We start from the raw sequence: 71,682 nt of genomic DNA on the forward strand, positions 1-71,682 counted from the left end.
AGGGGCAATTCCTTCCTGGCAAGCATCTATTGGTCAAAATGCTACATTTTGAATTGATTGGCTATAGGAAGGTCCCCAAACAATTAATGACCTGGTGACCCTCCCTAGGGGGATGGGCCAGTTTCCTAGCAACTGTATCTCTAGTGGGTGGGGAAAGAATGCAGTGAGGCGGCCCTTCCCCTCAGGGCATTACTGTACTTCTTTACCTACCTAGTTCAGGCCTTAATAATAGCTGCTGATTTTTTTTAAATTTTTTTTCTTTATTAATTACACTTTATTCACTTTGTATCCCCCCTGTGGTTCTCTCCCTTCTCCAGTCCCAATCCCTCCCTTCCTCCACCCTCTGCATGCATGCCCCTCCCCAAGTCCACTGATAGGGGAGGACTTCTTTAGGGGAAGACTTCTTTTCCTTCCTTCTGATCCTAGGCAACTAGGTCTCATCAGGAGTGGCTGTGCTGTCTTCTTCTGTGGCCTGGTAAAATGCTGCTTCCTCCTCAGGGGGAGGTAATTAAAGAGCAGGCCAATCAGTTCATGTCAGAGACAGTCCCTGTTCCTATTACAATGGAACCCACTTGGATACTGAACTGCCATGGGCTACATCTGTGCAGGGGTCTTAGGTTATCTCCATGCATAGTCCTTGGTTGGAATATCAGTCTTAGGAAAGACCCCTGTGTTCAGATTTTTCGGTACTGTTGTTCTCCTTGTGGAGTTCCTGTCCTCTCCAGATCTTACTGTTTCCCACTTCTTTCCTAAAATTCCCTGCACTCTGCCCAAAGGTTGCCCATAAGCCTCAGCATCTACATTGATAGTCTGCAGGGCAGAGCTTTTCAGAGGTCCTTTGTGTCTGGTTCCTGACTTGTTTCCTTTTTTCTCCTTCTTCTGATGTCCAGCCTCTTTGCCTTTCTGGATAGGAATTGAGCATTTTAGCATTTTAGTTTCTTTAGTTGTACAGATTTTAGTAGGTTTATCTTATATTATATGTCTATATGAGTAAGTATATACCGTGTGCATCTTTCTGCTTCTGGGATAGCTCACTCAGGATGATCTTTTCCAGATCCCACCATTTACCTGCAAATTTCATGATTTCCTTGTTTTTTTATTGCTGAGTAATATTCCATTGTGTAGATATACCACAATTTGTGTATCCATTCCTCCACTGAGGGGCATCTGAGCTGTTTCCAGCTTCTGGCTATTACAAATAAGGCTGCTACAAACATGGTTGAGCAAATATCCTTATTGTGTACTTGAGCATGTTTTGGATATATGCCTAGGAGTGGTATGGCTGGGTCTTGAGGAAGCACTATTCCTAGTTGTCTGAGAAAGTGCCAGATTGCTTTATAGAGTGGTTGTACAAGTTTACATTCCCACCAGCAGTGGAGGAGGGTTCCCCTTTCTCCACAACTTCTCCAGCATGTGTTGTCTCTTGAGTTTTTCATCTTTGCCATTATGATGGGTGTAAGGTGAAATCTTAGGGTTGTTTTGATTTGCATTTCCCTGATGGCTAATGAGGTTGAGCATTTCTTTAAGTGTTTCTCTGCCATTCGATATTCCTCTGCAGAAAATTCTGTTTTAGCTGCTGATTTTTAATCTTTTGGTCTCTTGCCACAACATGAGGAGTCTTAGGGGCTCAGGGTTTATTTTATACCTTCTAGAAAATCCTTAAGGATGTACTCTTAGGGGTTGGGGTTGTAGTTGAGTGGCATAGCCGTGCCATGCCCTAGGTTCAATCCCAGAGCCACAAACACAAAGAAAAGTCAATTGAGTTCACAAATCAAGAGCAGAAATTCACTTGAAAAATACCTGCCGAGTATATTTTGAGCTGCAAATTTATTGACATCTAAGAGCAAACTGCGTGGCTTCTAAAAATAGAAGTGTATTTTAAAGCACAAAAAGATGAGCCTTGAATCTTGGCCACTCTAGGAACGGTAGGAATGACCGCTATGAATGACCGCTATGAACATTGTCCTTGATGACTGCTTGGAAGCCTGAATCGCCCTGCAGAATGCAGTTAGTAAATCTGCTTCAAAATCCATCCAGGCTCCCTATTTGTAATTTAAAATGACTGAGTTTAATCTTCAGGAAAAGCTCACGAGCTCAGGGGAGTGTTTTTGCTTCTTAGTCCTTCACAAGATCAACTTAAGTTAGCTGTGTGAGTAGACTGACTTTCAGGTAATATCCAAAAGCTAAATTCTTTTGGCAGTTTGAAAGATTAAAAAAATAACTGTGAAGTTATAATGCTGACTTCATTTTTTGAAAAACTGAAACTCTTTTTACTGAAGGATAACATAACATTAAGAGTGTACTCTCGTTATCCATAATACTGCTCTTCTACTACTGCATGTCACCCTTCACATAGTGACATTTATATTTACATATAATGACATTTAGATATGTGTGGAGCTCATCTCACAAGGGAAACTTTATCGACAGCTTTGAAAATATCTACATGTCAACACTTTTCACTTGTTTTCCGTACTGCAGCATCCTTGTTTCTTTCCTCCCACCTACCTGGATCTCCTTTACTTCTGCTCCGCTCTGCACCTTTTCTAGGGGTCATGTAACACACACACACACACACACACACACGCACGCACACACACCACACACGGCAATTTGTTTTTTTTAAACTCGAAATACCTCATGAACCCTCTTGTGAGTCAAGCCTTTCTGTAAAGACAAGCTCTTGCCAGGAACTCACTTTGTGGACCACACTGCCTCCATCTTAGCAGTAACCCTCTTCTGCCCCTAGAATGCTGGGATCATAGGCACATGTCACTGTGCAAACCATCCTTTAAACATAACTCCCCCCCCAACACCCCCAAAACAGAGTGTGTCTGTACCTGTATCTATCTCCAGGTTGGTCTTGAACTTAATGATCCTCCTATCTCAGCCTCTGGAATGCTGGGTGACCGGCGTGTTCCAGCTCCAAACTCACTGGTAAAGACTGCATACTGATGCTATGCATCAATCATAATTTGTTCAATTATTCTTCTCACTGATAGGGAGACAGTACTTTTTCTCCTACATGGTGGCAATATTTAATAATCTTGCTATATACCCTTTTCTTTGTAGGTACAGATATTAGGGTCACCTGGTCAAATAAGCGTAGTCTGAATTATTTTGAATCCCCCTTCCCCCCAACCAGACAGGGTTTCTCTGTGTAGCCCTGGCTATCCTGGAACTTGCTCTGTAGACCAGGCAGGCCTCGAACTTAGAGATCCTCCTGCCTCTGCCTCCTCAGTGCTGGGATTAGAGCTGTGTGCCAGCACTGCCCAGTCACAGAGTTTGAATTTTAATAAGTATTTGCAGATAGCTTCAGAGTTTGAATTACCTAAGGCTTCTCTGATTCACACTTCCATCAGCAATGACTTCCTGTGTTCTAACCTTGGGGAGCAGAGTTTTTCCTTTGCAGTTTTCATCCACGTTAAGCTCTTGAGTGTTTATGTTGATTTCCATTTCTGTGGCTACCAGCTAAAACATCTGTCTTGGGCCAGTTGAATTTGTTTTGTATTTCTATTTTTTTTTATTTATTTATGTGTATGAGTGCTTTGCCTCCATGTACATATGTGTGCCATGTATGTGCCTAGTACCCGACAGAGGTCAGAAAGTACTGAGGGCCTTCCATCTGAGTTACTGACAGTAACTGTAAGAGCTGTATTGTAGGCACAGGGACTCAAATTTGGGTCCTCTGGAAGAAAAGTCTTTTAGCTGCTGAGCCAACTCTTTAGCCCAGTTTGTGTTTTTAGACAGGGTTTGTTCATATAAGCTGACTGGTTTGGAACTCACTATGCAGCCCAGACTGCCTTAGCCTCCACAGTGCTGAGATCTCATACAGGTTGCACACCCTCACAACTGACCTAGATTACTTTCACAGTCTAGTCATCTTTTACGTATTTCTTTTGGATTGTTTGTCAGCTCTGAAGAGAAACCTAAGATCTCTTAATGTTTTACAGATATTAATCTACTCATCTTCCAGTATCTTTCTTTAGAACTGACTTTGCAATCTGTTTTGCTTAAGATTTATATATTTTATTTATTTAGATAAAAGTTTATTTAGATAAAATAGTTTATCTAAATAAATATCTAAGAATTAGTTATGATTCCCTTTACTTTTAGGCTTTACTCTCAACCTCATAGACTTCCAAGGTTTTTATTGCTTAAGTAAATTTGTAAAGTTATTTTTTATAATACAGATTTTTATTTTGCATGTGTTTTGTGTTTGTTGTACATTTGCCACAGTCATGTGTGGTCATCAGAGGACAATCTGGTTCTCTTGACCTGGACTTTGCTTGCTGAGCCATCTTGCCATTCTTGAACTTTTAGGTGAGTCTTTGTGTTCCGTGACAGCATCTTACAAAGTGACATTCTTTTCTGTATCTGTCACATGTAGTCACCAATTTACTTCTAAGCTCAGTCTTTAGCTTAACTTCTAAAGGTATACAATTTACTTCTAAACTCAGTCTTCTCTGCTGATTAATGAGTTTTTTCCTTTCACTTATTTAAAAATCAGAAAATTAGAGTATTATGTTAATATGGAGCATAGTGTTATGGTCTCCCCCTTGAGTGTCCAGAAGCTGACTTACGCCCTCCATAGTCACAGTTTCATAGTCCTTAGCTTTACGACTTCCCCATTACAGCTTTCACTACAAGAGCAGAACATTCTACTAAATACAAAGTCCCAGGAAAAGGCGGTACTGTGTGTCTGCAGGCTTCCCCTTCTTGCTGGGGTTTGCTCCACTGGGGCAGACACCATTCCCATCCTTTCTGACGTCAGACCCTGGCTTCTTAGCTGGGTGGTGGTGGTGCATGGCTTTGAACCCCAGCACTCAGGAGACAGAAGCGGGCAGATCTGAGTTCAAAGCCCGCACGCACTGCCTACACAGCAGCCACGGCCACACAAACAAGAATCCAGCTCCTTCAGCCTTCCACACATACTGACGACCAGTGGTTTCCCAGGCTGTCAGCACATCAGGGCTGCTGAAGACATCCAGCGTCACCATCGGAGCGGCCACTGGGTGCCTGTCCAGCAGAAAGCTAGTCGTTTTTAGATGTACTACCCTGGCTCTATTGAGAGTGTAATAAACCCTCCTTTAAAACGTGTTACTGTCAGTTTTGTTCCTTTAACACAGACCCATCCAAAAAAAAAAAAAATATCTTCTGGTTCCTAAATTGTATTACCTTTCCTTTTAGGAGTACAATAAAGCAGTTGTGCCATCGAGGACTAATTCCACTGTTCCTGAGTGAGTTTTAGAAGTAACAACAACAAAACAACCTTCCGTACAGCCAGCTGGGCAGTATGCAACCAACAATCCTGGCAGGTGAAGGGGACACTGAGATGTCAGCTTTCCAGGGCTAACATGCTTGGTTAAATTATAGCCACCCTGTTTGAATGGCATCTTGAGACCAGTGCTTTATATTTCCTCAAGGGCTGAAGGCAACCAAGTCTACACCTGCTCTCAGTCACTTCCTGTCTAGATGCCTGGCCAGAATATCCTGTGCTGGTTCAGAGTGGGGAAAGCACAGTGGGTGGTGCCACTTCCTCCTCTGAGGAAGTCCTCTAACTCTTGTGTAATATGACTAGCGACATCTTAGTGGCTAACAGTATTAAAGTCTCTAGTTGATCTTCTTCTGTAAAGACATGGTCTCACTCTGTAGTCCAGGCTTGCCTCTAACTCGGAAGACATCAGCTTGCTTCTGCAGTGCTGGCATTAAAGGTGTGCACCAACACATCTGACTCCATTTCAAACCTCATTAGACCCAAGTCATGCTTTACTAGAGTCTAAATAGTCAGAAAAGAAGGATTTTTTTTTTCTATAATAGCTGATATTTAAATCGAAACTTGGGGGGAGGATACATTACTTGGGGGAGCAAAGTTCATTTTCAAGACGTGATTACAAAAGCAGAAATCCCAGTCTTAATAGGTACAAACCCCACCCCCAACCAGTGGGTTGAATTAATCTGAACTTGTTCAAATATTAATGGTGTTATACACCCTAGGAAAGTACTTTATTAATGAACAACACATAACCCACCAGTGAGGTCATTTAATTACTTTTTTTCCCCCCAGCTCAAGGACAATTTGATTAGTTTAAGAGAAAAATATGGTACAAAGAGATGGAGGAAAGTATTGAGAAAGAATAGACTACTCTTAAGAGTGGAAGTGTGCCCAAAGCTGAGGTCATTTCCCTCCTCCACACCCACCTCCTTTTCGTGGAGTATGGACCAAGGATTGTCTTGGGCAGAAGCTTTACCATGAAGCCACACCCATACTTCCCTTTCTCTATTGAGACATGGTTCTTAGTCAAGGCTAGTATTCTTTTGTCTCCTGAACATGAAGATTTTAGGTGTGTGTCACCATACCCAGGTCACCTATCATTTCTTAAAATAAAATCCCCTACCCAGGCAGCAGGACAAGGGAGGATTAAAATCTTGCAAACCAACACTCAAGTGACTTTCCTTTTTTGTGGACCAAATATCTGATGGGCATCACTCAGGGATGGGTCACACCTAATCCCAGGATTGCTCAGAATCCCTGCAGAGCAGTTTAAATTCAGGACTGCATGAGGTGCTTCTGACCTTTAGAGAGGTCTGCTGTTTTAGACTCTAGCTGACAATGGCCCCCAAGGGCTACACTGATAGCCCAAATCTCAAACCTCCGATGTTACCTTCAATAAAAGGGTACCTGCAGACACACTTAAAAGTTTGGCAAATTACCTTGGGTTATCCAGATGGGCTTTGAATGGTGTCACAAAATACCTTTAAATGGGAAAAGAAAAAAAAAAGGCTCTCCTAGAGCCTCTAGCAAGTGTGCAGTCATGCTGACGTTTGATTTGGGAATGTGAGAGTGCCTTTCTCTGGCTTTAAATCCCCACATCCGTTAGAACATCCTTCTGCTGAGGACACTAATGTAATCTTCCTCAGAGAATTAGATAAACAGAGCTATAGCTCATTATAAAAACCCAGGTAATAATTCAACTTTAAAACATTTCTGGCAAAGTACCAAATTATCATAAAAAGGAAAGAAAGAAAGAAAAAGGGCTGAGTGTGGGGGTATACACCTTTAATCCCAGCACTTGGGAAGCACAGACAGGCAGAGTTAAAGGCTAGCCTGGTCTACAAAGTGGGTTCCAGAACAGCCAGGGCTACACAGAAAAACAAACAAAAAGGGTGTGTGTGGACATTATTGGGAATGCGTGTGGAAGAAACCTGCAGCATCACACTGGTGGTGCTGGCTTTTCCTAGTAGCTGTGGCATAGCTCAACTTGGATGCTTGTTAGCACCAGCCCTGGGACCAAAAGATCACATTTCCCTGGGTTAAAAGTCAACTCCTTATCAGGAAGTGAAGAAGAGCGGAAATGACGTGTATGGTGAGAGACAACATTCATGACTGCCACCCCCTTTGCCCATCAATCTACTCTTGTAACCCAGTCCTTTCTATCCCAAGGCTGCTTACACCAGGTTTTCATGCATTGTTCTTATGAGGAAACAGTGAGGTGGAAGGTGTTCAAATGTGGCTATCCAGTTTTTGTTTTTTAAATGTATCTCTAACTACAATTTCTTGCCAGCTCCTCTATTTCATTTTTATTGGTGATCAATCCCTTGGTTTCACACCATCCTCACACTTTTTTTTTTTTTTTTGCCAAGCCTTGGCACCTAAGCTGTTCTAGTGGTTCTCAACCTGTGGATCCTCACCCCACTTGACAAGTCTCTCTCTAAAAATATTTACATTATAAATCATAACAGTAACAAAGTTACAGTTATAAAGTAGCAATGAAAATAGTTTTATGGTTGGGGGTCACTGTAACTGGGGGATTATAGTTTTAAAGGGTCAAAGCATTAGGAAGATTGGGAACCAACTGGTTGGCGATTAACCAGTTCTCCAGTCACACCTAAGGTTTTGGGCTTCTTCTCTTAAGAAAGCAATATGCCCAAATCACTTCAGGGCTGAGTCTAGCTCCACCACGGCTCGCTGTCCCTGAGTCATCGCCTTTACGGTATGTGCAGGTGGCCCTGGGTCTTCCACTTGGCAGTGTGTTTGTAACTCACTGAACCTGTCTGTAGACACCACTTTTACCTTGTCACACCTCCCGCACACAAGTTTGACAGTAATAGTTTCTTGTTCTGGAATTACAGCTCACAGGGGACACAGACTACTCCACCTTAAATAGATCTGAATGGGTAACAGGCAGATTTCAAAACCACGAAAGGCTTTTTGTTCTCAGACTATTTACAAACTGCCATAACCTTTTACTTAAGTAGACACACTACTCACACAGAAATCTGCTATGATCAGTGTGTAGTGTCCGGAAGAGTGAAATGCTGAAGAGACAAAGGCTACAACAGACAATTACCTCACTTTACCAACAACAGTGAGGAAGACGAGGCTACCCCAGGTCCATCATAGATGAGGCTAACATATCTCCGCCTGTCATCAGTTTGCCTTGGGGTTCACTCAATGACAACACACAGCGAAGTAGATAAAAGAACACTTGTAGCAATGACTTATGTTTGTCATCCATACCTAAGATGAGATGACTAAAAGAGGAAAGCAAAACTCAAACTTCACAATGGAATTTTTAAAGTCAATTTATGGTAAACAGTCTGTTTCAATTTAATTGGAAAAAAAATCTGAACTAAAAACAAAACAAACAAACAGCTGCTTAGAGACTGAAGAGAGCGCTCAGTAGGAGGTACAGTGCTTGCCAGGCAGCTGTGGTGGCCGAGTGCAATCTCAGTGTGCGGAGGCAGAGACAGGACCCAGACAAGTAGCTAGACCAGGAGGCAGAGACAGGACCCAGACAAGTAGCTAGACCAGCAGAACCTGTAAGCTTTGGTTTCAATTGAGAGATCTTGGCTTGATATAAATAGTGGGTAGTGATTTTGGAAGACATCTGACATAAATCTCTGACCTCCACAAATATTGGAACACAGTAATATGCATCCATACATGGAAACATGCATTACACCCAACTCTCATACATGCAAAAAGCAAACCTCACAAGTTTTTAATATTCTTAAAAAGCAAGTAAAAAAAAATTCCCCTGTAGAGTCCAGTTTCTCCACTTTTTTGGGGGGGTTATTTTGTTTTTTGAGACAGAGTTTCTCTGTGGAACAGCCCTGGCTATCCTGGACTTGCTTTGTAGACCAGGCTGGCCTTGAACTCAAGAGATCTGCCTGCCTCTTCCTCCATGAGTGCTGGGTTTAAAGGCAAGCACCACCACAACAGGTTTCTCCAACTATTCTTGAGAACATGAATAAGGACTATGTCCCTTGTCCTTCTTCTCTCTTCCTATCATTCCATTCAATTTCCAGGGAAGTCCACCTGCACGTTATTTTCATACCTGAGATGCAGCTTCTACTTCGGTACAAGAGAAATGGTGTTTTTACGCAACCATAGCCTTTTAGGGTTAAGCAACTGGACAAAATGACCCAGGACTACACTAGCATTGGTTCCTATGAGTGATGTTAGTGCCCTCATTTGGCAGAGAATGAACGCTGGGAATGTAGCTTAGATGGGAGAGTGCTTGCCTAGAATGCAGGTCTTCGCTTTGCTCAACAATACTGCATGAAACTGGGTGTGAGAAAGGTTGAGAAAGGGCACCTAGCCATGGTCACAAAGAAGGGAATGAGAGTGGTAGGATCAGAAATCCAGAAAACCTAGTTCTAGTTCTTGATCCCATATTCTTACTTTACTAAATTGATTGTGCTATATTCCTAGTATTTGTTTGCAACTCAGGTGTTTTCTCCATCAGATCTGTTCTTAACCGTGTACGTTCTAGGCCAGGACAATTGAAGTGCACCCATGTCTGGAGTCCTTTTTATTCAGCATTAACTTGGGAGTGGGAGGTGCTATCACATCTGGCTGGCAGATACCCAGGGGTGTTAGTTTAAAATTCTACGATGCATAGGGCAAGCCCCACCATACATTATCTAGCACAAAATGTCAACAGTACCAAGTAAAAACTCTTACAGGTACAGATTATAGGAGGGAATTATCTTAGTTGATCTTGTGTGTTGTACTTACTACTGATAAGTGAGTGGGCAGCGGTACCTTCAATGGATGAACAGAACACAGTAAACTGAAAAGATTTTAGTGTCCCAGTTTTGAGGGTGTCCCCACATAAAGAAAACAAGCTTTACCAAAAAACATGTCTCTTAAGGACAAAAAAATAAAGTATAGAGTGTCTAGAAGAACATTTACTTTAGGCCTTTCAGGGTATGGCTCTTTGCACAATTTAAATACATAACGAGTAACACTGTCTTAAATGAAAGCCTTTAATAATGTCCCATTTCAAACATCATGTGTTGAGGATTGGCACATATCCTGCAAATTAGAAGGTACCACTAAGTAATTGCTCCAGCAGCTGGTAAATACTATGAAAAAGTTTAAGAGCTTCTTTACAAATCTCACAGAATTCAATTATAGCACACATAAGACAAAGATAAATCTGTTATCTAAAAAGAAAAGTAGCATGAGTCCACATCAAAAAAATTATAACCATATTAATATTTTAAGCATAAATAGTGAAAATTTCTGTCTTAATTCCCCCAAATATTTGCTCTCTGTAGAAAAAAAAAAATCCATAGGGCAGTACCAAAAGTATTTGAATCCCTCCTTTCCCCAACCTAAAGAGCTACTGAACACTAGCCAAAGGCATTTGTTTGTAAGTAATACTGCTTGATTCAAGGAAAAGTTCAAAGGTGGTTTTATGTGGATAGTAAAACAATTCTAGAAAGGAAAAGGAAAACAAAACAGAAACAAAACCCAAACCGAACTCAACATCTTTCACTCATCATTCTTGGAATTAACTAAGAGTCTGGTTTACCTATATGTTATAAATTATGAAATCACACTGTGTAAAATAACACCTATTACATTTAAAAAGGTAAACCCATATTTATTTACTAGCACTGTTAAAACATTACACAAAACACATTCAAGTGGCAAGTAATTATAATGCAAGCCCTTGCACGGCAATCCAAATTTATTGAACTACGGATGCTAAGTTATACAAAATTGCACCACTTTAATTAAGGCTTTTAGTTTACATTTGGCCACCTCAAAGTTGTTGTAACATCAGGTTGGTCAATTTAAATACTGTGGCTCCCTGTTGGATGGACACACAATCTTTACACCCAAACGTTAATGCATACAAAGCAACAAGGCATTGTTAAATAAAACAGCATAGTTACTGCAAATCAGGCCTTGTGACCAATTACACATGATTAAAATTACTTTCCACATTCACATCCACAGTACTCGTCCACCATTTAACATCTCAACCAAAACGTTACACATGTGAAACAATCACTAACAGGCAAAGATACTAAACCTGTATATTTGGTATTGCAGACACACGTATGCATGAGCAAGCAAGGGAGTCACAGTGAGAATCTACAGCTGCAGAAGCCTGAAAATGATTTACAAAAATTGTTAAATCATTAAAAAATTGTTTGAAAATATACACTTCTTGTTGTAGACCCCCACTGTACACACAACTATAAACATTGTTCCCTATGTAAACAAAAAAAGGAAACATATAATAAGGAGATTTGAAAAGTCTGGACATTTCCTTCCCAACAGATATTAAAGGCAACGTCTTTAATCTAAGACATTATACTGAAAGGACTATTATATTTTAAAGACAAGATCACTGTCTCCACAGGTTTTTGAAAAATTAAAAAAACTATATAGCTGTGTTAATCAAAGCGCTTATTTTGTATAATACAATGATAATGACCTTGAATTTAAAAAAAATTACAATAAGCTACAAGTATCAAAGAAGCGAAGTTATCTGGAGTAGTCTATATAGGAGCTCTTTGGACTTTCTTTTATTTTGCTAAAATAGTGGTGCTTTTAGGATTTACATTATTGTACTCTCCGATACAAAGTATGGGGTGTGTTAAAGTATACAGTACACCATTTTCATACACGTACAACATTGGTGGATGAAGAACGTCTCTTAGCAGTAATACTGGATGTAGCCTCTGGTTTTACCAGCTGCATACTCTAGAACTATTATATAAGTAAAAATCTCTTGTGATACTGGAAAGTGATTAGAATGTGCAAACTGATATAGTAGCTTTCATCCGCCTCTTAAAGGGTACCACCACAGGAAAGTCCATTTAAGATGTTGGTAGGTTTAACAAAGTTGGAATGCTGGCACTGTTGAATTGGGCAACAGTTCTTCAGACCTGTGCAAGGGAAAAAAATAAATACATTAACTGAAACAGTAAACAAAGACTTTTTCCTAGTTGTTTTATTAATGATAGCTAAGACATTTTTATGTCTTTATTTCAAAAAAGATGGTGCTCTCCTGGAAGCCAGACCAATGAAAACTCTAGGCCAAAAAAGGGGGAAAAAAAACCCAACCCTGAACAAGCCAGGCTTGGTGGCGCATACCTTTAATTCCAGCACTGGGGACACAGAGGCAGAGCAAGGTGGATCTCTGAGAGTTCCAGGCCAGCCTGGTCTATAAAGTGAGTCCAGGACAGGCAGGGCTACACAGAGAAGCACTCTCTTGATTTTCTCCCCCCACTTCTTTTTTTTGTTTTGTTTTCCTTTTTTTGTTTTCTTGACAGGGTTTTTCTATGTAGCCTTGACTGACTGTCCTGGACTCAATTTGTAGATCACGCTGGCATTTAACTCAAAGAGATCCACCTGTGTCTGTTCGCCAAGTGCTGAGATTACAGGTGTATGCCACAGTACCCAGCTAGAAATCCTGTTTTGAAGAACAAAAACTAAAACAACCCCCAAAACAACAACAGCAACAACAAAAAGCAAAAGCAATCGGAGGTTAGAGAGACAGCTTAGACTCCATTCCTAGCACCCGCATGGCTGCTTAAAATTGCCTGTAAGTCCAATTCCAGTGGATCCAACACCCTTTTCTTGTCTCCCTGGACACCAGGCACACATGTAGTACTCATACATACATGTAAGCAAAATACGTATGTACAAAAATCCAGAAATAAATCAATCTTAAAAAAGAGTAATTTAAGGTCAGGCCAATCTTCCTAGAACTAGGGTTAACAAATAGCACTATTAACAAAATAAAAAAAAAATTTTTTTTTCCCTTTGAGACAGGGTTTCTCTGTGTAGTCCTGACTGTCTTGGAACTCACTGTGTAGACCAAGGTGGCCTCAAACTCAAAAGAGATCCGCCTTTCTCTGCCTCCCATGCACTGAGATTGAAGGCATGTTCCACCCCTCAACCCCATGACTGTTTTTATAATCTATAAAACTGAATGCTTTATCTATCCTTCTGTGCTGTTGGTCCTTCTTTCTGCTGAGCACCATTCCCCACGCATTGCTGACTTGTACTTGCTCCTCCTTGTATCTGACACCTGAATGCTTCAGATTCTGACAGACTTTAAGTTCTTAGTTAACAGAGCAGTCTGGTGCCCTGTTCGGAACCTGTTAACAACTACAGCGGTAAGCATGGCTAGACAACCTGTTGCGATTCTGGCTCTGCCGGTCACTAAGTGCAGGGCTTGGAACTGTTCACAGTCCTAGCTTTAAGTACAGACAGAGTGCCTGAGGATATGAGGACACTAATAGTTCTTGCCTCAAAGGCTTGCTTTAAGTGTCCTCCCTCCCTCCTCCTGACTGGGTACAGGAATTATGAGTCTAAATTGCTAGACCACGCACATTTTAAAACTGTTTTTGTCTTCTATTCTGTCTCAATTATCTAAGTATGACTGAGAGGAGAAAGCTGGCTCTGTTCGGCAGCTTCAGGGTCCCACCAGGATAAAAGCACAGGATGAACAAACATGTAAAGTATTCGTGTATGTAAAGTTCCTTACTTCTGATAACAAGTAAATGAAATATAGGATTACCACACTAAATCTTCATATATATTTTGAAGGATTAACATCATTTACTTGCCTTTATGGCAGTATTTGGAATGGAGTTAGCAGTCAGATAAATGTAACATACCTGGCTCAGAGCTACAATGCATTCAGTACATTAAAGCAGCTGACATGATGACTTTTTGCGGGCCTTCCCAGGCACTGGAGTTTTTCTGTTAATTTGCCGCACTAGGTCATAGAAGATCTGCAAATACATTTACTATCATTATTATTATTTTTTTTTAAGAGAAAAACCAAAACCCAAAAATCAAAGAGTGAAGCAAAACCAAAAAAATATTCTTGGAAATTCCTGCAGAATCCCCAAATACAAATATTCTTTTGAAGAATGAATATGAAGCCAGTGTTCTTACAAGTACCAATTTTTCTTTCTTTTTTTTTTTTTTTTTTAAAGAAAATTAAACCCGTTCTCCTTAAAGTAAGTACTGAGTTTAAAGAGCAGCAGAATTTTACTTAATTGAGTTGGATATCCGACAGAAGAAAAGGCCCTTTATTGTCTCAGATCTTTCTGTGTGCCTTCATTCTACATGGCTTTACCTCCTTCAAGAACTATGTGTATCTTTCTGAGTTTTAACTTTTTACATAAACCCCCTCAAATACTCGATAAAATTAATGGATCCCTGCACCAGCCTTCTGATGCCTTTTAACAGTAACAGCCTTTCCCTTTAACAGTAATTTTACTGTATAAGCATTACAAAGAAACTGAAATACTGTTACTTATTTACATGCATATATTGGCAAGATTTTTTTTTTTTGGACTACAAGAGCACATTTAACTTAAAGTTCTATTGCAATACTTTCCCATTAATTAACTATTCTTTAAAAACTTAGTATTTTTATATGTGTATATCACAAGTTTATGTGCAGGATGTGCACACAGGGACCTGCAAATGTCAGAAGGGGGCACTAGATTTCCTGGAACAAGAGTTATGAGTCGCAATGTGGTTCTCCTGATAGTAAATAGTAAATAAGCTCTTCAACGCTGGACTATTGCTCCAGCCCTCTTCTCTAACTTAAAATGCTATACTTAGTATACAAAGCTATTCTAAGTACATGTGAACATACCTCATTAACATTTATTTTTGATTTTGCAGAGGATTCTAAGAATGCACAGTTGTTCCACTGTCGTGCTAGGTTTTGACCTTGTTCCTTTCCTACCACTCTTTCATCTTCCAAGTCACACTTGTTACCAACCAGAATCATTGGAACCTGCAAAGACATTCATGAGGGTAGAAACAGACAATGAATAGCAGGCTATAAGCTGTTTATAAGAAGAGGGAAAAACTATGCCATAATGGACCTAATCACAGCAATCAAAACAACCTTTTTAAAAGGAAGTACAAAAGGCGTCACCATGAAAAGACAGTGTATTTCAACACTTCAAAATGGTCAAGGGTGTGAATCAACTTCACGTTTTTTTGGTTTCTGACACACATTTAATAAATTGCACAACACAAAAAGGAGAAATTAAGAAGGCCCCTAAAGCCAAAACTTCAGCTTCTCACGGTCTTAGCTGTGACCTCTCACTTTCCATATGCTACAATGAAATAAATCAACTGAGTAAAAGTCAACATATTTATTAATGGCATCTCATGTCTGTATATATCTGATGTTTGTAATTTTAAAAGAGCAGTATAGGGAAAAGTAATGCTTATTATACCAAACCACTCATGGCCACTTAAAAAAAAAATCAGTTTTCTAAAGCACTTTTTGAAGAAGAAGAAGGAAAAAAAAAAAACAAAAAACAAGAATTTAGGCTTTTAAAAGATCTTTAAAAAAAATTATAAATACTTCATAATGCAAGTGATAGAAAAACAGAACCTCCCAGATTCTCAGTTACAGAACTATAGAAAATGAAGGCATCTACCATAGAGGCTCTTAGCTTTCATAGTATTACCTTCAGTTAAACTTTATAACTGGTTCCTTTCTATTTTTTTTTTTTTTTTTAAATAAGAGTCTCACTCTATAGCCCTAGCTGGCTTGGAACTTGCTACTTGGATGGAACTGGCTTTGAACTAAAGAGATCTCTTGCCTCTGCTTCTCAAGTGCTAGCATTAAGGGCACATCCATACACCCAGCACCACAATGCTTATGAAACTGTGGTGTCCACATCTGCAGTGACATCACCTAGACACTTGGCAGAAATGTAAATTCTTAGGTCAGACTCCAGCTCTAGCGAGTCAGAAGTTCTGTGGGTTAGGCCCAGCAATTCCTGTGATTCTGATACAAGATCAAACTTAAGAACCAGTGCCACAGGTAATGAGGAATTACAGCCACTTTCTGAAATCTCCTATAGACTTAAACTCCATTAGGCTTCACTCTGCAGGGACATGTAAGGCTAATGTTTAAAATCTAACATACTGGTTGTTTTCTTTTAAAATTACATTCCTTCTCCAAATAGACATAATGTCATAGATAAATGTGGCTAGTTCTTATTTTAAAAGGTTTGAGCCTATAAACCCAGCACTTGGGAGAGGAATGTAAGAGGCTTGCTCCAAGTTCAGGGCCAGCATGGGTTATAGGAAGAGCCTGTTAAATCTACCATAAACGAGGCCACACACAGCTTGTTCTACTAACATTTTTTTCCCACATCCTGCTGCCTCCCCACGAAAAAATGTATGGTCTAAAAACAGAAAAGGCAAAGCTAAGAGGTGGTAATTCTAGTATTGGGAGATAAGGCAGGACATCTTTGGCTTGAGCAAGAAACATTAGACTTTCTTAAAAACCAACCAACCAACCAACCAACCGACAAAACTAGGAAGTTGTAAATTTTTATTTTCACTAGATAAAAATCTCTCTTTTTATGATTAAAAAAAAAAAAAAAAAAAAAAAAGCAAGGCAGGTTGGTGGCAAACACTTTTAATCCCAGCACTTGGGAGGCAGAGGCAGGCGCGTCTCTGAGTTTGAGGCCAGCCTGGTCTACAGAGCAAGTTCCAGGGTAGCCAGTGCTACACAGAGAACCCCTGTCTGGAAAAAACAAAAACAAAACAAACAAAAAAATTAAGTTGAGTGAATATTTAAATTTTAAAACTGAGTATTAAGTAGGATACTGGAGTAAACATAGGTCTTTATTATAAAGTTTGCTTACATCATCAGTGTCTTTAACCCGAAGAATTTGTTCTCGCAGATCTTGTAAATCGTTAAATGTGGACTGTGCTGTGATGGAGTAAACCAAAGCAAAGCCTTGTCCATTCTTCATGTACAAATCTCTCATTGCTGTAAATTGTTCCTGTAATAATAGAAAGAGTAAAAAACAAGGAAGTTTTCTGATAGCAAATTAGACAATTTTCAAAACCTACACTTAACAGCTTAATGAAGAATATTGCAGTATTATGTAAAACTTAAAATTACAGCAACATACTGTTTGAAAAACTGCATTAAAAGAAAGTTAAAATTTAAAATTACACTACAGATATATATACAACAAATGTTCAACTGGAACACAAACATAGTGTCTCTAAAAGCAACTTTTAACCTATCATGGAGTGCTGAGCATTGTAGTTTTATCCCAGAGGTACAGCAGGTCATAAAGTCATCCTTCTGTGAGGCTGTCTGTACACAAAACCTAACACTTTTCTTCACTTCTCCATAGGGTGTAAGTGTCTGTGGGGAGGAACAGTGTCTGGCATCTTTGTTCAAACATTGCTGACATCTACTGCATTCCCAGAATCTTTCCCTTACTTTTGGATACCTATAAACCTAATTGGTTGTTAAAGTCTCGATGACTGACTAGTCCCAAAGGCTTCATGTGCCAAAACCTAACCCTCATTCTGAGATATCCAGAGGGCAGAAACTTAATTCCATGAACATCAGAGGCTCTGAGGCCTTTGGGAAGCAATTAGGTTTAAGTTGTTAGGTGAAACCAGCTTTGTTTAAGTTGTTAGGTGAAACCAGCTTCTTGCAGGACGGGGCGAGACCCAGACATGTGTGTCTCTGTTTCTTGCCACTTGCTCAGTAGTGCTTTGTGGTTCTGTCTGGAACAAAGCCATCACAAGATTCAGTTCCTAGACCTTGCACCTCCAGAATAAACCTTCATTTATAATAAAGTTAGTTGGCCATAGGTACTTCATTACAGTAACAGAATTGATAGTTACTTAAAAGTACTTTTAAGGAAAGCTACTCAGTAGCAGGGAATCATATGAAAGAAGGAGGAGTTTGTATGAAGTGGAAAAGATAGGAACTCCACAAGGACCAAATATATCTGGGCACAGGGGTCTTTTCTGAGACTGACACTCCACCAAGGACCATGTATGGATATAACCTAGAACCTCTGCTCGGATGAAGCCCGTGGTAGCTCAGTAACCAATTGGTTTCCCATAGTAAGGGGAACAGGGACTATTTCTGACAGGAACTCAATGACTGGCTCTTTGACCTCCCCACCCCCCAAGGGAGGAGCAGTCCTGCTAGGCCACAGAGGAGGGCTTTGCAGCCAGCCCTGAAGATACCTGATAAACCAGGATCAGATGAAAGGGGAGGAGGTCCTCCCCAATCCGTGGACTTGGAAAGGGGCAGGGAGGAGAGGAGGGAGGGAGGGTTTGGGAGGAAATGAGGGGGCAGGATACAGCTGGGATACAGAGTTAATAAAATGCAACTAATAATAATAATAATAATGATAATAAAAAAAACTGCAGACAAAAAAAAGCATAATCCAAGCATTGTCAAAATTTTCTGAAAACTATACTTTCTAGATGGACTAGTACAACTACAGACCATGAACTTTTCCATTCTAGCATTTAAAAACATTTCTTTATAACTGATAGACTGCATTGAGAAAGTGCAACATTTAAAAACTAAAACTAAATACTATACACTGCATATCCTTTCATAATTTTATTTTACATACCGTTCCTGCAGTATCCAAGATTTCAAGCATACACTGCTGTGCATCTACTTCAACTTGCTGAAGAAAAAAATTAAAATATTCTTTTATTTTTTTTTTTTTTGTATGTAAAACTACCTTAAAATATCCATAACAGTTAAGAGCAGAACAGATAGAAATTATGGCAACTTTACAGAGCAACATCAAACAATACTTAAAAACTAGTTAAATCATTTAGGTGGTTTTAATAAGAATGGCCCCATAGGTTAATGGTTTATGAACTCTTGGTTCCCACTTCGTGTTGCTGTTTGGGCAGGTCTAGGAATGGTGGAAGTACAACACTGAGGACCAGCTTTGAAGTTTCAAAGCGACGTGCCTCCCAGCTTGCTCTCTCTGCTTCTACTGTTTATGCTGCTACGACTGCCACCTGCTGTCAAGATGGGCTCTAGCTCTCTGGAACTGTGAGCCCAAAAAAACTCTTCCTTCTCTAAGTTGCCTTTTACAGCAACAAAAAGTAACTAATGCAGTCACCAAGCTTCAAAGCCCCCCAAATTCCAGTCAGGTGCAAACTCCATGTCCTGATAAGTCACTAAGATTCAGTCACAATGTGACTCACTCAATTCTAATTTTGGAATAGAAATGCCTTCAAAATAGAAAGGTTGAAAAGCAACGCTTCCAACAATGTCAGCATGATTTGCCTGTCAGTTTTCCTGTAATTCTTTGGGTATACCTTTGTTTCCCTAGACCCTGTATTTTCTCATCACATTGGAACATAGTTTCTGATGGCAAGGAAGCACTGTCATAATTATGAGACAATTATGAGCATATCCCCGTTACTCCTTTGAACACTTCCTAGGAATGAAATTTACTTAGAATTAGACCCAGAAGGAAAGAGTACTACCCAGGTGGGGTGCAGCAAGAAGTTCTCAGTTTTGTGGTAGGCAAATGGAAAAATGGAAATGCAGTATCTTCATGATTGGAGGGCCAGATGCTTCAGAAAGGCAGAGGGACAACCCTCACACTATTAAGTTGAAGATGTGTGCATACTGTTTATCACGTGCTGTGCTAGTAAACAGCAGGACTCACTTTTCTGCTGTGGCACTCTCAAGCAGGTATTAATGCGGATGGGAAGCCTGCTGCAGACTGTCTCTAGAAGAGCAGGAGAGCTGGATGGCATCACCTTTCAGGGAGTGACACCTGGGAATATGGGGCTGCCACCCAAAGTGACAGAATTACAATCCTGGGGTCAGAGTGTGTACAAATGCTTATGAATCTCTGAAAGTAGTGGACCGCAATGCCAAAAAATAGCATCTGAATTTCCCAACTAACAAACATCTCTTCATCTTACTTTTATAAAACATTTGATAACTGCAAACTAAAAATAAGCCTCTACATTTGTATTAAAAACAAAAGGCTTTAAAAAAGTAACATACCTTTCTATAAGAATCTTCTATCGTAGGATCATATTTTTCAACAAAAATTCCTTGAACAAACTGTACAGTCTGGAAAAAAATTAACACAATATTACATTCCTAAAGAGAAAGAACAAATCTGAATCTGTAAATTTTATTTATTTTTTTGAGACAAGGTCTCACGATGTATCTCTGGACAGTTGGGAACTCAGTGTGTAGATCAGACTGGCCTTGAGCTTGCAGTGACTCTCTGCCTCTCCCACCCAGGTGCTGGATTACAGGCTTGCACCACTATGCCCCGTTTACATCCATAGTTTTAAACTCCAGTTAATTATTTGTTATGTGTGGGTTCCATAACTCAGCTTGAACTACTTATGGATCAAAAGCGTTTGGGGATGAGAACAAGCCAGACTGTGTGTACACTGAGCACACAGAGATTCTGTCACTGACTGTACAGCATAGCAACTATTCACCATGGTATGCAACAGCCACTAAAACAACATTTATGTAGCGCTGGCCATTTCCCCGTTACTGTACAAACGAACGAAAAGTAAATGTATTATTACACTTCTCAGTTTGATCTAAGTGTGGTCAGATGCTACGTGGTCATCGTTTTCTGCTTTGCTTTTTGAGACAGGGTTTCTCTGTGTAGCCCTGTCTGTCCTAGAACTTGCTCTATAGACCAGGCTGGCCCTGAACGAACACAGTGCTGCCTGCCTCTGCCTCCCTAACTAACTGCTGGAACTAAAGGCATGTGTCACCGCACACATTATTAGGTGGCCATTTTAAATGATCAAGTAAGACGGTTCATCTTATTAGAGAGAAAGAGGAAGTCAATCTATGTTTGTTTTGAAACACCAGTAATATGTAGCCCAGGCTGGCCTTTAATTCTGGCTCTTGCTTCAGCCTCAAGTGCTGGGATTACAGACATGCTCCAAAATTCTCATCTTGATCTATGTTCTTTTGGTTCTTTGCTAAATTCTGAACCACTTAAAGTGATTCTCTCTATGTCTTCTCCACCCCCTAACCCTCGTCTTATCAAATTGTTTTTGATTTCTAAAACTAATCCTTGTTAGTGAAAATGTGCCCATTAAATAATACAAAAAAGTAAAAAAATTGAAAAAAGTCTAATTGTACACACCTATTTACAGAGTAAAAACTTCTGCATGGCACTAAAACGCAGAAAAACACGTATGCATGGACGGTTACTCCCTGAAAAGCCTAAACTATGTTCTTACATAACCCATCCAGATTTAATTCTAAACTATATTCTCATGCAACTCAAACACTACCCATCCAGATACAACTAGTAACTGTCTAAAGTTACAAGAAAAATCTTACATCGTTTGTAAAGTTATAGAATTTCACCTTAATCAGATCAAGACAAATAACCAAAAGCATGTTTTAAGAGGGCTAGGCATGATGAACACACACCTACTATCCCAGCACAAGTAAGGACGGTCACAGGTTCAAGGCCAGCCTAGTCTACCTGGTAAAAATTGTGTCAGGAAACAAAAAATATAAACAACAAAAGCTGAGCTGTAGTTCATCTAGTGGAGCGCTCTGCCACCTGCATGAATGGGGTGTGGTCTTATAAAGCTACAACCTCAGTACTCCTGGGGTTATGTAAAAGGAGGAGAATTAGGAATTCAAAGTCAAGATTTTCCTTGGCTAGTAAATATGCAAACAAACCAAAAACTATCTCAATAGGAAGAGAACATCTTTGAGTGAAAAGCTTATATTGATCAAGAATGACTTACCAGAGCTGACTTCCCAACACCTCCTGAGCCAAGAACGACTAACTTATATTCACGCATGATGCAAACTTGTTACAGTTAGTACCTGTTAAAGAAGAAAAAAATGATCTTAAGTCTTGGTATTTACATGCTTTTTATAAGACAGCCAGATCAACAGATTTACCTAAAATTATTACCAGCCTAGATTACCACGAGAGCACTGTGCAAGTTTACCACAGAACTGAAGTTAAAGGTAAGTGTGATGGCTCAGTTTGGTACTTGCTGTACACACCTGGCAACCCTGAGTTTGATTCTCAGAATCCACGTTAACAGGAAGGTAACAACTCCACAAAGTTGCCCTCTGATGTTCATACATGTCACTCATGGCACACACACACAAAATGCAAAGAATTACAGACAATATTTTCAGCTCTGTCTTAATGAGGCAGAAGGCATGGGGAATAGTGTATCAACTTGTTTGAGCAACGCACACACTCTTCTCGACCCTCACCAGCACACAGCAGACATACAAACCCCTCTCCTAACAACCCTGGGCATCCTAGACCCGACTCACATCCAACTACATGCACACTCCACTACAAACAATGGAGTAAGTTTCTAAATCTCCCCAGCAACTCAAGAAGCTGTTTCATGAACAGTTTTTTCTTTCAATTATATTTCTAGATATATCAGGAATGGGAATGAGGGCAGACCTGGCCTGAACTAGTTTTGGTGAACTTTTAAAACCAATTCCTATAATACCACCTTATGTGTACCCATAACTGGGTATTGCATATGATTAAAAAAAAAAAACCCAAAAAACCAGATGTATCACGGGAAAGAACATGGGCAGTGAGAAAAGGCTGTCAAGCAAAACAGAGAAATCACTCACAGTATTCCCCTTTGAATCAAACTCCTCCTCCAAACCCCATAAAGCAAGCCTCTGAGTGCTCCTAACTCAGAGTCCACTCATATCTTTGGTAGCACATCTGACCTGGTTCTACTACTTTGCTACTTTATAGTCTGTGTTTACTTCCTCAGTTCACTGTTGAAGACCCAAGCATCTGGACACACCAATCAACACTAATTTCTGTTAGAATATCCAAAGAAGGGGGGAGGGGGAGCGACAGGTTTGCGAAAAAACATTACTAAGGGCATTCTACCATTTTACAAGATAACATGACATATCTATTCCTCCTTTCTCAAAACATCTTAAGACAAAAATAGGAAGCAAACATCCCAAGCCACCTACAACTATAAACCATAAACTTGTTGAGAACAGGGATATACTCAGTGAACAAAATAGAAAAATCCCTGTTCTCACTGGGACAATGTTCTAAAGAATAGGGAAGGATAAGGACTGAAAACATACCAGCCAGGTATGACAGTGCACCCCTACAATCTCACAACTCAGAAAACCCAAGCTTGAAGGCTCATCTGAGCTACAACACAAGATTCCATCTCAAAGCAAAAAGGCTACGATCCAAAGTCATCACAGCCTCATTTGTGTACTGTCTTGGTTTCCTTCATGCCACAGCAGCAGAGCTAAGTAAACAGAGGTAAGCATTTACTATTTTGTCAATCACAGAGACAGGTGAATGTTAACTGTAAATAAGCCTGCAGAAGGGGCACTTCATAGCAAATATCTGAAAGCCAATCAATCAACAACTGTTTCCCTGAGTCGCAGTGCTTTTTTAGCCCACACTAACTCACTCCTGCCTTTAAAGCTTGCCAAGCTTGAAGTTAAATCACAAAATCAGCGTTTGCTCTGCCCTGGGGAGGCAGTTTTTTAATATGGTCAGTTTTTGTCTAAGTAACCAATAATTGAGTGTTTATATTTCCTGCCCTCTCTCTCATGCAGAAGACCATTGCACAAGCTCCTCAGGTCCATCTTCTTTTAGTTTGCAGCAGCACTGCTGGTGGTTTCCACCTGACCCCCTGAACTCTCCCTGCTTAATTGCTACCTTAGGATTGTAAACAAGGAGGACTTGAGGAAGTGACTGGCTTCTTGATTCTCACTGTGAGTTGTATCATTTGGTAAACATTGTCATTGGCTTGATTCTTTAGCTACTGACTTTAACTTCTGTTCATTCATCTACTTGTGAAATATTTTGAATCACACATTTGCTTTGGCCTGGACTGTCTTGCTACTAGAGAACGGAGGGAGACAGAGGCTCCATAAACTTCAGTACTGTTCAAGCTGGACCACTGAGGAGTGAAGAATAGTAAAATTCAGGCCAACATGAGGAGGTTAAGCTCAAATTTCACCTGGGTCACAATCTATTAACTCCCCGCCCTGTTTGGTTTTTAGTGGTAGGGTCTCATTCCAGCCCAGGATGGTCTTAAACACGTGGTGCTTCTCAGCTTCCTCAGTGATGGCAGGGATTAGAGGTGTACGCTACCATGCCTGGCTAAAGGACAATATTTATTATTTTAAAGTTTAAGCATTCAAAACATTTTAATTTATAGGAATATATCTAGTGAAACATGTAGTTCTTAAGAATTAGGTAAGTTTTGCTATATGACAAGATCCATGTAAAAAGCATTGATTTATTATGAGGTTCTTTTTCTTGACTGTAGTAATATTTTCATTTGTCATGAATTTACTATCAAAGCTACATTTCCTCCTGCTCAGAAATGTGCTGCACACTTTAGGGACTCTGTTGGGATATGTTTTAGAACTCTATAGCTATACTTAATTACCCTTCATATAAGAAAGCAGTTAAGAGCACCAAGATAGGGTGCTGAGAACTGCAATCTAGCAAGAAATCTTCCTTAGGTATACATTGGTCACAATTCAAAACTGTAAACACAAAAGACCTTGCAATGTATGCTGAACTCATGATCCTACTGCCTCAGCTGAATGTGAAGCATGAGTAACCACACTTCAGTTATTTATTCAACAGTGCTTGTTGGGATAAGTTACGTTTATCCATATTACTGTGTCTATCAATAATCTGTTCATTCTCTTTTTACTTAAAAGTAAGTCTATGGGCAGGGTGTGGAGGTACACATCTTTTATCACAGCACTCGGGAGGGAAGCAGGAGAATCTCTTTGAGTTTGAGGCCAGACAGAGAGTTGCAGGACAACTATGACTACACCATCCTACCCTATTACAAAAAAGTAGTATGCCCATAGGGCTGGAGGGATGGTCTTTGTGGGTATCTGCACTCATAAGTACACATCCACACACCAACATCCACACAATTAAAATAAAATGTCTTTAATAAAAGAGAGGTTAGAAAGATGGCTCAGTGGTTGAGAACATTTGCTGCTCTTTCAGAAGACCTTAGCAGGTAGCTTACAACTACCTATAATTCCATTTCCAGGGGATGTGACCCCTCTTTTGGCCTATTAAGCACATGCATACATTTAGGTGAGTAGGCACGTGCATACATGCACATGTGTGCGTGCGCACACATGCACACACACACACAATTTTTATAAAAAAGAATGCTGTAGTTTGATTCAGGATAGAAAATAGACAAAATGAATCTAAAACTATATTGCAAAGTAAATAGTTTCATCTAAAAAAAAAAAAAAGACTGACCCATGTTTAATGAACATAAAGCAATCTTGTATTTTAAGATGAAACCAAACAACCCCAGTGATATTTTTTTGGTACTTCCTTAATCAAGTGAGGCCAGTGAATAAAGTCATTTGGCTGGCTGAAAGCCCAAATTTAGCATGCACATACACTCTTCCTTTGTAGCTCAGGATGGTAAAAAAAAAAAAAAATACAATGGCTATATGTGTAATTTACTGAGGGAAGTCACTTATTTCTATTCTAGTGCCTTAATTTGTGAAACATGGACTATAGACCAATTTCACAGGCATGAAAGATTTTAAGAACATCATTCCTGATAAAGGCCTTTACCAACAGTCATTACCAACATTAACCAGAGGAAATGTGGTTAACATTTAGGTGTTTAGTGCTTGGTCTAAAATTGTTTAATGAATAAAAGGTTAGCTAAAGGCTGGGGGTAGAGTTCAGACATACCATGCTTTCCTGGCATTCACCACCCAGCACTGCAAAATCCCAAAACACTCTGTGTTGCAGTATACCACTAAATCTACTCTAAAGGCTGGGACAGAAACACAGTAAGCATGAAGCCTGTCTGGCTTACAGAGCTAGATCCTGTTTCAAAACGCCTATCTCAGCTGGGCCACTTGGGCTACACAGCAGAGTTTCAGGCCAGCCACACAGCAAGCATGTCTCAAAACAGAAACAAACAAACAAACAAAAAAACCCAATCCCCACCTAAGCAAAACAAAACAAAAATTCCTAAGAATGCATTTCCAACAAAGAGATAAAGTACTTAAGCTCTGAAACACCCACCAATTATATTATTAACCTATACAGTAGATAAACTCCCATTTAAGTTCACATCAAGTATTAACACATATCATGAATCCCAACTGAAGATAAATCATACAAATATTGGTGCTAAATACAAAGGTTTCCTTCCCATTAGGAATTAGTCTAGTTGGAAATGAAATACCCTAGAACAGACACAGTGTTAAAACCAACACTATGTGTTCTACATGATATAGGCACCCTTAGATTCAAACTTACTCTTTAAATCTTAATAAATGCACCACGTGGGTCAGGGTAAGAACTAAGTCTAAAAAAACAAAAACAAAAACCCACAAAGCAGCAATTAAAAATATCATTTATTTATTTATTTATTTATGTAAACACGTGCATGTCTATATGTAAGGAGGTCAGAGTATGTGAGATCCCCTGGGATCAGCCAAGCTGTAAGGTTCCTGGTGTGGAGGCTGGGAACTCGGCCTCTGCAAGGACAATATGTTTCTCTCTCCAGCCCTGAAAAACATTTTAAAGGCCTGACATTTTTCCAGTAAAATACTATCTCAAAGAGTCTACACTAGCTATAGACAAACTTTTCCACCCTCAGAATGTTAGTAACAAGCAGTTTTCTTATCCTCAGTTTTCTTTCTCCCTCAACTGGAATTCTGCAGTCTTAAATTACAAAGGGCTATGTAAAACCCCTTAACTACTAGTTCCTGAAGTCAAGTGACACAACTTCTCCCACTAAACTTCTGGGAAGTGAGATGCCTGCTTCTTCTTTCCGCCTCCAACTCCAAAAGTAGCATCCTAATAGTTACAGATGATTACCAAGTTCTCTCCTCACGTCCAGAAAACGTTGACTAATTCAACCAATGTCAGGACATAGTCCTAATCCTAACCTGCTGGGCACAGTAACAGAATTCAGAACTGGGCAGATTTTAAAATTATCTTTCAAGAAAAGAGAGAGGCCCAAATTCCTGTCAAAAATAAAACTCTTAGCGGTTTACACATGAAATCTCAGCTCTGGCAAGGCTGAGGCAGGAGGACTTCTGAGTTTGAGGCTGGGCTGCAGTGTGAGACAGGCTCACAAAACATATCAAATAGAAGAAACCAATATGAAGCTATTTACAGCACTCGTTCTATCCTGACCATATTTAATACCTCAAATAGGAAAAAAGTCTCTCCTGCTATTTTTAGGGGTTAGTATTAACAGTTCCAGTAAATAAAGCTTATTCTTATCAATCCTGGCAAATCTTTCACTGAAATACTTAAATAACAAAACCTGACCTGCAACTTCATCATGCTTTCAAATTTTATTACAATTGTCACCTTTCAGTTCCGTACTTGATCGTAAGAGAATAAAATATATTAGAGTATAGCAATCATCAGCAATCTGATAAATACAAAAGGACCAGTTTCTTAATAGATTTATCAGCTGACTGACTAGACAAATTAGTGAACAAACAAACAAACAAAAAAACAAAACAACCCCCCACTAGACTCAGCTGTAAATTCTCTAGGAAAATAAACTCACTCAAAGACATGCTATTTGTGGAGTGAAATGTAGAAACCAAAATACAGACATTAATTTACTATCTGTCATATATATTTGAGAATGACATGAAAGGTTTTAGTTAACTGTATGATAAACTGAAAAAATGCTGCAGTTAAGATTCAATTGTCTGGACTAGGCATGACCTTTGTAGAGTTATTTCTTATCTGAAAATAGGAATAACACAATCTCCTCTGAGTTTTAAGATTCAAATGAAATACCTTGCACTGCATAAAATATTAAGTGAATGAGCAATGCAGTAAGTAAGTAGTTGGTAAATATTAATCTGCTGGTTTTAGAGATCTTGTCTGTCTAGCTGTTCAGTGTTTGGAACGTCAAACACCTAAGGGACTCTAAGCGCTGGGGAGGCAGCTTACAGGTAAAGCACTCAGCAGTTAGGTGTGGCTCCCGAGTTTGAGTCCCAGAACCCATGTTAAGGCTGGGACTGCAGCTACCATCTGTAACCTCAGGGTCAGATGGAAGGCAGACAGGGTCTCCAAAGGCTTGAAGGTCTGCTAGCCTTGCACAGGCAGTGACAAACAAAAAAAGGGACCTCATCTCAAACAAGATAGAAGGTGAGGACTGACATGTAACATTGCTCTCTGACCTCCATGTTAATGTGTGCTACATTCATGCCTGCACATGCACACATAAGTACCCACAACACACATGGATTTTAAAAATATACTATTTTAGCTATGACAGATGTAGTGGCATGCTTGTAATTCCATTACTCAGGAGGTTGAGAAAGGAGGATCTTGGGTTTAAGGCCAGTATGAACTGGACTATATATCTCAATAAAAACACAAAGCATACAATTATAAATAAAACAGTCTATCAGGAGGTAATCATCACTGATTTTTTTGTTTTCCCATTATTAAGTCTAATCCATTCTATCTCAATATCTTCCATTTCTTCACTGCATTATCTTGCAAAGACTTCTCATTTTCCACAAAGTGAAATTGTGAAAGAGGAAGATGAAATAAATAAGTCTGTTATACACTTGAATGTCCATGATCACTGGAAGGTATTAATGGTTTGTGTAAGACAAAGACTCACATATCCCAAGCTGCCCTGGAGCACTCTGTCCTCCTGCCTCAGTCTCTCAAGTTCTGGGATGACAAGCATGCATATTTTTATTTTTTGTTCCTTTCTTTTTTCTCTTTCTTTTTATATTGATTTTGTTCTCTTCCTTTCTTATACGGCCTCATGCCTAGCCCAGCATTGAATCCTGATCCTCTTTATCGTCTCAACCACTCTGGAGTTTTGAGACTACAGGTGTAATTAGTATATGTAACTATCAATTCTACTTCTGGCAATGCCATTAGGTATAAGAACAGTTATGTTATACTTGGTCTTTTTTTGTTTGTTAAGATTTATTATTTTATGTATATAAGTGTTTGCTTGCATGAGTGTATGTATATCACATGGGTTCCTGGTGCCCTTGGAACAGGAGGTACAGATAATTGTGAAATTTCATGTGGGTGCTGGGAACTGAACCCAGTCTTTTCCAAGAGCTACAAATGCTCTTCCACTGACCTCTTTCCCAACTTTGCCTTATCTGCTAATGCAATCTGTAAAGATTTTAGTAGCTAATTTAGTCTAAGTTATATATCTGCCATTATGGAGAGAAATTAACTTTGGCATTATATGATTTATAAAACGGAAAACACATACAAAAGCCAAATCTAAGGAACAAGTAGGGACAGATTCTCCTATGCACTCATTTATAGTCTCTACATGACTGTGGTTAAGCTGCTGTGATAAGAAAAAAAGGGGAACTTTTAGGCTGCCTCACATTTTATTAAAGTACCACCTGACAGGCTATATAGTTACTAATTAAAAATTATGAGTAGCAACACCTTCTACTAAAACCACCAGAACATGCCATGTGTAAACCAATCACTAAGTAGGACAGTAAACTCATTAAGTGTACTTCATCTAAACATTAAAGAACCCAAAATACTATATTAGAAATTCACAAGCCAGAGTACCTTAGTGGCCCCACAATCAACAACCACTTACTGGGTATTATAATTCCTTGGAAAGGGCAGTAACAATGACATATTCCTAATTATAAAGGGAAACAGAGCATACTTGCTCTCAAGAAGCTTTGCAGGAAAAAACAAGAAACATAGAAAACAGGCTAGGGATATGGCTCAGTGCTTGATTATCACCTAGCATTAGAGTATGGGTTCAAATTGTAGTGCCACCAAAGGGGTGAGGGACATATACTATGAGAAACACAATGATGAAAGTTCAGATGGATTTATAGAGACAGTAGCATCAAGAAAACTACAGTGTTTCAATCAGAAATGAATAGACCAGGACCAAGAAGACAGCAAAGGTGTCAAAGAAAGCATAGCATGGAATTACAACTCCTCAAAGTACAGCCACCACGGGACACACAGGAAAAGGAAACAAACAGCATCAAGTACTGACTCAGTAAGCAACATACTAGACAACCTGAAGGGTAAGCCATAGTAGCAGTAGCAAGTAGCAGGCAACATAATGACATTATCTAGATTACTATGCATTTTTATTAAGAGTAATATGCAGCCTACTTTTAAAACACATGAGCCTTGGTTTGCAACAAAAACTCATTTTATAATGATGAAATTCAAAATAAAGGGGCCAGAAATAATATACCACAAACAGCATAAATACCACATAGGAGAAAATGACCTGAGGAAGAAAACTGGTATTTCAACTTTATTCAATAGCATTACTTGGATATTAAGTGCCTATTGTGTGCAATGAGCATACATACCAGAAACACGCATTTGGGCTATTTTCCTAACAAGACACTAATGGCTAACTGATGCCACAGCATCCAATGGCCAAAGCACACTGAGATTGCCATTAGTTATACAGCTACAGAACACAGCACCTAACATGTCTGCCCAAGATCTCACATGCAGTTGTAGACACTTCCCTACCTCACCTTAAGAACTACTTTTAGGCTAGTTGTGGCAGTGCACGATTTTTAATCTCAGCACTCAGGAGGCAGAGGCAGGAGGATCTTTTTATCCAGGCAGTCAGGGCTACACAGTGAGACCCAGTCCCTAAAACAAAACAAACAAAAGAATGAGTATTGGATAAAATTTCTTTCAGGCTGTATGTGAGGTGCATAAACTGGCTTGAAAATGCACTCAAACAAAGTTAAGACTTAATTAAACATCTTGTGGCCCAGGATCTATGAGTTACATTCACTGCTAAGTTCAACTCCCAGCACCAACATGGTGGCTCACAACCATCTATAATGAGATCTGGTACCCTCTTCAGACAGAACTTTGTATACATAATAAATAAATCTCAAACCAAAACCAAACAACAACAAAAACCTTAATACAAAGCCTGGAACAGAGAAGGTACTTAGGGATTGAACCTAGGCCCTGGTGGGTATATGTTAGGCAAGTACTTTGCCACTAAACTGAATCTCCAGTAGCTGCTGGCTGTGTTTGGAAAACAGCCAAGCCCATTCAGTATGTATCATCTATGGTTTTCACCAGGCTAAAATGGCAGAGCTGAATGACCCTGATAAGGATGGTATGTCAACAAAGCCGAAATTATTACCCTCCCTTTCTAGAGGCTGGCCAAACATATGCCCTATAGGAAAGGGATGAGGGGAGATTCTGCATATTACTTTAGTGGTGACAAATTGGCCCTGAGCTCAAATATCAATGCAAGACATTAGCTACCTGTCTACATGTACTAAGTGCAGTAACGAGAGCAAGTGTGAGAGCGATTCTGACTCAAGGGACTCAAAAGGGAAAGACTATATATAGTTCTTACTTAGCAATGGCTACTGTGGTTTAGGCAGAGGAACAACAGGTTTGAAACTTCTGCAAAGAAAAACAGACAATATGAACTATCTTTCTGCTTTGCAAAGATTTTCTCAACAGAAAAAGATGATACTACTTCCTCAGATCTCCATCCATCGATTCTTCAGTAATTTAAATAACCACTCATATTTAAACTTACATAAGTCATGGGTTGTAACGTTAAATCCCCAAAGGAATAGTTTGCTTTGGGTGGGGGGAGAAGACAACCCATTATAGTCCTTGGTGCCCATAATTTAATGCTATCACTAAAAGTGCACATTTGCTAAACAGACTGCAGAAGTAACTACTCATCAACTACAAAGACATCCCTGGGATACTGGTGAAAAAAATGTGCACTTACATATTTTGAACAAGTACTGATTCAGTTTGGAGACACTAAGGTAAAGGTATAAGATATCAGAAATCAGGCTATCAATACTAATAGACTTATAAGAGTAGGAATTTTTTTTTAACAAATCACACCCATTTCTGTGAATGGATAAACACCAGATATTCTTTAATATTAACACCTAGTTTTTACAATATAACTGCCTCACACAAAAATGGGTGAACTTTAAAAAATATCATCTACAGTCTGTTTCAATATATATATTTCAGAAATACATATACAACCAGTGTCTTCCATAAGAAAAGGAACAAATGGCTACAAAAATATTTCATTTCCCATTACCATATAACTAGGACCACATGACATGCCTAATGACTGTCCCAAAATGCACTAAGAAGCCATGAGAGTTCCTTGATTTTAGGTTGTGGACTTATATATGTATCACACATTCTAAAAGAAATTTCAAGACCAAGATATTCTTAATGGAAATTCCCTAGTAAATATGCCAGAAGTGCAAAAGAGAAAACTAACCATGAAACAAAAAGCAATGGAAGGAAGCAAAGTACTTCCTATAATTTTCTATTAATGTAATATTTCAATCTAATCAGTAGCTTAACACTAGCCACTTACTGTCCACATTTAACAGTTCTTTTACATTTCTCAGTTTATACAAAGATGCATTTAATATTTAGTAAAGGCCACTTAGAAAAATAAAGGGGTGCCACAAAAGTTTCCCTTCCACTGTCAGACACAATACCTGCTTACTTATCTGCATAATTACTAGGTTAACAAATGCCAAGTTGGGGATGGAGAGCTAGCTCAGTGGATAAGAGCTCTTGCTGTACTTGCAGAAGACTAGGTTCATCTCCAGCACCCAAAATGGGGGGGGGGCTTACAGCCGTCTCTAACACCTTTCCCATATTCTCTCTTCTGGCCTCTGCCTGAGGGCACCAGATATGAGGGCACAGGGCACTGTGCTCATACACACAGGCAGGCAAACACACATAAAATAAAAAACAGAGAAATCTTTTAAAAGATTTTGAAGAAATCTTTGAAACATTCACATCCTGCTAAATCTATTTAAATCAAATCACATGGATACATGTTATCATTTTTTTAAAACATCAGCATATATAGCAAGTTTAAAGGCAATGTTATAGTCTGTTACAATCAGCAGAACACATTGGAACAACAGAACAGTGGGCAGACACTTCCTGCTAACAAGCCTGAGTTTTAAACTCGTGTGTGTGTGTGTGTGTGTGTGTGTGTGTGTGTGTGTGTGTGTTTTAATTCTTGTTACTATACAAGGCGGCTCCATCAGGGATTTGAAAATACAATCTTTTTTTTTTAATTTACATATTTTATGGTCATGAGTGTTTGCCTCCATAAAGTATTGCACCACCTGCATGCCTGGTACCCAAGGGTGTAAGAAAAGGTTAACAGATGCCCTGGAATTAGGTATAAATAGCTGTGAGCCACCATGTGGGTACTAGGAGTTGAACCAGGGTCCTCTAAAAGAGCAACAAGTGCTCTTAACTGCCAAGTCATTTCTCCAGCCCTATATTAAAAAAATAAAAAAGATTTTTTTTTTTTTACTACATTTCCTTTGTGCATACATATGTGCACACTGAAGAGCATATACAGCAAAGTTTGCATGTGGAGGTCAGAGGGCAACTTCAGGGAATGGGTTCTCTTCTTCCAGCACATGGGTCCTTCCTGGAGACTGTCTTTCCAGCTCTCCATTGCAGATTTTTAAACATATATTGTTAGTATTATTTTACAGTATTCTTATTCTAATCTTCCACTGAATTCTTCTAACTAAATGCATTTTATAAACCTTAGGAACCTTACTGACATGATTTCTAAGGGAAACAAATGACATGATGTGGTAGTTTTTAAGACTTAAAAACTGTTTAAGATAATAGCTTTCAATTTTAAATTTTTGAAAAATGCAACTGATACCAATATACACAGGTTAGCCTTACTTATTTCCAGAAAGTTAAATGGACTCTAGTTAACTATGGTATCAGAGGTTCTTCTATATTAGGAACCTTAAGACTCTCTGACAGCAGCAGTGCCTTGTATCCTATGACAGCTTCAAATATTCCTTGGGAGTCCTGGGAAGACGGTTAGCCAAAAAACTGTGGTGTAATCACGGAGACCCGAATTTGATCTCCAGCACTCATAACAAAGCATGCGTGTGCCTGAAATCGCAGTACTGGAGGGGAGAGAGACAGGAGCATCCCTGTGGCTTTCTGGCCAGTCAGTTTAGTAGAATGGGTGAATTCTAGCTTCAGTGAAACCTCTTCCTGAAAAAATTAAGATAGAGAGAGAGGACTGAGGAAGGTGACTTCCAGGCAGTCTAGTAGATGATTTTTAAGTTTCTTGAAAGTAACATTTTCATATCCCAATGTCTTTTTCAAAGAAGACATAATTAACAATGACTTTCTAATCCACCTCAAAACTAATTCTAAATTTCTCAACAATCTCAAGAATATTCAGTGGCAAATCTGCTGTTATAAATTACTTACACTTTACCTGAACACTAATGTGAATCTATTTGTGTTTTATTCACCCCATTTAGTGTGACTACTCCTGTTTCACACGGACAGTACTCATCACCCTTACTTCCAACAAGGGTTACAGATAAAGGGTTACTAGACCCCTGCAATCCACCTCACAAACATCTATCTGAGGAGAGCAGCTCATTTTGTTATTGTCTGCGTGTGGAAGTCAGAGACAACTTTCGGGAGTCAGACTGTCTTGCTGGACCCTTCAGTTCACAAACACCTACCAGTATAAAGCCTGTTATTCTTGAGTCTTTTCTGTACTGTTGCTTGCTATGGCTCACTATTCTACTAATCTGAAACTTACCCACCAATGATACTGTGCACAAATTCTACTTAATTTTTTCCATCTTCTCTAACTGTAACAGCTAAGAGCTGTCAATTCTGGCTCCAAAACCACTTGTATTACTAACCGGGTATTTATTTACATTTTCACAATTAATCTTCTATCTTTGCTAAAACCTTTTGTGTAAAAGTATTTAATTCAAGCCTAACATGAAAAAACCAAGTAGTTCTCAGTAACACCTAGCCAGATGTACCAGTTCTCAAGAGACACGCCCTAAATAAAAATAAGGTATCCAAGTTGGGTGTGGTAGTATACATTCTGAGGAGTCCAAGGACGCTCTGCATTTAAGGCCAGCCTGGTCTACACAGTGAACTCCCAGCCAACAAAGGCTATACAAAGTGAGAACCCCATCTCAGAAAAAACCCAAAATATCATAATTGGACACAATCAGATATAATACATTCAAATACAAGTACAAGTAGTGCTTATGATGGTCATCAATAAAGACAACCATTCAATGCTTTATATTTTTCAATTAAAAGTTTTAAAATGGAGGACTTGGGGGCTGGACAGATGGCTCAGCAGTTAAGAGCACTGGCTGCTCTTCCAGAGGTTCTCAGCTCAATTCCCAGCAACCACATCGTGGCTCCTAACCATCTAAGGACCCAAGTTTTAACACCCACATCAGGTGGCTCACAACTTCCTGTAATTCCAGCTCCTTGGGCACCTGCACTCATGCAGTTCATACACATACACCCAGGCACATACATAAAAAACTAAAATATTAAAACAAAAATTGGCTATGATTGACATAAAAAGTGTATCATAAAACTCTGAGAGCCCCCAAAGAGGCCTCAGCTATTCAAGTCAAACTGTTTCCACAGGCAGATAAGCTCCTCACAAAGAGTCAACAAGGTTCATAGACATTGTCGAAGACAGAACTGAAACCAAAGATAATACCACTAAACTACAATTGATCAAGGATTATACATGGCAGGAAAACTACCTAAGGCTGAAGGGCAGCCTGGGCTACACAGTATGTTCTAAAGCAGTCTGAGCTATGGAATAAAGGCCTTATCTCCAGCCAAAACTGTAACAATAAAAACAAACAGAAGACTGTAAGAAAGCAAAGGCTAGCAACTACTTAGAACACCTAGCACTTCTGTAATTCAGCTCAGGGGGCTCAGAGGCAGGACAAGACCAGATCAGTCACCAGGCAGATCAGTCTGGGCTTTGGCTACACTGTAGATTAGTTTTAAGAAACAAAACCAGTTAAGTATATAATTTCTCTGATTCACCCTATACTCCAAGGAGTCAGCTAAAGCAAAATGGACAATGAAATGGACGTCTAATGTGAGCACCTGGGTATTTAATGTACAGCAGGTTCTGTTGGGGAGTAAAAGCAATGTCAATTCCACCGTGAGTGAGTGACAAGGCTTCAATACTAGACTTTTTAGGTAGCAGAGAATGCCAAGTTACTCCTCAGTGGACAATCAAGCACCAAGTATTTTCCACCACTCCGCTGAACCACAGCAGACAAGAATGGTGGGAGCAGGCCTGTTCTTTCAAACCAGCACCCTCTTCATCCTCCCATTTTTTCCACTTCTTGCTCTTCTGCACCTCTGGCCACTAAACCACAGAAAGTAGGCCCTGGTAACACACGCCTGTAACCTCAGCACTCAGGAGGCTGAGGCAGGACTGCCACAGATTCAAGGTCAGGAAAGCTCTAACTCAGCACCTCAAAACAAAACCTACTAGCAAAATGCCAGCCATAGTGTACACACCTGTTGATCCCATCAGGAATCTCAGGCAGGAGGATTTTCAGTTTGAGGACAGCCTCTGCTACATAGGTTCCAAAACCTCAAAAGCAAACAAGGCAAACACCACACGGACATGTGCACACATACCGCAAACATAAACCAACACAAAGCCCAACAACAAGCTAGTAAAGCCCATGGTTCAAGTGATAGAGCTCCCGGAAGAAAAAAGGCTCAAGTGTATAAAAGCTGGCCAAAATGGAAGAAATTTCACTTTTTTAAGTTGTACCCAAGACTGCGAAAACAGTACTTAGTAGCAACCTGCGATGAATTTACATGTTCCAGCCATAAAATATGATCTCAGTATGTTCCCTAATTCAGAACCATTAGAATAGCTTGGCAGCTAATTACCTAATTCAAGAAGCACCAAAGTGTCTCTTTCGCTTTCCTCCCTGGATGGGATTAGCTCCTGCAGGCAGAAATTCTTTAGTCCTTAATCCCTGAAGAGGGCCCTGCATATCTACTCCTTTTCTAAATCAACACCCAATCCTGTTCTCTCGTGGTAGCTCCTTTAAAGAGTGCAGTTCAATGGCCTCCTCAGGCCATACAAACCTCTGCCTTTTACTAACGGCTTCAGCGGAAAGGAGTGAGGTCTGGATTTTCAGCTGACTGATTTTTAATTTTTAATTATGTATACATGTGTATGTAGGTATGTACATGTGAGTGCTTGTGCCCCCAAAAAGAGGCCAAATCATCAGATCCTTAAAGCTGGAGTTACATACAGCTGCTATAAACTGAACCCAGGTCCTCTGCAAGAACAATACCAGATCCTAACAGCTGACCACCTTTAACTATATTTAAATTGTGTGGGTGTATGAGCGTGTATGTGCGTGCAATGGTGTGCATGGGAAGGTCAGAGAACAATTTGTGGGAATCAGTTCTCTCTTTCCACCACATAGTTTCTAAGCATCCTACTCAGACATAGTGGAAGGTGCCTTTAGCCTGCTGGACCATCTTGCTGGCCCCTTTTAACTTTTTTTTTTTTTTCAGGTCTTGATTTGGCAAGGCTTGTCACGTGAAAAAAAATATAAGATAACACTTTCTAAAAAAAAAGTATTGTAGAATAGGCCAATCTGTTCCTTTGTAGTTTAAAAGGCCCAGGAGTTTGAGGCTAAAAGCAAAAGACAAACAAGCTAAACCAAAAATAAGCTTAAAGAAGTAATTATCTAAATTTACGTGAACAAAGACGTAAAGGACTGCCCAAAGAAGACTGCACAGGAACTCACCTAAGCCAATTACGTGTCAGGAGCCCCAGGACTCACAATTTATTACAATACCCTATGCTGGCCATTTCACACAAATCTTCAAGTAATGGCTCTTCTCATTATGAACTTCTTTCAAATGTTCCTTAGCTTCACAGAAAGATGGTCCTCTCAAAGCAAAGGCTATCAAGTATCAAGGGCCCAGTGCTGAGAAAAGATTTTCAAAATCCCAATTTTTTTTGCAAAGAGCTATTTACAATCATCCATAGATAGTTATTACTTTCTTAAGACAACAAGCAGGCTTGCCATTTTCAACAGTATGTCGAGGTTGGAGTAATGGCTCAGCAGCTAAGAGCACTAGGCTGCCCTTTCAGAGGATCAGAATTCAATTCCCAGCACCCTCATGGCCGCTCACAACAGGTTCTGACTCCAGTCCAAGGGAATACTGGCCTCCATGGGCATTGCATGCATGTGGTGCACAAACATTCAAATATTCACACATATATGGGTGGTTCAGGCAACAAGGTTCGAGAAGGCTCCAGGGTTAAAAGCTCTTGCAAAGGACCTAGTTCAATTCCCAGCACACAGTTCACAAGCACCTGCTACAACCAGAGCTAGTTACAGAAGATTCAACACCTTCTTCTGACCTTTGAGGGCGCTGCACACACAAACATGCAGGTAGAACACCCACTCGCATAAAATAAAAGTAAATCTAAAAACAAGTGGCTGGTTCAGCTTCTGAGACTGGATCACTTTTCTTGGAGACAATCACTACCTTATTTAAAAAAAAAGGCCTATACACAGGGAGACTTCATTCATTTTTAAAACAACTCCAAGAACATTTAACTGGAAACCCTTTCATTCTTTTTAAAAGGGTCAGGGCAGTAAAGAATATAATACCAAAGTTCTAATCCGACTCACTCCAAGGTGTCATGAGTTGTGCTTACTACTGGTCTTGTCCCATAGAAACAAATGTCAATACAGTAAAAAGGGCAAAAAATATCTTAGCATTATTATTATTATCATTATTATTATAATCAGCTCTGTACTTGCAGACTCTCCAAAAACGTCTATGTGATTTGCAAAATTACTTGGATCATACATTGAAAAACCAATGAACAATCCAGTCCTTTTTATTGCCAAAATAGTTATGGTTTAAGTGAAGGGGAAACTGCATAAACAGTCTCATGTAGCCCAGGCTGGCATGGAACTTACCGCTCAGCAAAGGCTGACAGAAGGATTTCCCTTCCGTTGTCTACTCATATGCTGTATGGCCATTACAAGTATGGGCCACCACACACAGTTGGGGAAAAAACTTCTAAATACATAGCTGCTGAAACAAATTTCAGATCTTGTATTTTCAGTCAGCAATGCTTCTAACAGCCACGCTCTTCCTAACACCTCTCGTGGTCTATCTACACAGCGAGTTCACACTCAATCCCCAACCCATGGCAGAGCTCAGCCAGCAAGTTCCCTCCAGAAGGCCTGTCCCAGCTTAGACTGAGTGGCCTCACTGACATAAAGTAACACAACTAGAAAGATACGAAAGACAGGTAACATCAAAGCCTTAGGAACCAGTTCAGTATGTAAAAATTCATACTCAGACTATAGTTAGAGAATGATACACTTAATCCAAAAGTGAAGTGTATTTCTATTCAAGCACATCAAATATAACCAAACTTAAAGACAATACTATTCTAGAATATTATCCCTCTATATAATAAAAACCATATGGAAAATTTGTAATCCATGTTGCAAATATTTTTAGAGAATTTAAATGTATTTTTAAAACCTTGTAGCATATCCCAAAAATTTCATTTCTTTCTTTGTTAAGTTTTAGGGTTCTCTGGAAATGCGATCAACTGCTGTATACCCTCAATTTGAACATTAGTAATATGCACAGCAGTGTTTATAAAGTGTGGGAAGTAAGTAAAATTCTTTTTCCTAGTGATTTTTAAATTGTGCTATTTTAAAGTGGCAAAAATGCCTGATTAACTTTTTACAAAATAGAAATTCTATTACCAAGTTCTATTGCTAAAGGGATCAATCTTAGAATCCAGTCAAATGGGTTCAAACAAGGACAATAGCTAGCAAGTCAAACTTTTACTCTAAGTGGATAACTACCTTCTATTTCCTTTCTTATTTGTGTGTAGCCGAGTATATGTGTGTGAGTGAGTGCACCTGCATGCCGGTACCTGAGGAGGCCAGAAGTGAGGCTGTTGGATCCCCTGGAGCTAGAACTAAAGATGGTTGTGAGACAACTGGCAAGCACTCGTAACTCCTGAGCCATCTTCATTCTATTCTTTGTAGTTACTGCTTCCACTATACTCTTGAGATTTCTAAGGAATTAATTTAGAATTCAGTCCTCAAGTAGTAATCAGAACCTTTCAGCACTACTGCAAAACACCGCCAAGTACTGCAAAGATTAGCTTTCAGTACAAGAGACAGTACAATGCTGCTTACAGACAGCTGGATAAAAACTGTATCTAGTATTACAATGCATCAAGCCATCGCTTCAGGATTGTTCCTGTTCAAAAATTGTTCAGTTTGAAAAGAAGAACAGGAGAAACCTCAACCTACTCTATGACTAAAGGTCCACAAAAGTGAGAAAAAAGAAAAGCAAATATAGAAACAAAACACTCCCCTGCCCCCACACATGAACCAATGCAAACTGAACCAAAAAAAACCCAAAGCCACAACTAAAAATCCTTAGAAAATTGAAGAGGACTTTTTTTCTTTCCAGTGAAGGGATTGAACCCAGTAACATAGACAAGATAGGCAAACACTCTTACTACTGAGGCACATCCCTGGCCAGAAAAGTAAGTTTTTATGGACTCTTTAAAGAGTGACCACAATGACATCATTGCTAAAAGAGAAACAGGCTTTGACTAATGCCCACCCACTGAACTAACCTAGTGGCAGTTCAAATCTAAACACTATAGATTAACACCCACTCCTTAAATTTTGTTTTCTGGGAATGACACATGTAAATCAATAAGTTCTCCTTGACATTCAATAATAAAATGCCAAATGCAAACTACACTTGGGGGAGGGCATAAAATCAGTTAAGTTCTCTCAAGTTAATTTCAATCAGTATTAAGTACCTAAAAGAAAAAGCAAAGAGCTGACCCAGAGTGTTCCATCCCAGTCTTAAGACTTTACATTTGAAACAGCAGGGACAGTTACATGGTATCAATCTCCACATAAGCATTAAGTCTTTCCAAGATCTTCACAAACACAGATCATGATATTTATGTATTTATTTATAAACAGGGTTTCATTAGCTCAGGCTAGTCTTGAATTTATGGCAATCCTCCTGCCCAATCTCTTAACTGCTGGGATTACAGTTGCAAAATACCATGCCAGCACCACTTAGAAAAAAATTATTTTGGGTTCGAAAGATGGCTCACCAGTTAAGGGCACTGACTGCTCTTCCAGAGGACCCAGGTTCAAATCCCAGCACCCACATGGTAGTTTACAACTGTTTGTAACTCCAAGATCTAACACTCTCATAGACATACATGCAGACAAAACACCAATGCTATAAGGTATATATAACACTACTATAAGGTAGTCCTTATAGGATCTTTGGTGGGAGCGCTCACTTTCCCTGTATAGGTCAAAAGAAAATGCTGGAATCATTAAGTGGCCAATGAAAAAAATGATGATCAAATTGTGAAGTGGGAGACCCCACAGAAAATGTGTAATTCTTTTTTGAAAGATCACATTATTTTCTTTAGTCTCTTTGAATTTTCTACTGATCTCTAAACTTAAGTCCCAAACATCACCATGTGCCCAGGTAAAATACTTGGAAATAACACTAAAAGAGAATTTTTATTCTCATGGCAGTTTCATTTAACCCCACTTAAGTGTCTATGTAGCAGCAACATGCTAGTCATTTGAGGCATACAAAAGAAATATATCCCGACCTTGGACCTTACAATTTTGTAGACTATATAAAAGCACAGAGCAGACACAGAGGATAGGAAGTGATACAAACCACTGAAAGGAAGCGTGCTAAGTTTAGACAGAAAAAGGAGACAAGGCCATCATGTCTGCCTGGGACCACATAGTAAAATTTAAGCCAGCTTAGCACTGTGCTCTTCTGCTGTTATTCTGATACCAGGCACATGAAGACGCAAATGGCTATAGTCCTTCAGCAATTTATTTTGCAGCTTCCACAGATAAGGTCGTTAAACTATTTGTGAATGTCAACGAGAAAGTACAAGGGAATATAATGTATTACAGAGATTAAAAGTATGGATAAGTTCAGACAAGACTGTTATTTGGGATCCTGTGTCTTTAAGCAAAATTATTTCCTCCCTAGAGTATTAACTTCCTCTAACCAAAACCACTAGCCAAGTGGTTATCCCACACCATTTAGCTAACTAAGGCACTCTATCTTGGAGAAAAGAGCATAATGGGACCAATAATCTCTGCAATATGTAATCCACCATAAGAAATTGTCACATTTCTTCCTGTGGGTTGTCTTTTATGGACAGACCACTGCCTTACAAGTCAGCAGACTCAGGTAACTGGTTATCTTATCTATTCTAGGCCTCAGTTTCCTCCTCCATAAAATGACAGGGTGGGACTAGATGATTTAAATAGTCCCTTTCCGGCCTTTAAAAAGCTCAATGACTCTCTTATGACTAAATACATAAATTTCAAGTCAGGTTTTATGAGTGATAAGAGCTTTAAAAGAATTTCTCCACTCAATTAAGTTCTTGCTACGATAAACTCCTTTTAGGCAAGTCTTGACAACATTCTAATTATACAAAAGAAAACTGAAAAATGAATTTATAAGTTAGAAGCAGTCGGTATATATTAATACACACTGCCAGCAAAGCAAACATTCAAAGAGACTCAATTGATTTTTAAAATATTAAAAGTCCAGCCTTCACTGTAATGTCAACTTTCCACCCAGTAAGAAAATGTGATTTCCTATTAAAGAAGTGCTTGTATTCGCACCAGTCAGCAGGGCCAAAATGTCTTTCTAAAGTATTGGAGGTTTGGAGGGGGCAAGCAAAAGGAAAGCAAACCCATCTGCTCAAACTCTGAAAGGGAAGATATTTCTACCGAAAGGCATCTTTCCCCCTCCACCCCAAGGAAAATCCCGAGGGCCTAGTTCCCAAATTCATGGCGCTGATAAGTCAGTTTCAGAATCAGACGTAGCGAGATGGCGAAAAAAAAAAAAACGAGAAGAGGACAAACTTCCTGGATTTTTCTCTCTGCAAGAGAAAAGGAGATTTCCTCTTGCTGACGAAGGGAAAGGCCCCTTTAACATTCTCTTTTTTTTTTTTTTTTTCCCTCTGCACGGTGGCGGCTGCCAGACTAGGTGGGGCTCCCTCCGCTGCCTTCCTCCTGCCACTTCCCGCAACAAATGAAGCAAGCCAGCCCCGATCCAGGCAAACTTTTTCCCTGTCAGGCTCCAGCCCGCGGGGCGCCGGGGAGTGGTCCCCACCCCCCCTCCAACGCTACTCCGCCCGGCCCGGGGCTGGGAGAAGCCCGAGTAGCCGCAGAGGACAACTTTCTGGTTTCCGCTCTAACTTCCACCCACCCCGCGGCGGGCGCCGAGGCCGGGGAGCCGGGGAGCGGCGGGCAAGGCTGCGGGGCCGCGAGCGGCGGGTGGGGGTTCCTCGGGCGCTCACTTCCTCCGCCATATTTCAGACATTTGACCCCTTCCGCAAAGCGCGCCGCTCCCCGCCGCGGCCGCGGTTCCTCCCCGGGCCGCTCCGAGGCGGGCGAGCCCGGCGAGCCGAAGGGCAGCCGGGGCCGGTGGCGGGGCGGAGGCGGGCAGGGCGCCCTCCCGCAGCCACCTGCCGCGCGCCCCGGCCCCCGCCGCCGCCGCGGGGGGCCCCTGGCTGCCCCGCCCGGCCCGCGCCGCACCCCGCCGCTCCCCCTCGGGCCGGCGCCCGGCCCCCGCCGGCCACGCACGCGGCCCGCGCCAACCTCTCGCGCTGTCACCGGGTCCCCGTCGTCGCCGTCGCCCCGAGTTCCCTTCGGGTCGCTGCTCCCGGCGCCACGGCGGTCTGTGCCGCTGCCGCCGCCGCCGCCGCCGCCGCCGCTCAGGCTGCTTTCCACGCCTGACTCTGGGCGAGGTTTGGCGGTGTCGCCTTGACGTCAGGCGTTCAGCCTCGCTCTCGCTTCCGCCCGCGGGCGGGGCGCGCAGGAGCGCAGCCCGGGAAGGGGCGGGGAAGGGGGCGGGGCCGGGACGAGGGGGCGGGGCCTCCGCGAGCTAGCCCTCGCCTTGGGCCTCGCCCGGCCTCTAGCCGGCCCGAGCCAGCTATGGCCCCCGCCCCTCCGCTGCCTGCGCCCCGGTACTCCGGTCCGCTTCGCCTTCGCGGGCTGGCTGCCAGACAGAATCGGGAGTCAGCTTCAAAGGAGCGCATCCCTCTCGACCCCAGCGGATAACGGGGAGCTCAGGGCTTAGAAACCTCCGAAGCCTTCGCGGGGCCTCCAAGTGCACGCAGGAATTGAGTCGCCAACGCCCCCAGACCGTCGGTGTTCGCGTGGTCCTTTGTGCTGGGCAAAGTAGCTGGAGAAGTAACAGCGCGGCAGTTCCCACTCCCAGAGTGCACCGAAAGAGCCTGCGCGAGGGCAGCTTTTCATTTTTCAAATGGCCTTTCTTTGGGTTTGACAAGTATTTCAGCCTGCGGTGTCTTAACCAGGGCGAGCTGTCCAAATTGCCTTGCCAGACGCAGTTCACAAATGGATGTTTCTCAAGCATGCTTACGCCCTGTACCTAAATTAACATTGCTTATAGAATCAAAATAAGTGGTTCATTGAAGTGCACGCCTGGGGCTCCTTCGTGACTTTATAGATGACTCATAGGTGTAAGTCTATGATGTGACTCTGAAAAGCACCGTCTGAAGATGCCTTGTTCCAAAGAGCATGAGAACTTGCATAGACTTAGACAATTAGAATATTTTCACACCTACCCCTTTTATTACCAGAACCAGCCTTTCAAGGCTTTGTTTTGAAGACTTTGAGTTAAGTGAGTGGATAGGAATGAATTGTACCCGGACTTCAGGACACAGGCCTGTAAGAGCTTACCTCTTCTGTAGGCTGGGGTCCGTCAGGGGTTCTAGGCTGGCGGAGGCCACCGATTAACTTAAAGCTAACCTAGACAGTTTTGTGAGACTCTCAAAAAGGTGGGAGGCGGGGTGCGTATGGATGCAGCACTTGTCTAGCAAGAATCTAGTAGGTTCAACCTTTAGTACGACAAAAACGAAAAGAATCATAGTCGACAGCTGTGTGTGTGTATGCTCGTGCATGCGTTTGTGGGCACATAGAAGGCAGAGGTGAACATCAGTTATCTTCTGTCACTGTCGCCTTATTTTTTTGAAACAGGGTCTCACATAGAACCTCAGCAATTAGGCTTGAGCAATTAGGCCAGCGATCTCCAGGATTCCCCTAACGCTGCCGTTACAGGCTTAGGCCACCATTCTGGGTTCGTAGGCGCTTTGCCCCACTGAGCCATCCTCCTACCCCAGCAAGTGTTGGAGAGCAGCGTTGTCTAGCTGCTTTACAGTTTATATTACTTAAGTAAACCTGTTCTCTATTTCACTAATTGTTATTTCCTTAGAGCACATTCTTTTAGTGGAAGTTTCAAAGGCAAATTTCAGAACAATCTATTGGAATTATTATCAATTATGAATGAATAAATTGCAAATTCGACTTTGCTCTCATCAATTATTGAATGAAAATTTGACAAGTCTGAAAGTCTGAAATTTTGAGTAAGAGTACTGAATAAACCATGTTTTGTTTTCTTGTTTGTTTGTTTTTAAACACTGACATTTGGGCAATTGCTTTTTTTTTTTTTACCTTTTTATTCAGAAAGAAGAATGGAGCCAGAGTTTGCAGAATTGTTTATTTTAAGTTAATGTACTTTGTCATCTCATTAGGCTGATAACCATTGCAACTTGTATTAAATTGTGATTGGAATATGGAGAACAGCAAAACTCTGTAGCCCTGGACCCACTTTTGAATTTGAACCCCTTGTCCTATTTACCTGACAGACCAGGATCTCTTCAACCGGTAACTTATCTTTAACTTGTATGCAAACCAAACTCATTACCATTGTCACCAAACCAGTTTTGTCTCCTTGTCCTTTGCTTACTGTATCTCCATCTCTTCAAGCCTTTCTCTCTTCTCTGCGTTTCCTTGAATAGTCCATCTATGGGCACACCTATTATCAGCAGCTGAACTGAATCTTCCAGGCTCCTCTTGTGCATTTCAACTAAGACCACACCTGTTTATGTTGATAACATAAAACGTGGCTCCTGGACTTTTGCAGGCTAGTAGTTTGCTTGCAGCTGCCTACTGCGACCCATTTTATACATTGTTGCTAGATAAATTATCTTAAAGCATACTCAGTAAGTCACTCCCTTCCTCCAGAAGCCTTCAAAAAATAAGGTTTTGTCACACTTTCCTCTCTCTGCCTTGGCCTCAGAATGCACTTCTGATCTTCCTCAAATGGGTAACTTTCCCACCCCTCTGTTGGATATAGGTGATTCCCTGTGTTTGGAATGCCCTTGCCCATCCGGTCTCATTACTTGAGGCCCATCTATTTTCTCTAAGAAATAGCATTTTCCTCCTGATATGTCAACCTAAATGTGTTCTTTCCTCTTTTGAATCCCATAATACAGTATTGCTTTTTCTTTTGCCTTCTTTTTTTCTTTTTTTTTTTTTTTTTTTGTCAATGTGCTACCCTCTAAACAGGGGTTTGCAAACCTTTTCTGTCAAGGGCCAGGTAGTAAATATTTCAGTCTTTAGAACAGAGGATCTGTGTTGTAGCTGCTAAAGTGAACAGCTATTCAAATTCTTCAACAGTAACACAAAAGGAACCATAAACAATACAAAGAGGGCCAGCAAGATGACTCACTACTTAAAGTGCTTGCTGCCGAACCTGATAACTTAGAGCCCACACGGTGGAAGAAAAGGACTGACTCCCACAGCAATTTACCCTTTGACCTCTATATTCACAACACAAGTACACACACACACACACACACACACACACGCTAACATGCTAATATAAAAAGAATATATATATGCAAAGAATGGGTGTAATTGTAGTTCAATAAAATATTACTCATGGGTAGGGCTGGAGAGATGGTCCAGCCATTAGGAGAGCTTGTTGCTCTTGTAGAGGACCAAGGTTCGATTCCTAGCATCCATGTGGCACCTCACAACCATCTCTAACTCCAGTTCTAGGTTGAAGCCCTTTTCTGACTTCCAGGGACAAGCATGTGGTACACATACATACATTCAGGGAAAACATTCATACACATAAACTAAATTTAAACCAAACCCCAAAAACGTGTGTGTGTGTGTGTGTGTGTGTGTGTGTGTGTGTGTGTGTATTGGTTTTTTGAGATAGGGTTTCTCTGTGTAGCCTTGGCTGTCCTGGACTCAATTTAGACCAGGCTGACCTCGAATTCACAGAGATCTGCCTGTTTCTGTCACCCAGAGTGCTGAGATTATAGGTGTGTGCTAACATGTTATTTTTTAAAAATTTCTTATTTTAGTTAATTAATTAATTTTTTGTTCTTGGAGAAAGGGTTCCTGTTTGTGTAGCCCTGACTTTCCTGGAGCTTGTTCATAGACCAGGCTGGCCTCAAGCTCATAGAGATCCACCTACCTCTGGGTCCTGAGTGATGGGATTAAAAGTGTGCGCCATCACTGCCCAGCACATATTTTTAATTTTGTTACTATTGGTACCTGGCACGATGCTAATCACATAACAGACTTTCAAGACATGTTTGCTGGTACATTCTGTTTCTAGAGTAGTGTGGAGCAGTAAGACCCAAGAAAGTCGGTGCGGCTTCACCATTTGTTAGCTGAGTGGTCCTGGGTAGATTCTGTAACTAGGGGTGTGTTTGTCTTCTAACTATGACAGGGTGATGATAGCATCTGCCTGTTAGAGAGAAGAGTAAGGTCTCAGCCCCAGGACAGGCAGAAGCTTAAAGCTAGTTTTTCCTCTTTTAGGAAAAGTAAGTTAGTAGAGTACTCACCTATAGACTTCGCTGTGTTTAACCTGACACTATTTCTAATCTTTTATGCTTTTGCTTCCTTAAACCTTTACTTTCACATCTATACTTACTTTAGCTTCATTTCAAAATTACACAAAAGTATAAGAATGGATTTTTTTTTGAGACAGGGTCTTGACAGGCTCAGGCTGGCCTCGAACTTGCAGTACTCCTATTAACTTTATGCTCCCTAGTGCTAGGATGACAGATGTGTATCAACACACCTGGCTCAAATAAGTAAGCTTAAAAATAAGAAATCTCAGCTAAATGTGGTCATATCAGCACCCCAGGCTGAGCCAAAAAGATATTGAGCTCCAGGACAGCTCACACTATATAGGAAGGTCTTGACTCTTAAAAATGAATAGAAGATGAAAATCCTGAATATATTATTATTATTATTATTATTATTATTATTATTATTGTTTGTTTGTTTGTTTGTTTTTTCCAGATAGGGTTTCTCTGTGTACTCTTGGCTGTCCTGGACTGGTTTTGTAGTTCAGGCTGGCCTCGAACTCACAGTGATCTGCCTGCCTTTGCTGGGATTACAGGCATGTGCCACCACTCCCAGCTTGTATTATTTTCTTAACAGTTAATGATCATTGGCCTAAACAAGGCTCATCCTATTTAGCTTCTAACCAAGCTTGTTTGTCAGGAGCATTGGCATTTATTGACCTTAGATATTATTATGTTATTTCATTCACAAATGAAAATACTGAAAAGCAAGCTTTTCAAAGCTGTGTGTTGGCTGTTCCCTTGGTGAGCGTGTTGTGTGAATATGAGTATTACATATATAATCTATAAGTATATATATATGTGGTGATGCAGCTTTGCAACCACCCTCCTTGGCAGGAGTTGGAAGTTGAAAAGAATAAGTAGATTACCTCTTCAATGCAAAAGTGAAAAAAGTTCATCTTAAGTCCTCAGTCAGTTTCATACTGTGTTCTTGGTTAAGGATTGCATTCCAAAGTCTATGGAGTTCTTCTATAAATTCTGTCATCAGGTAATTACACAGGAGACCAGATAAGGGCATCTGAGGCCCTGCTACTGTGGAAAACAACTCAGAACACGTACTCTCCTAGGGTTCTTTGTATGCTTCTAATATTTCTGTAGGGGGAAACCATGTACTTATATGAAAGAAAAATGAAGCTTGGCACATTCTACTCTGTGTAATAACTATAATAACTGCTTATTTGTCTCCAGATATATTTCAAATTGTGCCTGAACTCTAACTGCAGCAGTTGTGGGTTTGACCAACAAACCTGCCTATACCACATAAAATAAATCTAACAGTTCTGTAATTTTGTCATTGCTAATGTCTATGATATAAAGCCCAGATTACACCTAAAATTTCCTCTGCTCAAGCCTTAGCTGAGAAAAGCCATAAAAATGAAAATGACATTCTGAGAGCCATCAGAAAACCACTGCAGAAACCAACTTCATGAAATACACTCAGTCATGAAAATTTCATAAGCGATTTAAAGAGCGGAGCATGTAGCTCTAAGGAAAACTGTGTGGATCCCATATGTGTGAGGCTCTGTGTTTCAGCCTCAGAATGCAAGGGGGGGGAGGGAAGCAGTTTAAATTAAGAGAAATTCAAAAGCCATATGTAAGCCTTACAGAATCTAGGCTGTTCCTGACTCAAACAGTTAAGATGCAAAAGGTTCTTAAGAGTCAGAACTTTATCATCAGGATAGTAATTACTTCCTAGTCCCCAGTTTCTCCAAGTCCTGTAGATAGGTTTTAATGGCCCATCATACAGATGAGAAACCAAAACTTAATCATCCAAAGCCATATAGAAATATGTGACAGAGTTGAAATCTGTATCTTAGTTTATCTGCTGCCTTCTGGCATCAGGCAGACCTGGGTGTTCCTTCATAAATACCATTTTTAGAGCCAGAGGAAAATTTCTCATGTCTATTTGATATTCATCCATTTTTTTTTCAAAGCTTACTCCTTCTTCAAGGCACAGTGGTCTCTTCTTTGGATTTCTTTAATTTTACTGCTATGATACTTGTTTGGTGCTGGCTATTCATTGCCTGCCCTGAGTTGCTTCTGTGTCCCTTCCATCCTGTAATTCTTGAGAACTGAAGCCACATCTTATGCTTGTTTGTATGAGCCCTAGTGCTGGGGCCATAAATAAGAAGTTAATGCCATTTCGGAAGACTTGCCAATCCTGGTTATATGCTCTAAAGTAGTCATGGGGTGTCTGTGACAGTTACTTAACTTTCTTTCTTTCTTTCTTTCTTTCTTTCTTTCTTTCTTTCTTTCTTTCTTTCTTGTTTTTAGGCTTTGAAATGTAGGGTTTTAAAGATTTAAAATAGAGAGTCAGGCATAAACTGCAAGTATGTCCAGGGGTGGAGAACCGGCCTACCATTTGTGAGGCCCTGAGGTTGCTCCAGCACTGCAAGAAGTACACTAATAAATAAATTAAAGGAAGGAAGGAAGTAGTGGACGGTAGTAGCTGGGCGGACTGGTTTTGCAGTCATGGCAAAGGCTGGCATATGGGCTCCCCTCACCTTGAAGAAGTTGCTTGTCATTCTTTATTTCTAATCTAAGTAACAAATATTCACTTTCATGTGTGTTTGGGAGTCCTCAGTTAAGGATCGATTGCATTCTGTAGCTTATTTCTTTGTTTTGTGTGTGTGCATGTGTGAGCAAGCATACACAAACATGTGTGTGTGTGTGTGTGTGTGTGTGTGTGTGTAGGTCATAGGTCATCACTGGATGCCTCCCTCAATCCCTTTCCCCATCTTATTTTGCAGACCGGATGTCTTATTGGACCAAAAGCTCGCTGGGTTGCCTGGATGGTTTAGTTAGCGAGCTTCAGGGTTCCTCTAGCCTCTGCTTCCAAAGTGCTTGGATTACAGGCACACCTCGGCACCCAGCTTCTTCTGTGTGGATGTTGGGGATGTAAACTCAGCTGGCCTGGAACCAGAGAACTCTTGCCCAGCTGCCGAGGTGATGGCCGTGCACCACTATCCGTGGCTTCTGTGGTTTCTCTTGTCAGTAGTCTGTACCTTGAAGTTATGTAGCCTCTGGAAACAGAACCTTGATAGTGACAGCATGTGTTCACTAAGGTGACTTTATTTCCTTGCTTGAGACAGGGTCTCACTATGTAGCTTTGGCTGACCTCTCAGGCTCCTTATCAGGCTGGTCTTGAACTCTGACTTTCTCTCTGCCTCCTGAGTGCTAGGAGTAAAGGCATGTGCCACCGTATGTGGATCAATGTGACTTTTCAAGGAAGCTCAAAAGTGAGGCCTGTTTTAGTCCATAAATACTGAAAGCACAGCTTTAAGAGTTGTCTCCATCATGACTGTTCAGCATTTATATTATAATTTATAGTTATTTATATTATCACAGTGTGTCCTTCTGAATTCCTCCTCTTGCTGGCTAGTCTACCTCAGTCTCACTTTAGGTGGTACCTTCCTCAAAGCTTGTTCCTGGCCCTTTGCTTGATGAATTTTTTTTCCCTCTGGGTAACTTTGTAACTCTACCCTGACCTTTTATGCCATCTAAAGGCAGTGACTCACCTCCAGATGCAGTGCCAGTTGCCTCCTGGAAAGCTTACCCTGGCTGACCTCTCCAAACCTGCCTTCCTCCAGGAATCCTTCTACAACCAAATGGCATCAACTTCCTAAGCAGAAATATGATGCTTCCTTCTATTTTAGTCCACGCATCAAATCCGTCAGATTTCTGTTGACTCTACCTTTGAACTCACTCAAATCTGAGCCCTTGTCTCTCTTTCTATGGATGTATTTTCACTTTCGTCACTCTCTCCATCCATCGTCTAGTTGTAATTCTTTTACTTTGTTGTATTTGTGTGTGTGTATGTGTGGTGCATGTGTGTACATGTTTATATGTATGTACATGTATGTGCACATGTGTGTATTTTTCAGGGGTCATCAAGTGTCCTCCTCTGCTACTCTCCATCTTTCTATCTTTTTGAGACATGATTTCCTCATGGAACCTGTAGCTTACTGATTGCCTCAACTACAAGACAGTAGTCCTCCTGTCTCCACCTACCCAAAGCTCTGGAGTCACAGTATGCATGGCCACACCAGGTGTTTTTTTTTTTTTTTTTTTTTTTTTTTTACTTTACTTTTGAAAAGCTGAACTCAGGTGTCAGGCAAGTTCTTGACCCACTGAGCCATCTCTCTAGACTCCTCTAAAAATAATTTTATTATAGAAATTGGCAAACATCCATAGTTGTAACTGTCATCAGTCCCTTTACATATTTAACTTCACCTTGTGAATCTCAGAGTAAAGAACATTCCAGGCATTATTTCATTTTATTTGTAAGTAACTCCGCATTCATCTCTCCCAGGTAAAAACAACTAAGAAACATAAGCACAAACGGGGCACAGTGGCACATGCTTATAATCTGAGCTCCTTGGGAGGTAGAGGCGGGATGGATTGTGAGTTTAAGGAAAGCCTGTGTAACATACTGGGACAGCATTAGCATACAAACAAACACACACAATACAACGTCACCATGACAGCTAACAAAATTAAAAAATGATTTTTGAACACAGTCTAATATCTAGTCCATACTAAAAGTTTCCTGATCATTTCAAAGATGACTCTGATTTGTTAACTCATGATCCAAAGAAGTTAAAATATTTTACATAATTGCTGTGCCGTTTAGATATTTTTTAATATTAGATATTTCTCTCTACTCCCTCTGTTGAACAGCTGTCGGCTTGTGTGTGTGTGTGTGTGTGTGAGATATGCATGTTTCCACGTTTTCTAAATTTTATACAAATGACAGCACTTCAGGCCAATACCTTCATGAACATTCTGTGAGAAAAAGCTGGTAGCAGTAGGCCGTGGTGGCCCATTCCTGTGATCCCTGCACTCAGGGAGGCAGAGGAAGGTGGGTCTCTGTGAATTCCAGGCCAGCCTGGTCTACAAAGCAAATCCAGGACAGTGAGGACTGTTACACAGAGAAACCCTGTCTGAAAAACAATAGCAAACAACCAAAACCAAAACCAAACCAAACCAAACCAAAACAAAACAAAAAGCTGGTAGCTTTTATGCTGCACATCTCAATGAAGTCAAGAGTAAGACAGTAAACTCCTAACCCCCCTCATATCCATACATCCTATGTGGATGTTATCTTATGTGGAGAAAAGATGCAGGGCAATAGAAAACTACTCTCCAGCACCAGTTGGGACATAGTTGTTACCCATTGTTACTGAAATCATCACAAGTGATCCTTTCAAAAACCCCTTGAGTGGGGGATTTGGACGCTTGTTTTCAGATTATGAAGCGAACTGAGGGAAGCCAAGTTAGAAACACGAGCCAGAGGCTGGAGCAAGACTCCTGGTCTTTCCATCTGGCAGGGGTGCTGTAGAAATGAATAATATAGTGACTAATGAAGGATGGCTTAAGTAGGGGGGGAACCTACTAAAAGATAATTCTGGGAAACACTTTACCAGATTAAAAACGAATCTTGCACACATGTGATATGGGGAGTAGGCTATTTTGGCTTAAGACAGTATAAGGACAAGATAAGGAAACAGATACTCAGTAGGGTTCTGATGAAAGTTTTTTTGTTTTGTTTTTTTTTTTTAACAGTGGCAAAACAAAACAAAAAAGCCTTCAGCCATCTAAGGCTGCGTGTCACCCTGTACTCCTCCCTAGCTGAAGCTGCCCTCTTTTGTTTTAAAAATTACATCCTTTTGCTTTTCTTTTTTTTTTAACACTGACTTGAACATCACTAATGTGTCTATGCATTTCCTTCCTGCTTTGCAGCAGACCTCAGAACCACAACTTTTTGTCTTTTTGTTTAATCTAAGATCCTTTTTCCCTTGTAACTGACTTTATCTAAATTCTTTAGTGGTCGATGCATCCTTAATATTAAAAAAAAAAAAGTCAAAAGATCCTGGTAACCAAGGGAAGAAAATTATGTTTAAAAGAGGAAAATTCTGTCTCATGGGTCTGCCTGCATGTGGCCATGCTGCCCACGCTGTGAGCCACTCCAACCTCTTGCTGCCCTCCAGGAGGTTGTTAGCTTAAGTTGGTTGATAAGGATCCCCACACCCCCAGATGTTTGCAGGGTCACAGTTGCTTCATAAATGGAACATTTTACAACCAGCACAGAGATGGAGGGTGGCAACATTTGTAAAGCAACATGAATGGGTTTATGCCACACCAGACTGTACACATTAAACACACTCAGTGTACTTAATGCCACACCAGACTGTACAGTGGCCAAATTAGTGACTGTGGTTATGAATGTCTTACCCAAATTAAAAAAAGAAAAAAAAAAAAGTAGTGGTTACGGCTTTGGGATCCAGAGCTGGCAAGGCAGCTCAGTGGGGAGGACACTTGCCTGATGATCTGAGTGTTCCCACATGGCGGAAGGAGAGGACTAATTTCCACAGGTTGTCCTCTGATCTCCACAAGGGGTATGTGATCAGCAGTGTGTGTTGTGTATAATTATATATATAATATTATTTTATAAGTATTATTTATTTAAACATATATAGCCTACTCCCCATATCACATGTGTGCAAGATTCGTTTTTAATCTGGTAAAGTGTTTCCCAGAATTATCTTTTAGTAGGTTTCCCCCCCTACTTAAGCCATCCTTCATTAGTCACTATATTATATATATAAACATTATATAAATAATACTTATATATAAATATAAGTATTAAATATATAAATATTTATTTATATATAAAATATAAATATAATTATAAATATATAAATATAATAATAAATATTTATTTATATATAAATATATAAATATAAGTATTATTTATAAAAACATCTTCTATAAAAGATAATAATATATAAATTTACATATACTCTATTATATAAGGTATATATTATACTATTTACAAACAAATAAGTAAATAAATAAATATAAATGTCTATTCTAGAACCCTAGGCTTAAAAGGAGACTCCATAACTTAGCTGAGATCTCACACTGCCTTCTAAGTTTGAGTTTCTTTGCCTAAGATAAGCAACAGAGCTGAGTGTGGTGGCACAGAGCTATCTATAATCCCAGCATTTGGCTTGGGCCACATGGGAAAGGTGTTTGTTAAGTAACAAAAGAAGAAGGAACAACCCATTTCATAAAAAGGAAGCCATCCCCGGTGCCACATGTGCACAGGGCACGGGGGCAGCCAGAGTCTTAGTTCTGGAATCTTTCTTCCCGCACTTTGCTTAATCAAACATTAGAGACACAATGGTACCAGCGGAAGAGCACATACAGGAGACTAACCGTACGATATGAACGAGGAAGAATGAATGACGGTGGCGTGGGGAGGAGACTAAGAAAGCGATAGAACTATACAATGGAGAATCCGGCGAGGGAAACACGGCTTGCCACAGGCTCGAGGATCTGACAGAGGAGAGGTTCCCGAACATTCTTTACGCTTCGCCGACAGCCATCCATCACCTGCTTGAACACATCACTGGTCACACTGCAAAGGCCTCATGGCAAAGTGGTCCCAAAGAAAGGGCAGACTATTCTTGCGGGCTGTTTTTGGCTCAAGGCAATCAGGGCTGCAGTTGTGGCTGGATAGATCATGCTCTCCATTATGTTAAGACTACAGGGTTCAGGGGCCTCCTATCCTTTTGAAACAAAGAATGTAGCCTCATAAGTCTGACTTGAATTTGCCATCGCTATCACACCACATTCATGGACATCGCTCAGGAGGAGAAGCCCCTCTTGAAGGAGGCGACTGTGGAACCCATCACCGTTGGAATCGATGGTGGCCACGCAGCCTTCCAGCTCTGTAAGCCAGTCATGTACGGTGAATGAGGCTGCAAGGTTTGGACGTGAATGGCCCCCGGAAGTTTATATGTCTGAATACTTAGTCTCTACCTATTTGGGAAGGATTAGGAGGTTTGGTCTTAGATGAGGTGTCTCGTTGGGACCAGGCTTTGAGTATGCTCTCTGTATCCTGCTTGCAGTTTGAGATGTGAGCTCTCAGCTCTTCCTGCAGCTATGTCTTTGCCCCGTCATTTTGGACTCTTAACCCTCTGCACCCATCATGGAACTAAACCCTTTCTTTAATAAGTTGTCTGTAATAAGTTGGTCATGGTACCTTTCCCCAGCAATAGAAAAGTGATCAAGATACAGAGCCGCAGGACCTTGACCGTGGTTCTCCGGTATTAGCTGCGGATCTGAAGGACCAAATTTAGATATCGCTAAGTGTTGGCTCATCAAGAGCATCTGGACTCCTGAGCATGGTACAGAAGGCCACCTTAAAATAACCTTCAGGACAGGGACAACCACTGTGGGAATGCCAGTGTAGCCAGCTGCCTCACTGTGCCAACTGATGGATGGGGGTAAGAAAGGACTGGAGGACGGCGTGTCTAGAGGAGTTCTGTCTTCACACAGACCAAAAGCTTTACTGAGGGAGACAAAATATGTGAGCCATGTAGAGTCCAAGTTATTGTCTGAATTCCATGACTTTAAAAACAAAACAAAAACCAAAAAACAAGGGTAAAGTGTTACTGCCCTTCTTAACGCTTGTAATAAACAGCTTTACAATACTGAAGACTCTTTGCTTCACTCGAAGCATGGGATTTTCATTTTATCCAAGAATGTGTAACGCTTTCGTGACCTTAAACAACTTATGTTTCATCAATCAGAAAAATACCCAAAACTCAGGAGGCAGAAGCAGGCTGACCTCTGCGATCTGTGAATTTTAGGGTGGCCAGTACTACATAATATATTGTCCAAAAAAAAAAAAAAAAACAAACCAAAAAACAACACCCCCCCCATGGGAGAGTGAGTTATCAAGGAGAACAAGAATAGGATGAGCTTGTGAATATTAAATGAAACAGTCCATTGGTAATTATTTGCATTCTGCTTTGCACACAGTCATAGTCAATGAATACTAGCCAGTATGATTTGATTATTGTTTACTTCTGTGAGTTTTAAACATTCAGTCCATGTTTAGATTCCTTTCTTTACAAAAATGTGGATTTTTGTTATTTTTAATGATATGTATGCATACATGTATTTGTGCCTAGGAGTACCAAGTAGGCGTTAGTTCCCCAGATCTAGAATTACGTTGGTCGTGAGCTAGGAGATCTGGGTGCTGGGAACCAAAGTCTGGCCCTCTGCAAGAGCAACATTTGTTCTTTACTGAGATCCAGTGGGATTCAGACCTCCCATTTATCTTTCTTCATGACAGTGTTGTTGAGAGTGATTTCTGAATCCACCACAGCTAAGAAGGTGTCTGATTCTGAGCTTACTGAAGAGTGTGACATTCCAACGAGTCGATGAGGTTTGCTGGAAACAATAAAGATATCAGAAAACCATAAAAACAGCCTGCTTTGCTTGAGAAACAAACTGTTCAAAGAGAAATAGCATGACAAACAGTGTTGATTTCTGAGTACTCAGAAGGTTCAGGCTGTTTTCAGTTGCTTGATACTATTTGCTGTGTAATCTAAGTCGCAGCTACCAGAGAATTTCCTGTAGCCTAGATCATGGCTTTTAGTAGAAAGCAGGTGGTAAGTACTCATCTGCTGACTCGAGTACTTTCACAACAATCATTGAGAAACATCTGAGTCGAACACTCAGAAGTGTGATCTTGACAATCATTTTTGTGTGTGAGAGAGAGAAACGCTAGAAAGAACTGCAGAGCCGCCGCCTTTTGAAAAAGCTAAGGCAACCAAGACAGGGGAGTTGGCGTGCCAGTCATCCTACAAATGAACCTTCCACCCTAGGGCTGCTGTGATCAGGGGGTCTGTTCTCAGACGGGACAGGCTCACAGATTGCCTGCTTGCCATCCTGAGCCAGAACCCGGAGAGAAGCTGACGTGGCTCTAACGTCCAAGCCTCTTCTTTTCTCAGACTATGGATTCTAAGCTGGAACTCCTGGCCACATTTGCTCCTGGCACTGCTGCTGAGTGCTCCGAAGTCACCCTTTGGAATGACTGTCGTCACTGGTTGGATCTAGCAGTGGCTCTTTGCTTTCGGCAAAGGGGAAGTGAATCACAGTGGTACAACAAGACCTCCATTGCCCAGAAAAATTCCTTCCTCTCTCCCGGCTAACCTGAAATGGCACTGTTGAAGCCCGTCCAGGTTAGGAAAACAAAAGTGCCATTGTCACCAGAAAACTGTTGCTACAGTACACCCTTGCTACCTGAGAGGAGGAACTGAGCTCCCTCCAGCTCTCTCATTAGCACAGGTTAGTGTGTCAGATAAGGTAATTGTCCCAGGGAAGGCCTAGAAAGACACTTGAGCAATTGCCACCAGGGCTTGAGGAGAAAGGCTCAGTGAGGCCTGAAGACCCTTGAAGTTCAAGTAGTCCTGGGGCGAGGCTGTGCTTGGACACAGAGTGAGCCTCAGCCATGCTTCCCCTACAGTAGCGATGGTTTGCTGCAAGTACCAGCTCTGTCAGAGGCAGCTTACGCAGAACAGGCATGCGCCAGAAGGATACAGAAACATCCCAGAGAACCATGGAGTTCTTGCACAGCAAGGCCTCAGGAAGGATAGAGCAAAGGCAAGTCCTGGGACTGTAGCCATAGGTCATGGAGGTCCCCGCTGTGGCCCGACTTTGCTGTTTCACAACTCAAGTGACAGAGAGAATATGATGAATCTAGTTTGTGGTGTGCCGTGAGCTTCGTCAGCAGTGGCTGTGTGTGGGGAGAAGAGGAAGATCCAGGGGCAGCGGATGCCACAGAATCTGAACACTCCCTGTACTCAGGGAAGTGGCTGGAGTGACTCCAGACAGACGCCAGGCATCTCCTGGTGACGGATCTTATCTGGCAGTCCTTCTTTGAGGAAATCGCCCAGTGGTGGCATGTTCTAGTGGCTAGGACTGCATCCTTTGAGCTGGATTGCCCGAGCTCAAAGCCCAGCTCTGCCGCTTTCTGGGCAACTTAAGTATTGTGTGTGTTTGCTCGCTTATCTTGGGGTGCTGATAATCACAGCACTGGCTGTGTGAGATCCTTCATATGAAATGAATTAATACCAGCAAAGGCATTAAAGCAGTGCCTGGATGAAGGTATGTTCTTGATCAGACGATTTACATATCTCATCAGATAGGCTCACTTAAAAAAAAAAAAGGCACTGAGGCTTTTAAAACATGGAGTTTTCTAAAAGGAAGAGGCAATCACACAAACATTTTGCATTGAGATGTCTGTTTAGTTAACAAGCATCAACGAGACACATTTAAAAAGGTATGTGAAGGGCTGGAGAGATGGCTCAGTAGTTAAGAGCACTGAATGTTCTTCCAGAGGACCTGGGTTCAATTCCCAGCACCCACATGGCAATTCATAACTGTCTGTAACTCCAAGATCTGACCATCACATAGACATACATGTCACACAGACATACATGTGTGAAGCAGGCACAACACCAATATGTATGCAAAATATATAAAAGGTATGTGAAGATCAATTAAGAAGCAAAGCAAAGAACAGAAGAGAAAAATAAATATAACCCAAAAGAAATGACCCTTAAAAGAAAGCATTGATAAATACAACTACATCGAATTTTAAGTATTTGCTCTTCACAAGGTACAGTTAAAGAAGAGAAAACATAAGCCACAGATTAAAAGCCATCTGCTCGTGAGATGGCTCAGTGGACAAAGGCACTTGCTACCAAAGCTGAGGACCCAAGTTCAAGCCCCAGGACATGCTTGATGGAAGGAGAGAATCAGTTCTTGTAAATGGTCCTTTGACCTGTGCACATGAGCTCTGGGACATGTGTGTGTCACACGCCATGAATAAGGAAGTGTAATAAAGATGTCAAAAACAAGGTATTTGCAAATCACACATATGATTAAAAGAAAAAAAGGAAAAAAGGAAACTCACCACAACTCAATAATACTAAGGCAAAAAGTGGACACACACACAAGAGCACAGAGATGGGGCGTGGCTCAGTGGTAGAGTACTTGTGTACCATGTATATAGTCCTAGGTTGAATTTCAGTACCATAAATGTGATGAAAAAAAAATGAGAAGATTTGAAAGACATCTCCCAAACACTAGATAAGTGGCTAATATGTATGTGAAAAGATCGTGACCTTGATATAGGAAATGGAAATGAAAACTTGTAAGGAAATATCATTCACTCACTCAGCCTTCAGCAGAATAGCGGTGACTCCCCATGCTCTAAGTGCAGGGAGTGCGCACACGTTTGTGGGGAGAATGAGGCATTTATTTACTTGTTAGAATAGTCTTTATTCATTGGCAATTTATAATATGTATATGTATACAATATATAATATATATACTGTATCTTGATCAAATCCAACTCAAATCCCTTCCCACCTTCCTCAGGGTCCCCTAATTCTTCCAGCTCTCGCCTTTCAGGTCCTCTTTCAGCTCCTTTCATAAACATCCAGTCCAGTTAACGCTGCCTTTATGGACATAGGCATGTGGCCATCCACGGGAGTGTGGGTGGCCTACTGCAGCCACACCCCTTCACGCAGCAGCCATCAGTTATCAACAGCTCCTCAGCTGGAGGTGAGGCCTCAAGAACAAACCCCATGCATACAGGAATGTCAACTGGCTTGACCTTCCGCAGGCTTTCTTCAGGCAACCACAGCTGCTGTGTTCTTGAGTGCAAACAGCCTTTAGAAGACAGCATCTCACTATACTCCTTCCTGTTCTCTGGCTCTTGCATTTATTTTTATTTATTTATTTGTTTGTTTGTTTGTTTTCTGAGACAGGGTTTTTCTTAGCCCTGGCTATCCTGGACTCACTTTGTAAACCAGGCTGGTCTCGAACTCGCAGAGATCTGCCTGCCTCTGCCTCCCAAGTGCTGGTCTTAAAGGTGTGAGCCACCATGCCTGGCTGGCTCTTGCAATCTTTCCTCCACTTCTTTTCTGATGTCCCCTGAAGCCTCAGAGGTGTGCCTGTGCGTGCTGGGGTTGACTATAAATGTCCTATTAAGAGCTGGGTGCTCAGTAGTCACCCATTCTCTTTATTTCTATATTAACTATTGCTCACTGTAGAAGGAATCTATGTGTGTAAAGATACATACTTAGAGGGCAGTTTAACAACATGTCCATTTAAGCAAAACAACAGGAGTGGGTTCCTTCCTGGGTGACAGGAGCTTTAAAAGTTCCTTATAAACTGGGTACAGTGCAGCGGTTCTCAACCTTCCTCATGCTGTGACTCGTTAACCTAGCTCCTCATGTTGTGGTGACCCCAACCATAGAATTATTTTTGTTGCTACTTCATAACTGTAACTTTGCTACTGTTCTGAAGAATAATGTAACTATCTGATATGTGACCCTGTGAAAGGGTTGTTTGGTCACCAAAGGGGTCTTAACCTACAGGTTAACTGCTGATATAGTCATTCAGGCCTGTAAATTCTAGTACTTAGGAAGCTAAGACAGGAGAATTTTGAAATTTGGGGCTAGCCTGAAATAAAAGTCACCACCTATAATGGCTCAAAAGGGGACGTAATCTTAATGCTTGTTGATTAAATGCTTGTTGATATTACATAATGACATATTATTCAGCAATATAAAGAAATAAATCACACATACAGCATAGGAAAATCTCAAAAATACCCCCCCCCAAAAAATGGGAAGGGGGTGACTGAAATGTTTGAAAACTGGCTTGGTGCCGTGCTACATGACTGTAATCTCAGCACTGGCAAGTGGAGGCAAGGCCAACTTTGTTTTATAGTTTGAGGTCAGCCTGGCCTTCATTAGAGACTGTCTCAAAAAACAAACCACAGACACAAAACAAAATCAACCAACCAACAGAAAACAAAAACAAAACAAAAACAAAAAAACCCAACCCCCACAAAAACAAACAAACAAACAAACAAAAACAAAAAAGAAAACCTCCAAACAAAAATCCTGAATTGCAGTGATGTTTGCAAAACTACAAATCTATCCAAACCACTGAAATATACACTTAAGATTTGAAAGTTATCATATGTACATTATACTCCACTACAACTTTTCTCCTATTCCAATTAGTTTGATTTAGTTACCATACCAGAAATAATTGAGCAGGAAAAAATATATTCATCCAACACTGTAGAATCATTTTTGGGTGGGGTTTCATAGATTCTCTCTTTTTCTTTCTGTTTGTTTGTTTGTTTTTGAGACACCCCTGGCTAGTCTCAAACTCTGAAGCCTCTTACCTTGGCTTTCCAAGTACTGGGACTGCAGGAGTTCCCCATAGCTCTCATTATTATTATTATTATTATTATTATTATTATTATTTTGCCTAACCTCAGATTTATCCCCTTTTGCTAACTCACCCTAGAGAGTAACCTCACCCCCAACAGTAGGGATCAAACCCTAGGACCCTGCATTTTACAGCACCCACTCTATAACTGAGCTGATCATGAGCTACAGAGTCACTTGTTGGGGTTGATAAATAACATGTCTACCCAGACATGTAATATCTACCCAGACCGAAGATAAAGTCTTCATGAGCTGGATCTATCAGGTTCCCTATTCCTATTTTGACTGATACTGCATAGATCCCAGCATTCCTGGGAGAGGAAAGGCCACTTTCCAAAAGACATTTCACCAGGATGGATTCCTGGCTGCTTGTTAACACCTAGGAATTTCTCTTCTCTGCCTTTAGGGAGTCCTACAGTCCTTACCCTGGCAGGAAGAAAACAACTTTCAGGTGGAGCACCACTTCAAAAAGTCTTGCTTGGTTTAGACTTCCTGTGTCGAAACGATTGAACATTCTGAAACTGTAGCCATTGGGGGATTTGTTTGTTTTGTACCCGTTTATTAGTAGAAGGTGGCGGGAGTACCACTGGTTCATTTACATACCCATCCATGTATCCATCATCCCACACGTTCAACAGTGTGCTCCACAGTACCTTCTCTGTACCGCATGCTAATCTAGGTGTTTAAGAAAGCAGCGATGGGGGCGGCTCAGCAGTTAAGTACTTGTTGCTCTTATAGATGACGGGAGTTCCTTTTCTAGAGCTCTTGCCTGGTGGCTTACAACAGTCTGTACGTGCTTGTACTCCGCATAGCCACATACACAGGTACACACAGCTACACGTGCTAAAAAGTCTCAAAACAAAAAGGCTTAGCAGCAATAGGACAATCAGGGCCTCTGCTCTCACTGAAGAGTCTTTTTGCAATGATGCAACAACAGGTTAGGTCGTGAGGACACGTTTTTTTGTTTCCTGGCCTTACTCCTTTTGGCCTTGACTCATTTTGTGGCTGCACTGGTGACAGGATGATTAAACCGTAGATTTCATAGTGGAGACCTGAGTGTTCACTCTGTAGACCAGCCTGGCCTTGAACTCACAAGAGATCCATCTGCCTCTGCCTCCCAAGGGCTGGGATTAAAGCTGTGTGTTATGTACATGTGTATGTATGTCTGTGTATGTGTACATGCTAGGGTGTCTGCAAAAGCCAGAGCGAGGCACCCCAGCCCCTAGAGGTAGAGCTACAGTTGACTGCGAGCTGCCTGACGAGGGACCCAGGAACCGAACTCATGTCTTCTGGAAGAGCAAGTGCTTTCAAGCATTGAACCAGCTCTCCAGCTCCAGGAACAATGTTTTAAAAATTACTGTTAATATAAAATTAAATTTAAGTATAATTACATCATTTTCTCCCTTACCTTTCCTTCCTTCGATCCCTTCCATTTACTCCCTTCCTTCTCAAGATAATGGCCTATTTTAGTGTCAGACACACACACACAGGAGAGAGGGGGAAGAGAGAGAGAGAGAGAGAGAGAGAGAGAGAGAGAGAGAGAGACAACCTGGCTACTGTTACTTCTAAGCATATGATTTCAGGACTGACCACTTGGTATTGGCTAAGCAATCAGGGCACTCATCCCCAGGAAAGACTATTTCTCCCGATTCTCAGTATTCCTTTGTTGTCTGTGGTTCTTTGTCCATGGGTGGCGCCCAGTGAGGTTTTTTCCATTGGTTCTCTACTTCTTCAGATTTTGTTTAGGCAGACTTACTGTTCGTGTATCATGTGTCAGGCTGCCTTGTCATTTCTAGGAGACACAATCTCACAGGGGATTTCCTGGTCCTCTGGTTCTGACCATCTTTCCCCACCCCTCTTCCAGGATGCTCCCCGAGCCTTAGCTGTAGGAGCTGTGTTGTAGAAGGATCCAATGTAGCTGGACACCCCCTTTCAGGGCAGGTGTAAACGGCTCAGCAGAGACCACAGAAACTTTGATAGTGGCAGCAGTGGCTGTGCCATTGTCACCAGGGCCTCCATCCCCTCTGTAGATGAAACAGAAGTTAGCGGCAAGTTACAAGTGATTTCCGGGAAAAGAATGTTCTGCACTTAGACACACATCCATCCTGTAACCTCAAATACTTTTGTACCATCATTTCCCCCAAGACACGAGAAACATTTCTTAAATATTTCATATTTCTGTGATTACATAGCAAATCAAGCTTGCTTTTCGACTCTTGCAGTCTGTCAGCTTGGTAAGTACATGGTAGGTAGTCAACAGCATTAAGTAGCTTTTTTTCAGAAAAAGAAATAAACATTGTGTCTAGTTGAAGACTCTACAGAGGAAAGATGACAGTGAACAGTTAATTTCTAATAAGGACCAAAAGATACAGCTCCAAATGTTTACAAAATGGGACAGTATATTAGCTAACCCAGAGTCAAAATGCCCCAGGATACCATCTTTGCTGTAGAATTTGTCTAGACTGGACTTACCCGGTGTACAACGGAGTCCAAAGAGTCTTGGAACACAGTTGCCAGGATACCACAGAACGTGATAGAGCCCGCTGCATCTACCAGGAAGTGCTAACGTGGTTGTTCCTTTCCTCCTGCCTGAGTGGAGAATCTTACCTCTCAAAGAGTTTCCTGTGAGGGAAGGGATGACAAACGCCACGTGGCCACACCCGCGCCTGGAGCACCACTCACAGTTCCACCTTGGAGCCCCGTGGCGGCCTCAAGACCTTTACCAACACCAAGCCCCTGTGGCCGATCAGTTGGAATGAACCCAAGACAGAACTATTTTAGTATTATGGGATTAGAGAACTAAGGCGGGCTATGAACTTCAAAGACTGTGGTAAAAGGCAAACATGATACCGGGGAAGAGACTGATTTAGCCAATAGCAAGAACTCTTTTGTATTTTTATTTATTTTATTTTATTGTTTATTTTGTTTTTCGGAGATGGGGTTTCTCTTCGTAGTGCTGGCTGTCCTGAAACTTACTTTGTAGACCAGGCTGGCCTCGAACTCAGAGATCTGTCTGCCTCTGCCTCCCAAGTGCTGGTATTAAAGGCTTGCGCCACCACACTCAGTTTTCACTTTAAATCAAATTAATGCGTCAACAGGGAGAGTCAGAAGAGAGTCAGGGTTAGGGGAAGAATGATGTTGGCTAGGTCTGGAATCTGAGAGGCGTGGCCAGGCCTGGAGGAAGTGAGAGATGCAGGAAAAGCCAGCCTTGGCTTCTTTCACAGTTCTCTGGGGTCACGGTGCTTCTCTTTTTAGACGTTTTCTTATTCCTGCCCCGAAGGGTTTGGTGGAGAATGACTCAGGATGGGGGCTCTGAACAAGCAGTGAGTCAGTCACCTACCACTTCCGGCATGACGTGGACTTTGCCGGAAGTCTCTCACCGGCTGGGGAAGGCCCGCCCCGCCCTTGACACAACTGGTAATATATCTTCTCCTGGAACTCTTAAGTAGTGTCCAGCAACCTTGGCCCTATCACTTCTAATGAAAATGGAAAGGAGGTTTTCAGTGGCCACAGGGGCTGTGAGGTTTGTGGTTTTACAGCCGAGGTCCCGAGGTCATGTGAGCAGTCAGGCAAATCTGCGCCCTTCCCCTGCAAGTTCCTTGGCTAAAGCAAATTTAGCGTTGGGAGGCTTTTCATTGGCGCCTTTCTTGGGACAAAGACCGTAACTCGGCAACCTTTCAGATTGTTATTATTATTTTTTATTTACTATGTGATTTTTGTGGCCAGAAATGTTATTTTTCTATTGTCTTGCTTGTAAAGTGGGATATTTTTTTTCAATGTGTTTATTTGGTGTAAATGGTACAAAATAATAGGTTTCAGTAATATCAGGCGCATTCAGGATAGAATGACCATAGACAAAATAGTAGGTTTCACTGTGGGTGCTGCGTAGGCGTGCTCAAGCAGAAAGACGCAGGTGCCCTCGGATTCCCTGGAGCTGAAGTTATAGGGGTTTGTGAACCACCCAACCAGGGAAAAAAACTCTGCAAGAGCAGCTGACACACCTCTCCAGCCCTGTGAGGACAATTATTAAACAAACAAACAAACAGAGGAGCGATTAGGGAAATGACTGAGTGTGAAAAATGATTGCTGGGCAAACATGGAGACCTGAGTCCAGAGTCTTAGTAACTGCCTAGAGCAGGATGAGGCAGCAAGTATCTTGAACTCGGGCACCGCGGGGCATAGAGATGGGGTGGGGGGGTGGTCTCCAGGGACTTGTTGGCAGGTCAGCCAAGTCCAAACAGCAACCTTCAGGTTCAGTGAGGGACTCTGATTGAAAAAATAATGTGGAGAGTGATAGAGGAAGACTCATGGCGTGCACACACACAGACACACACACACACACACACACACTCAGACACAGGCACACATGAATGCATGGACACAGGCACATCAATTCCCCTCCACCCCCCATGTGGCACACAAACTTAAAAAAGAAAACAAAGCGATTGGGGGGTAGCTTAGATAGAGCCCTTGCCCAAAATTAGAGGGACAGTGGGGGAAAACGAACAAAAACAACTACGCAAAGCAGTGCCGTTCATTGAGTATAAACGGTGGGTAAGACACTGCAGGTTGATCCTGGGGAGAGTCAGAGGTGGAATGAGCACAGCGTTCTCACAGAGATTCTAGTTTAGCATGGAGGACAGGATCAAGCAGAAGGTGAATGACACAGGACAGACAAGATGATGGCTTTCAAGGGAAATGTATTGGAGGGTTATCCCTGAACCTCCCACTGGGCCTCTCACTCTGATTGGAAAGGTGTTTAGTGCAGGCCGGCACAGATGTTTTCATGTTTGTTAATGGAGAAATGAGAAACTGGCCCAGGAATTTTACTACCTTATGCATTATTCACGGAGAAGAAACCAGTGCTGTGGCCTGGGTAGAACCCAGCGGTTGAGCACCACTTCCTGGCCTGCTCAGGGCCCCCAGCTCCATCTTCCACACCACACAATAACTGAAACGGTGAGCGGGTGAATAGTCTGAACTAAATACATGTATAAGGCTGTGGTCTATGTTTTAAAATTATAAAGAGGTCAATCACACAGGTGATCAAATGGAGGCTTTGGAGAGCAGTCTAAGGCTCTGGAGCCAGAGCTGCTGTAGAGGGAGGAGCAAGATTTGCGTGTGTTGTTGTCAAATCAAGCTGTTCCTCAGAACTGAGGTGGCAGGGCGCAACTTTAACCTTTGGAAAAGCTATCCTCTTCTTTTGACTTGCAACTGTGGGAAGCATTGGAGAGACAAGGTAAAGATGCTCTACTTATCTGCAGCTCTCTCCTCGTTATCTGCAGCTCTCTCTCCTGAAGCTTCGTGGTTGAATCAGTAACAAACTGATTCAAATTAAAATACAGTTGCGATGAGGTTTAGTCGCTCTCGCTTCCTGAGGTTGAATCTCACTGTAATTTAGCATTTTAATTAATTAATAATTAATTTCGAGACAGGACCTCACTTTGGATAGGCCAGGCTGCTCTGGAAGTTACTGTTGCCCTCCAACTAATGATGAACCTCCTGCCTGAGCCTCCCAGGTGCTGGAAATACAGGCAAGCATCAGCATGCCTGGCAGCGTTTTTATTTTTTAATACCTAACTTCAGGCAAGAAAGCAAAATTGAGAAGCAGAGCATGGTGATGCATGCCTATAATCTTAGTACTCAGTAGGCTGAGGCAGGAGGATTGTGAGTTTCTTAGTCAGCATGACCTATACAACAACATAACCAGAGGCCAAATTAAAGATACAGGCTATGTAACTTACCAGAACGTCTATCTTATTCTTAGCTTTATTTGTTCCCCTGAGGTACTAGGGACAGAACCCAGGGCCTCACACACACTAGGCAAGTGCTCTATTGCTGAGTTATAATATTGTTTAGTTTATTCTTTCCTAAGGCCCACAAATTTACACACCAAATTTTCTAGAGCAGTGGTTCTCAACCTTCCCAATGCTGTGGCTTTTAATACAGTTCCTCATATTGTGGTGACCCTCAGTCATAAAATTATTTTTGTTGCTACTTCGTAACTGTAATTTTGCTGCTGTTATGAATTGTAATGTAAATATTTAATATGCAGGATGTCAGATATGTGTGACTCCTGTGAAAGGGGTTTCAACCCACAGGTTGAGAACTTCTGTTCTGGACCATGAAAAATTGCCGTGAAAGAAGACACCAATTAGCAAGAAAATCTGTGCCTATACCTGTAATTTCCCTTAAACACCGAGCCAACTCCCATATCTGAGATTCATGTTAAGTCTTAATTCACCGGAAACACACTGACAGCAAATGAAATCAAGTAGAAATGTCAGTGCTCACTGCTGTTTCATTCAAATTGCTTTAAAAATTGAAACTGTAAGCACATGGGCAGGATGAAGGCAGGATTGTAATTTGAAGCCAGTTGGGTTATACATCAAGTTCAAGGCTCTCCTGGATTATATAGCAAGATTGTGCCTCAAAAACAAAACAAAACTTAAACATACAACGTAGCCTACTGTGAATGTATCATCATTTCTATTATACTACTAGTGTTCTATTGCATTATTAATATTTTTTAACTTCATGAAAACTCTTTTTTTTTTTTTGAGACAAAATCTCATGTAACCCAGGCAGGCCTTCAAAATGCTATATAGTTAAAGATAACTTTAAACTATTGATCCTCCTGCCTCCGACTCTGAGTGCTGGGATTACAGGCCTGGATCACTTTATGCCTGTGTTTGACGCAGATCTGGGGATCTAAGCCAAGGCTTCCTGCATCCAAGCCAGGATTCTCCAGCCCAAGTCTTCATTTTAAGACAATCTAGTTGGAGGAAACAGCACTGACGTGAACCTAAGAGACAACATTTGACAGACAGGGAGAGGGGGAGCAGCCAGTGGCTTACGGTCAGCAATGACGTCAGTACAGATTCTGCCCAGCGTTTGCTGTCCAGTCTTTTGCTCAGTGTTCTTCTCCAGTGAGTAGATCCAGAGTCTGCCCCTTCCCCAGGCTTGCAGCTGGCTCATCTCGTTAGTTTAGGAGGTGGGAGTGGCACTTTCATCCTGGGAATGGCTCCCCAAAGCAGCAAAGAGCTGATTGAATGAGTCCTAAACCACATAGTAACTTGAACAGCAGGCTGAAACTAGGCCCAGAACTGCCGGTCCCTACCAGGGTCAGGACTGCCTCAACATCCACTGCCCCACCCTCCGTGCCATTACGTCATTCCGCTTGCCTGGTTCCATATCCACAAACTTGCAGACTCCCTCCCTATTTCCTACTGAAGCGACACATTTTATTTCCAGTAAAGCCACTCATTTCCCACTGTCACTTGTAGAACTAGACCGGTTTATTCTTTCATCCTGAGAGCTGCAGAATATACCCCTGAGATTTGATACCTACAGCAAATGTGTGAACAGTGCGTTCTTCCCTCCGTGAGATGTTTAATTTCTTTTTATCTTTTCCCCCCTTTTGGAGGTGAGTCTTGCTCAGGTTGGTCTTAACCTTGAGATGTTTCTATTGCAGCCTTCTGGGTGCTGAAATGATGGGCATGCGCCGTCACATGAGGCAATTGATGTTTTTAACAACGGTAGTCTCTTAGAAACTTGGTACTAGTGGCTCTATCCCTTTGCTTTAGCTTGAAGCTTGTTTTTCCTCCTTCCCTTCCCATGATCATCACTTCCTTTCTCTCACCTTTCCTCTCCTTCCCTTTCTTCCGTCATTCTTTCCACAATTTCCTTCTTCTCTTTTCCCTTTCGTTTGTGAGATTAACATCTTTCTGATAACAATCAAACGACAAAGAAACTCAGCCAGGGTCTCAAATGCCTAAACACTTCCCCCTAAAAAATATGACTAACCTGGATTCAGAGTTCTTTTAAACTCATAGTCAAGTTTACAGAAAATTATCTGATACTGAAGATAAAGGAATCAGCCACAGCCTATTTACCAAATGTCAAAAGAGCAAACCGGTAGGTGACATGCTCCCTCCCCACACTCATAGCTCACTTGACAAATGGTTAGCAATTTTTGTGGCAAACGCTCTAGGGCATGCTATTTAAAACAGACCTTATTTAAAGCTTCTTCTCAGCGTGAAGTGGGTCATTGTTCACTTCCCAGCGTTCACCTACAGCCTTCTGTACAAAATTTATGACTTTGAAAGTTGAAAATTAAACGCACCTCAGCAAGTAACGGAGTTGACCATTATTACATCTTATTACAGATCTCTTAGAGCATTTATAGAGGTGAAGGAAATATTTCTGTACGGAGTTTGGCTTCTGTGCTGGGAGTGTTCCTTTGAGACCACACCTGGAAGCTAGAGGGCACAGCCACTTGGAACCTGAAGGAAACTGGCTAGTTACTAAAGCTTGCTCTGTCTGGATCTGTCATCTGAAAAGCGGGAATCATGACTTAGTTCCCTTCTGAGGACCAGTCAGATAATGGAATAAAGTACCTAGTGTACTTCCTGATTCGGAGTCAGCATTTTATAAAGGTCACTTCTTATTCTCATAGCTCTCTTCATAAACCTTAGTCCCCCCACCATATACCTTTAAACAATTTATCTATTTTTATGTTTATGTGAATTGGTGGTTTTCCGGCATGTCTGTCTGTGTGAGTGTGTTGGATCTTCTGGAGCTGGAGTTACAGTTGTGAGCTGCCACGTGGGTGCTAGGATTGAACCCAAGTTCTCAAGTACAGCCAGTGCTTTTAACCTCTAAAATGTGTCTTGAGCACCACCCCTTCCTCCTTTTTTTGAGACAGGATCTCAGTGTGTAGCTCTGGATGTCCTGGAACTCACTCTGCACACAAGCTAGACTCTTGAACTCACAGAGATCCACCTGCCTCTGCCTCCTGAGTGCTGGGCTTAAACGAGCCACTGTGCCTGGGTCTTAGGCCCTTTTTATTTTACTCTTCAAGTCAGCTGTTGTTGCCTGTGTTTACCTGATGAGCAAACCTACGGATTAGTTACTTCCTCCTGAGCAAACCCCTGACAAGAAGCAGCATGAGGAAGGAGAGGTCATTTTGGTTAACAATTAAAGAAGGGGATAGAGTTGGTGGTGGGGTGGCAGGGGCCTGAAGTGCTGTCAGGTCCACTTTGACCTGCCATCAGAAGCAGAGAGATGCCTACTTTCTCCTTTTTCTTCAGTTCAGGGTCCCGGTCCATGGGATGGCGTGATCCACATTCAGAGCGGGTCTTTCCTCCTCAGCCAAACATCTTTGGAAACTCTCCTAGTTACACTCAGAGATGTGTTTCCATGGTGATTCAAAATCTACTCAAGGCTGTGATGGAGATTAACCTTCCTTGGTTGGGAAGATGGCTCAGCTTGTCAAGTGTTTAGCACGCAAGAATAAGAACCTGAGTTCCATCTCCCAAGCTCACATAAAAAGCCAGGTGCTACGGTGCATGCCAGCCCGTTAATGGCGAAGTTTGCTAACTGAGCTCTGGTCTCACAGCTTCCAGAAGCAGCTGAAGCGTGACACCATCTGCTCAGATCCAAAGCCCACACACCATGCTATACTGACGCCTCTGCATGTAGATGATAAATCATTCCAGGATAGTTCTATAAGATTGTTGACTTTTAGAATAAATAAAAAAACTCCAAGTTATTAGCTCGTAAAATAGCCGATTCATTTTACTAACAGAAATATTGGTAACATCTACATTTTTATTTCGTGAGAAAGAGATAACGTTAAAAATCAATTGCGGTGGCTGGAAAGATGGTTCAGTGGTTAAGGGCACGGCCTGTCCTTCCAGAGGACCCAGGTTCAATTGCCAGCACCCACATGGCAGCTTACAACTGTCTAGCTCCAGGTCTAGGTGATCTAGCACACTC

The 71,682-nt window shown here is 41.3% G+C and overlaps 1 protein-coding gene across 1 annotated transcript; it reads right to left on the reverse strand.

Annotated features, from left to right (window-relative positions):
- Positions 1–10,872: 10,872 nt before the first annotated feature.
- Rap1b (RAP1B, member of RAS oncogene family) lies at positions 10,873–43,855 on the reverse strand. The gene is made up of 8 exons (XM_060378103.1): positions 43,695–43,855; positions 21,857–21,938; positions 20,118–20,186; positions 18,709–18,765; positions 16,954–17,094; positions 14,931–15,074; positions 13,936–14,052; positions 10,873–12,195 (listed from the first exon to the last, which is right to left on the reverse strand). Exons 2-7 carry the CDS (start codon positions 21,911–21,913, stop codon positions 13,966–13,968), a joined length of 555 nt encoding a protein of 184 aa, XP_060234086.1. The 5' UTR covers positions 21,914–21,938; positions 43,695–43,855; the 3' UTR covers positions 10,873–12,195; positions 13,936–13,965.
- Between the last annotated feature and the right edge of the window lie 27,827 nt (positions 43,856–71,682).

This window comes from Meriones unguiculatus, chromosome 2 (assembly GCF_030254825.1).
Source record: "Meriones unguiculatus strain TT.TT164.6M chromosome 2, Bangor_MerUng_6.1, whole genome shotgun sequence".
NCBI lineage: Eukaryota > Metazoa > Chordata > Mammalia > Rodentia > Muridae > Meriones > Meriones unguiculatus.

Excerpts from the sequence above, each read along its gene's own strand:
- Rap1b (XM_060378103.1), bottom strand. The coding sequence starts at position 21,913 with ATGCGTGAATATAAGTTAGTCGTTCTTGGCTCAGGAGGTGTTGGGAAG. Across the intron at positions 20,187-21,856 it reads GTGTTGGGAAGTCAGCTCTG|ACTGTACAGTTTGTTCAAGG; the intron begins GTAAGTCATTCT and ends ATTTTTTTCCAG. Across the intron at positions 18,766-20,117 it reads TAGAAGATTCTTATAGAAAG|CAAGTTGAAGTAGATGCACA; the intron begins GTATGTTACTTT and ends TTTTTTCTTCAG.